The sequence below is a fragment of the Silene latifolia genome, chromosome 9 (assembly GCF_048544455.1).
Source record: "Silene latifolia isolate original U9 population chromosome 9, ASM4854445v1, whole genome shotgun sequence".
In the NCBI taxonomy this organism is placed as follows: domain Eukaryota; kingdom Viridiplantae; phylum Streptophyta; class Magnoliopsida; order Caryophyllales; family Caryophyllaceae; genus Silene; species Silene latifolia.
This window is the reverse complement of record NC_133534.1, coordinates 189036042-189108130: the sequence shown is the minus strand read 5'-3', so window position 1 is coordinate 189108130 and position 72089 is coordinate 189036042. Positions and strand designations below refer to the sequence as shown.

The 72089-nt window shown below is 36.9% G+C and overlaps 4 protein-coding genes and 1 long non-coding RNA gene across 5 annotated transcripts; 2 read left to right on the top strand and 3 right to left on the bottom strand.

The window, feature by feature from the left end:
• Positions 1-22593: 22593 nt before the first annotated feature.
• Positions 22594-26332, bottom strand: LOC141598409 (uncharacterized). The gene is made up of 6 exons (XR_012523491.1): positions 26166-26332; positions 25991-26021; positions 25430-25566; positions 25061-25137; positions 24021-24086; positions 22594-23158 (listed from the first exon to the last, which is right to left on the bottom strand). It is a non-coding gene; the product is annotated as an uncharacterized LOC141598409 (long non-coding RNA).
• Positions 26333-43295: 16963 nt separating this feature from the next.
• Positions 43296-51497, top strand: LOC141600321 (conserved oligomeric Golgi complex subunit 7). Its single transcript, XM_074420533.1, has 10 exons — positions 43296-43873; positions 45851-45940; positions 46034-46153; positions 46242-46343; positions 46445-46725; positions 47393-47538; positions 48314-48515; positions 48754-49429; positions 50081-50413; positions 50856-51497. The coding sequence occupies exons 1-10, from the start codon at positions 43589-43591 to the stop codon at positions 51135-51137; spliced, it is 2517 nt and encodes an 838-aa protein (XP_074276634.1). The 5' UTR covers positions 43296-43588; the 3' UTR covers positions 51138-51497.
• Positions 51498-53550: 2053 nt separating this feature from the next.
• LOC141600320 (glycine cleavage system H protein 2, mitochondrial-like) lies at positions 53551-55967 on the bottom strand. Its single transcript, XM_074420532.1, has 2 exons — positions 55417-55967; positions 53551-54121 (listed from the first exon to the last, which is right to left on the bottom strand). Exons 1-2 carry the CDS (start codon positions 55493-55495, stop codon positions 53733-53735), a joined length of 468 nt encoding a protein of 155 aa, XP_074276633.1. The 5' UTR covers positions 55496-55967; the 3' UTR covers positions 53551-53732.
• A 144-nt stretch (positions 55968-56111) lies between these two features.
• Positions 56112-66829, bottom strand: LOC141600319 (structural maintenance of chromosomes protein 2-1-like). The gene is made up of 21 exons (XM_074420531.1): positions 66250-66829; positions 64368-65048; positions 64041-64184; positions 63000-63299; positions 62701-62886; positions 62136-62300; positions 61991-62050; positions 61635-61697; positions 61234-61337; positions 60408-60504; positions 59839-59955; positions 59473-59691; positions 59106-59246; positions 58847-59014; positions 58371-58555; positions 58111-58204; positions 57943-58031; positions 57382-57607; positions 57174-57248; positions 56763-56911; positions 56112-56457 (listed from the first exon to the last, which is right to left on the bottom strand). Exons 1-20 carry the CDS (start codon positions 66565-66567, stop codon positions 56795-56797), a joined length of 3549 nt encoding a protein of 1182 aa, XP_074276632.1. The 5' UTR covers positions 66568-66829; the 3' UTR covers positions 56112-56457; positions 56763-56794.
• Positions 66830-69350: 2521 nt separating this feature from the next.
• Positions 69351-71066, top strand: LOC141602017 (uncharacterized). The gene is made up of 4 exons (XM_074422327.1): positions 69351-69354; positions 69449-70493; positions 70614-70710; positions 70839-71066. Exons 1-4 carry the CDS (start codon positions 69351-69353, stop codon positions 71064-71066), a joined length of 1374 nt encoding a protein of 457 aa, XP_074278428.1.
• The last annotated feature ends 1023 nt before the right edge of the window (positions 71067-72089 follow it).

Genomic DNA, 72089 nt, shown 5'->3' with positions numbered 1-72089 from the left:
ATCTCTTGATAAGTGTTACGAACAAGAGATGGAATTGAAAGACTTGAAAGAACAAATTCTCGATATTGCTGAAGAGAATCAACTCCTTAAAGCAAAAGCCAAAAAGCTCAAATCTAAAGTTACAGCTAATACGGCTACAACTTCATATACGACAAATGCTGAGAAGAAGGCTCTTGAGTCTAAAGTTATAGCTAATGAAGCTATAACCTCAGACCTGAAACTCAACATTAAGCATCTTCAAGCCAAAGTTATAGCTAGTGAAGCTATAACACTGGAATTGAGGAAAGTCAAAGAGCTTCTTGAGACCAAGGCTACGGCTAGAGAGGCCGTGATCTCAGATCAAAAGAAGGAGATTGAATCTCTAACTCAGCAATTAAAGGAATCTAAGACTGTTCTTTCAAATACTAAAAGAACGCATACCGAGATAGTTCGAGTTCTTAATGATAGATTCCAGAACTTTCATGACAACTATGAAGAGACTCATCCTCCCAAAGTCGTAGAGTCAGACCATTCCAAATGCAACAAAGAAATAGAGTCCCTAAAGGAATTACTTTTGCATGCTAGGAAAGTTCATGAGAAATGGGAAGGTAGCACACGTGTCCTAAATTTCCTAACTGAGCAATCAGATAATAATATGAAAATGGGATTAGGACACGAGTGCTATGGTCGTAGAGATCACTCTAAATGCAAATCAACCTCTTCCGAACGAGATTTCAGAAGGAGAAAATATACGAATTTACCAGAATATTTGATTTGCAATTACTGTGGTCATACTGGACATATCCAAGAAAATTGTGTCAAATATGCTCAGGATTTAAGAAAAGGAATCAACTTTGTTAAATCATCCGACACTATTTTCGAAGATAATGATTATACTCCATCAGAACCAAGTACAAGTGAGGAACGCAATAATGATCATCGTTGGTTCTACGATATGAGCTTCGATTTCAAGAAGGCTACCAAATCAAAACAAACACCTAAACCTAAAGAGCCCTTCGAAACCAAAGCTCCCCCCAAACAACCTGAAAGACCTCGACATAAGGAACCCACAACTCAACCTAAGACAGTTCCTAAACAAACCCATTCGCCTCCAAAACGTAAAGTCATAAAAATGGTTTGGGTTAGAAAAGATCTAGTTTTTAGAGTGACTAACGTCAAAGGACCCACCTTAGCTTGGGTACCTAAAAACTGTATCTAATCATTTTGCAGGTTGTGGTGAAAGAAAATAACCTATGGTACCTTGATAGTGGATGCTCAAGGCACATGACTGGAGATGTAAATTTATTTCTTTCACTTGAACCCTTCGATGGAGGTAAGGTCACTTTTGGTGATAACAAGAAGGGTAAGATCATCGGTGTTGGTAAAGTTGGAATATCCTCTTCTCATGCAATTAGTGATGTTTATCTTGTTAGTGGTCTCAAGCACAATTTACTGAGTATCTCTCAATTATGCGACAAAGGAAATAAAGTTGTCTTTCATTCAGATTCCTGTCGAATAATAATTGAAGGAACGAGTAGTGTTGTGCTTGAAAGACACCGTAGAAGGAATGTCTATATGATTGATTTAAATAATATTCCTACTAATTCATTCACATGCATGAAAGTAACAATAGATGATCCGTGTCTTTGGCACAAAAGATTTGCTCACATAAATTCAACAACGTTGAATAAGCTAAAGAAATGGGATCTGGTTGAAGGACTTCCATCAATCAAATTCGATCAAGAAACCCTATGTGATTCTTGTGCTTGTTGCAAACACGTTAGATCATCGTTCAAACCTAAGAGAATAGTAAGTACCAAAGAACCACTAGAACTCGTGCATATGGATCTTTGTGGCCCAATGAAGGTAAGAAGTAGAGGTGGATCCAGGTATGTCTTCGTTCTAGTTGATGACTATTCTAGATTTGTTTGGCCAATCTTTCTCAACTCAAAAGATGAGACTTTCGAAGAATTTGTAGTTCTAATGAAGCTTGCCCAAAATAAATATAAATCAAAATTAGTTTCCATTCGTACGGATCATGGCACCGAATTTGATAATCAAGCTTTTATACAATATTGTAGGGAGAATGGTGTTGGGCATAACTTCTCGGCACCACGAACCCCACAGCAAAACGGTGTTGTTGAACGTATGAATAGAACATTGGAGGATATGGCACGCACAATGTTATTGTGTAGTGGGCTACCTCGAAATTTTTGGGCTGAAGCTATTAGTACTGCATGTTATGTTCATAATCGAGCTTTGATTAGACCAATTCTCAAGAAGACTCCTTACGAGCTTCTTAGGGGACGTAAACCTAACATATCACATTTACGTTGCTTCGGGAGTAAATGTTTTGTCCATAATAATGGCAAAAATAGATTAAGCAAATTCGATCCCGAGTGACGGTGTTTATCGGTTATTCTAATCATAGTAAAGCATATAAGGTTTTCAATAAAAGAACCTTATGCATCGAAGAAAGTGTTCATGTCGTTTTTTATGAGAATAATATGTTTGACAAAGTTGAACAGGATGAGGAAGAAGATTTGAACGAACCTGATTTCCGATTATCCAGGGATGAACTTCCAGAATTGGATGAGGAAGATAAAGAAATTGAGGGCATAAATGATGAACAAGGAAGCCCTTCGAATGATAAAGGAAAGAGTACTGAGAGTTTAGTTGATGATACTAAAACCTCTTCTCAATCCAAGCAATTGGAGGATAAAGTTATAACTGATGAAGCTATAACTTCAACTTCTAATCAACAAACTAAGTCCAAAGTTATAACTGATTCTGTTATAACCCCAGACTTGGATTCAGGGGGTACAAGGCTTGAACCCCAATCATTCGAAGAAGGAGAGACAAGTTCAGATGAAGATGTGCCTCCTGTTTCTAAGAAATGGAAATATAAAGATTCTCACCCAATGGAAACCATCCTAGGAAGTCTGAATGAAGGCGTTCGAACTCGTAGAAGACTTAACAACTTTTGCTCATTCTACTCCTTTCTTTCAACCATTGAGCCAACAAATATCAAAGAAGCACTTGTTGAACCAGATTAGATCGTTGCTATGCAAGAAGAGCTTCAACAGTTCGAACGAAACAAAGTGTGGCATTTGATTCCAAGACCTAAAGATCGAACGGTTATCGGTACAAGATGGGTTTTTAGAAACAAGCTGGACGATACAGGAGTTATTGTACGAAACAAAGCTAGATTGGTTGTACAAGGATACAATCAACAAGAAGAAGTTGACCTTGGATGAGAACGGTAAGTCTGTCGATGAGACGACTTATCGAGGTATGATTGGCTCACTCCTTTATTTAACTGCAAGTCGTCCGGATATTATGTTTAGTGTATGTGTATGTGCTCGATTTCAATCGTGCCCTAAAGAATCGCATATGATCGCAGTTAAGAGAATCTTGAAGTATTTGATTGGTACATCTAAATTATATATGTGGTATCCTCTTGAGTGTAATTTCGATCTCATAGAGTATTCATATGCAGATTATGCAGGTTGTTCACTTGACAAAAAAAGTACTTCCGGCATAGCCACATTTGTTGGACCGTGTATTATCACGTGGGGGTCAAAGAAGCAAAATTCCGTTGCATTATCTACTGCTGAAGCCGAGTACATTGCTGCTGGACTGGTATGTTCTCAACTTTTATGGCTTAAGCAACAACTATGTGATTACGGTGTTAATGTAGGGTGTATACCTATTTTATGTGACAACACGAGTGCTATTATTATATCTAAAAATCCCGCACAGCACTCACGAACTAAGCATATAGACATTAGACACCATTTTCTACGGGATCATGTAGATAAGGGCCACATAAGACTGGAATTTTGTAGTACAGAGAAACAATGGGCTGACATTTTTACCGAAGCCTTGGCTAGATAACGTTTTGAGATTTTACGATTGGAAATTGGTTTAATTGGTGGCAACTAAACTTGTCACAAATATTTTATTCTCTATATGACTGACTAGATTTGACGAGATTGTATGACTGTGTCCGTATTTTTCGTTCCACGTTTATTTATGTCAAATTTATATTATATTATGAGAATATTCCATTTTCTAGTCATATATATTTTAAGTTTTATTATAAGCCAAAAGTCGTAACCAATTGTTCCAATTTCTTGCCAAAACCGAAATTTCCACAAGTTTATCTCTTACCATATCTCAATATATCTTGTCATATCTTTTAGACAAATTACCCTAACCACTTGTTTATATTATGGTAAACATTTAAAAAAAAAAAAAAATCAAAAACTTACCTAACTCCTCTCCACACGACACCTCCACTTTCCTATTTCCCCTAAACCACTTTTACCATAATTGATCTTATGCTCCCATAAATACTCCCTCCTACCGTCACCATCACAAACACAAAATCCAAAGACCTCTCTTTAGACTTTTCTACACACTCAATGTAATACTCCGTATTTATATGTCTTGGGGTACTCTATCGAGTAGCCCTTACTCTGTCGAGTATGGGCAAGTTGCGAAATAAAATAGTTTCTGACCTGTTGGGTACTCGATCGAGTAGCTGGGGTACTCGATCGAGTAAGGGGGTACTCGATCGAGTACCTTGGGTACTCGATCGAGTGTCCGGTTTACGGGGAGTTTTTCTCGGGTTTTGTTAATTATGCGATTAAGGTATTTAAACATAATCGTCGTTGTTTTAATTCACTTTTACCAAAACCTAAAACCTGTTTAAGAGAGAAAGCAGTCAGTTCATCTTCCTAATCGCATCCTTAACAATTCCCGGAGTTCAGACGGTCAGTTCGTGTCATAGTTCGTACCGTTGAGTTCCTTGCGTCGAGGGTAAGCTTCTAGCATAATTTTTATAATGTTTTGCTAGGTTTGGTTAAACCCTAATTTAGGGTTTGGGGGTTTTATGAGTAGTTTGTGATGTGTAGTCTTTATGTGCTGTATGATAGGAGGAGAATTCGTAGAGGAGCCGTTTTGATACAGCTGTAGATACCGTCTGCGTGTTGTGCTTTCCAGGTAGGATTTCCTACTCAGTATTAGTCCCATAATGGGATATTGGTGATGTGCTGTAGTTAGTTGTTGATATGATGATTGTGATTGTGATTGTAATTGTGATTGGTTGTCTGTGGTTCTCGAGATGCGTTCTCGGCTGAGTGGGGTCACTTGCGGGAGTGACTTCACGCCCTAGTTTCGCCCTTCGTGGAACCCGCCACGGGAGGGGATGTGCACATTAATGGGACAGGGTTATCGCTCGTACGATGAGCGGGGCTTAGGTGGGAACGGCTGCGGTCCCCCATCGGGCGGGCTGGTCCAAAGGACGGTCGATATTGAGATGATGGGAGTTGGTGGTGTGTGTGTGTGTGTGTGATTCAAATTGTCTGTTTGTCTTATTATTGTTATCTATATTGATTGTGTGATTAGTCGACCCCATGTTGTTTTGTAAACTGCGGTGATCCATTCGGGGATGGTGAGCGATATTGAGCGGTATAGCGATGAGTACTGGGATAGGCGGGGATGGCCACGACATGACGATAGAGTCTTCCGCCGTAGTTTAGCATTTATTTACATTTCATTGATAACGAGATAGTTTGGAATAATGTATCGTACTTTGGTTTGGTTTGAGGATTGTATTTATTCATTAAACTATTTATATTAAACGTTGTTTCTGTTTTGTCTATTTGATTATCATACCTCGGGCGACCGAGATGGTAATGTCTTCATACCTGAGTGGTCCTGGTAAGGCACTTGGAGTATGGGGGTGTTACAAATGGTATCAGAGAGACGATCCTGAAACATGTAACCAATGAACTTAATGAACATAGGGAGTCAATTAAAATGAACCCGGGGTAAAAGTTGTAGGAGCTAGTGCAAAGGCTTGGGAGACGTCCTAAAGTCGCGGGGGTCGCCCTACAACTTTGAACCGGTCACGGGGGAAAGTGTTTGTCGAGTCATATGTGTGCTTGGTTAACTTGTCAACAATGTGATGAAGTGTGTGATTGTTGGATGTTGAAGGAGAAGTTGAGAATGTGAAAGAAAAGTAATATATATGTAGACTTGATGTTGGAATAACATGTTGGATGTTTACAATGTGGCTTTAATGGCATGATGAATTGATCTTGTTGATAGTAGAGTAGATGCGTAACATATCTATTATGATATCATGTGGTTTTATAAAGTTTAGCATGTTAGTGTACGAAGTAACATGCGGGTAGCTCTTACGAGTTAGTGATACTCGATCGAGTGGGACTGACTCGATCGGGTGGGTTTTGGCGATTTTGAGTCCAGAATCGAGTTTTGGGGCACTCGATCGAGTAACTAGGGGTACTCCATCGAGTAGGGGGTCACTCGATCGAGTAGCCTAGATACTCGATCGAGTAGGTAAGAGATCAGAAAGTCTGTTTGGTTCTGGAGTTTGGGTACTCGATCCAGTACGTGGGGGCACTCGATCGAGTGGCCCGTTACTCGATCGAGTGTGTTTGGGAACTCGATCGAGTGGGTTCTGGGCAGCGTGTTTTCGTGTTTTGAGGTTTAGTACGTGTGTTTATGTTTACCCTTTCTTATATAGCTTCAAGATGCCGCCCAAGAGAACTGCTTTGTATGCGAGAGCTGAGCTTATGACCACGGATGACATCGTTAAGATGTTAGAGCATCAGGATGCTCTTACTGAGACCCTGAAGAGAGTGAATGAGGACAAGGATAAGAGTAAGGAGAAGGAGGTTGATCATTCTAAAATCAGCCTCTACATTGCGAGGTTTAACCTGAAAGAATACAAGGGGGTTGGGGAACCTAACCTTCTTGATAGTTAGGTGAGAGAGATGGAGAACATCCTAGACTTGGTTCATTGCCCGATGAGATGAGAGTGGAGCAGGCGCGTTCTATCCGAGGGAGGCAGCGGACAAGTGGTGGGATTCAGTGAAGGTGAGTGCTAAGGAGATATACACCAACCAAGGCTTACCCGCTATACCTTGGGGGAGTTTCGTAGGGTCGTGAGGAAGGAGTTCGTGCCGGAGCATGTGAGGAGTAGGTTGAGGGAGGAGTTTGATAAGTTTAAGATGACCGCGAGATGTCGGTGGCCGAGTACTACGAGACAGTTCAATGAGAAGTCCGGGTATCTTTGAGGATATGGGTTTGAGTGAGGAGAACCTGGCGTTGAGGTTTGAGAGTGGGTTGACTACCAAAATTATGGTTAAGTTACCTGTAGGGATCCTTACCGATGTTAAGGAAGCTTATGAGAGGGCTGGAAGGGCTGAGAGGTTGGTGGAGATGGCTCAGGAGAGGTCTGGTGAAGAGAAGAGAAAGTCTGAGAGCGAGGGTGGTGGCCAATCTAATTTCAAGAAAGGCAACCACAATCAGTCTAAGGGGTTTTCTTAAGGGTCCGGTTTAGTCTTTGGGGCTTCCTTTGGGCGTGGCCGTGGGGGTGTGAGCAATAGTTGGGGAGTGACCTGCTTTGGTTGTGGTGGCGTAGGCCACAAGAGACATGAGTGCACGAGTGCACCGGGATCTGTTCAGAGACCTGCACAGAGTTTTGCGAGCAATAGACCGGCTGGATCATGGCCAAACCGGGGAGGTCAGAGCTACCAGAGTGGAGGCAACCGCAACGGCGGTAATTCTTATCAGAAGACACCGATGAACAACAACAACAACAATCAAGGGTCGGGTGCTAAGCCGACCGCATCACCAAGATCTTGTCCGGGGAGGTGGGCGGAAGACCGATGGCAAGTTGTTCATGATGGACAAGAAGGCAACTGAGGAAGATGCGCACGTTATCACCGGTACATTCCTTGTTAATGGTATTCCTACGTTTGTTTTGTTTGATTCGGGGGCTTCTCAGTCGTTTGTGTCTTCGAGTCATGTAAAACAGTTGGGTTTGAGAGTATATGAGTCTGTTAGGGAGCAAGTTTTCATACCTTCGGGTGAGTCTGTATCGTGTGGGAGGTTGTTTAGAGATGTATCTTTGATAGTGGGGCAAGTCGATTTCCCTGTGGACTTGCTAGAGTTTCCTTTTAATGGTTTTGAGATGATAGTTGGGATGGATTGGTTAGGAAAGTATAAAGCTAAGATAGACTGTCATCAAAAGAAAGTGTCCTTAAGAGGTCCAAAGGGTGTTAGTGTGTCTTATCGTGGGTTTCTAGTCAAACCCAAAGTTAAGTTGATTGCAGCTGTCACCTTGAAGTCGTATCTGAGGAAGGGATGTCCTCTGATTTTGTGTCATGTGAGAGATGACCGGATAGAGAGCCCTAGATTGACGAGATACCGGTGGTGGGAGAGTTTGCGAGATGTTTTTCCGAGAGGAGATTCCGGGGTTGCCACCAAGAGAGAGATAGATTTCACCGTAGAGTTGAAGCCAGGGACGGGGCCAATCTCTAAGGCACCGTACCGTATGGGTCCTAAGGAGATGGAGGAACTTAGGAAGCAGTTGGATGATTTGATAGAGAAGGGATACATTAGACCAAGTGTATCGCCTTGGGAGCACCAGTTCTTTTCGTGAAGAAGAAAGATGGGAGCTTGAGGTCGTGCATAGATTACGGGAGCCGAACCGTGTGACGATAAAGAACAAGTATCCTTTGCCAAGGATAGATGACCTGTTTGATCGGTGAGCGGTGCAACGATCTTTTCTAAGATTGATTTGAGGTCGGGGTACCATCCGGTGAAGATTAGAGAGGTGGACATACCAAAGACAACTTTCACGTCGAGGTATGGCCATTATGAGTATGTGGTGATGCCGTTTGGGCTGTCTAATGCGCCGGCGTGTTTATGGATTTGATGAATAGGATCTTGAGACGTTCTTGGATCGATTCGTAGTAGTGTTTATCGATGACATCTTAGTCTACTCTAAGACTAAGGAGGAGCATGAGGAGCATCTGAGGATCGTGTTGCATACTTTGAGGGATCATGCGTTGTATGCTAAGCTGTCCAAGTGTGAGTTCTGGTTAGAGAAAGTTGCTTTTAAGGGGCATGTAATCTCTAAAGATGGGGTAGTCGTAGATCCGGCGAAGGTTGAGGCGGATGACAAAGTGGGAAGCACCAAAGAATGTTCTTTGAGGTTAGAAGTTTCTTGGGTTTAGCCGGATACTACGACGGTTCGTGAAAGATTTCTCCAAGATAGCTAGACCGATGACAGCGTTGATGAGGAAAGAGAACAGGTTTCGTTGGTATGAGGGTTGTGAGACGGCGTTCCAAACATTAAAGGAGCGTTTGACCACAGCTCCTGTCCTAGCATTGCCTGAAGGGAGCGAGAATTTCGAGGTTTATACAGATGCCTCGAAGAATGGGTTGGGATGTGTGTTGATGCAGAATGGTAAAGTGATTGCCTATGCTTCTAGGCAGTTGAAGCCTTATGAGGAGAACTACCCTACTCATGATCTGGAGTTGGGTGCAGTGGTGTTTGCTCTCAAGATTTGGAGACATTACCTTTATGGAGCAATCTTTAAGGTATTTTCTGATCACAAGAGTCTTAAGTACATCTACACGCAGAAAGAGTTGAACATGAGACAGAGGAGGTGGATGGAGCTGATTGGTGATTATGACATGGAAATTATCTACCATGAAGGGAAGGCCAATGTGGTTGCGGATGCTTTGAGTAGAAAGAGTGTACATTCCTTGTGTACGACTCTATCTTTGATGAGAGGCCGAGGATGAGGTAGCGAGCTTTGGGATTCATATGATGCGAAAGGAGATGCTATGGGTGATATGACAAAGACATATGGAGTTTTATGATGACATTCGGGATAAGCAGGCTTTGGATCCTAAGATAGTGGAGTGGAGAGCTGGAGTAGAGAAAGGGACAGTGTCCCGGTTTTCTATTCATACAGATGGTAGTTTGAGGTTTGATGGTAGGTGGTGTGTTCCGAATGACGAGGAGTTGAAAAAGACAATCATGACAGAGGCGCATTGTACACCATATTCAGTTCATCCAGGTGGAGACAAGTTATACAAGGATTTGAAGAAAACGTTTTGGTGGCCTGGGATGAAGAAAGAGACAGCTGAGTTCGTGTCCCGTTGTTTGACATGCCAAAGAGTTAAAGGGGAACAGAGAAGACCACAAGGTAAGATTCAGTCTTTAGAGGTGCCTGAGTAGAAGTGGGAATCCATTTCCATGGATTTCATTGTGGGTTTGCCGAAGAGTCAACAAGGTAACAACATGATCTGGGTGATAGTGGATCGTCTGACTAAGTCAGCTCACTTTGTTCCAATGAAAGATACATGGACTAAGGCACAACTGGCTATGGCCTATCGAAAGAACGTGCTTAAGTTACATGGAGTCCCTAAGGACATAGTGTCTGACAGAGATGCGAGGTTTATATCGAGGTTTTGGAAGGAGTTGCGGGAATCGTTGGGAACGACTTTGAAGATGAGTACGACATTTCATCCTGCGACAGATGGGCGACGAGAGAACAATCAAGACCCTTGAGGATATATTGCGAGCTTGTGTGATGGATTTTGGTGGTAGGTGGGAACAGAGGTTGGACTTGATAGAATTTTCTTACAACAACAAAATTATCACACCAAAGATAGGTATGGCACCGTTTGAGGCTTTGTATGGGAGGAGGTGTAGGAGTCCAATCTGTTGGGACGATAGTCTTTGAGGCAATGGTTTTAGGACCAGAGATGGTGCATGAGATGGTGGAACAGATTAAGATGATCGGGAACGGATGAGAGCGACCCGGGATCGACGAAGAGTTATGCGGATCTACATCGTCGGGACATAGAGTTTCAGGTTGGGGACAAGGTTCTTCTGAAAGTGTCTCCAATGCGTGGAGTTATGAGATTTGGGAAGAAAGGCAAGCTAAGTCAGAAGTTTATAGGGCCTTATGAGATCTTAGAGCGAGTCGGGGAAGTTGCTTATCGTCTGGCTTTACCAGCTGCGTTGGAGAGAGTGCATAATGTGTTTCATGTATCGCAGCTGCGGAAGTATGTGAGTGACCCGTCACATGTGTTGGAGGCAGAGAGCTTAGAGCTAGATGAGTCCTTATCATATCTTGAGGTGCCTAAGCAGATTCTAGACCGAAAGGTTAGAAAGACTAGGAGTGGTGAGACAGTTTTGCTTAAGATCCTTTGGTCTAACCACGAGACTGAGGAAGCTACATGGGAGGCGGAGGATATCATGAAAGAGCGTTACCCTTTCCTTTTTGATCAGGTATGTATGGTTACGAGGACGTAACCTTGTTTCTTTTAGGGGGGTAGGAGATGATCGCGAGAGTTTTTAAGAGTGTTATACACCTTTTATATGTTGTGTCGGTATGTTTGTCGGGATAAGTTGGGTTAGTATCATGCTTTACGGTGTGTTTTGTTTGACCTTCGAGTCGGGAGGCTTATGGGAGTACCTTTGTTTAGTAGTGGTTTGAACTTCGGGGACGAAGTTCCTTTTAAGGAGGGAAGACTGTAATACTCCGTATTTATATGTCTTGGGGTACTCTATCGAGTAGCCCTTACTCTGTCGAGTATGGGCAAGTTGCGAAATAAAATAGTTTCTGACCTGTTGGGTACTCGATCGAGTAGCTGGGGTACTCGATCGAGTAAGGGGGTACTCGATCGAGTACCTTGGGTACTCGATCGAGTGTCCGGTTTACGGGGAGTTTTTCTCGGGTTTTGTTAATTATGCGATTAAGGTATTTAAACATAATCGTCGTTGTTTTAATTCACTTTTACCAAAACCTAAAACCTGTTTAAGAGAAAAGCGATCGATTCATCTTCCTAATCGCATCCTTAACAATTCCCGGAGTTCAGACGGTCAGTTCGTGTCATAGTTCGTACCGTTGAGTTCCTTGCGTCGAGGGTAAGCTTCTAGCATAATTTTTATAATGTTTTGCTAGGTTTGGTTAAACCCTAATTTAGGGTTTGGGGGTTTTATGAGTAGTTTGTGATGTGTAGTCTTTATGTGCTGTATGATAGGAGGAGAATTCGTAGAGGAGCCGTTTTGATACAGCTGTAGATACCGTCTGCGTGTTGTGCTTTCCGGGTAGGATTTCCTACTCGATTAGTCCCATAATGGGATATTGGTGATGTCTTTGTAGTTAGTTGTTGATATGATGATTGTGATTGTGATTGTAATTGTGATTGGTTGTCTGTGGTTCTCGAGATGCGTTCTCGGCTGAGTGGGGTCACTTGCGGGAGTGACTTCACGCCCTAGTTTCGCCCTTCGTGGAACCCGCCACGGGAGGGGATGTGCACATTAATGGGACAGGGTTATCGCTCGTACGATGAGCGGGGCTTAGGTGGAAACGGCTGCGGTCCCCCACTGGCAGGGCTGGTCCAAAGGACGATCGAAGTATTGAGATGATGGGAGTTGGTGGTGTGTGTGTGTGTGTGTGACAGTTCATTATCTCTGTTTGACTTATTATTGTTATCTATATTGATTGTGTGATTAGTATCGACCCGTGTTGTTTTGTAAACTGCGGTGATCCATTCGGGGATGGTGAGCGATATTGAGCGGTATAGCGATGAGTCTTTGGGATAGCTGGGATGGCCACGACATGACGATAGAGTCTTCCGCTGTAGTTTAGCATTTATTTACATTTCGATTGATAACGAGATAGTTTGGAATAATGTATCGTACTTTGGTTTGGTTTGAGGATTGTATTTATTCATTAAACTATTTATATTAAACGTTGTTTCTGTTTTGTCTATTTGATTATCATACCTCGGGCGACCGAGATGGTAATGTCTTCATACCTGAGTGGTCCTGGTAAGGCACTTGGAGTATGGGGGTGTTACACTCAACCTCCAAAATCCTATAGTCATCATGACTCCTCCCTCAACCCGTTTCCACTCGCCCTCAACTCGGTCCACAACTCGGACCGGGTCCTCCAAACCTTCATGCAAAACCTATGTTCCTATCAAAACTCCCTCACCTTCATCAAACCAAAAACCAACTAACCCCGATCATAACCGGGTTGATCCTAACTTAGAATGGAAAAGACGGAAGTTAAATAAAGGGAAAAAGAAAGCCGTGGGGTTTGAAGACTCGATGGAAGAAACCGAGGTTGTAGCTACTCAAGAAGGTCATCAAAGGACAATGTTTCGGGAATACATGCCGAACACAACATCAATGGGGCTTGATAAGCTTCGACTCACCGCGGATGAAAGAACCCGTGTCAACTATGTTATGAGGTACGGTATTCATGGTGGTCGTTTTTATTCCGAAAAGTGGTATGGAAAAATCGAAGCATTACAATTCTTTAAGGATTTCTTGAATTTTCAAGAATGGAAGAAAGTTTGTTCCTTTGTTGGTCCGGTTTATCCTATTGAGGTAATCCAATTTTATTCTTCCGTCTCTGTCAAAAATAATGTGTTACATGCAATGGTGAATGATACCGAAGTCAAAATCTCCCTTGCCGATTTTTGTACTCTGTTTTCGGTCCCTGATGATGGGATCGAAATAAATCCGAGTGCGGAATGGGGAGATGTGACGGAGGAAGAGAATCTTAAAATTAAGAAGTCGTTTGATGTTGATGCTACGGGGTCTAGTAACATGCTTGCGGGGCCGTTTACTCCAAAATTGAAATTCTTTCTTAATTTCATTTGGAACACGGTTGTTCCGAGAAGGGGTGGCCGTGATAAGTTGTCGAGTTATGAGATGGTGTTGTTGTCTAAGTGGCTTGAAGGATCCAAAGTTAGTCTTCCTCGTCTCGTGTTTCATAAAATCGTTCAAACAAGTGTTTGTGTCACTGAGGAAAAGTTTTATACAACTTTGGATTTGCCATATGGTATGTCGGTCTCTCGGCTTTTGGAACAAAAAGGGATGATTGGGATTTCTAGCTATGGTGTAAAGGTGAAAGATGAGATGTGTGACACTCATCTTAAATTGATGAAAGTTGATGCTATTGGACCCGATTTGGTGTTTTTGGCAAAAGGGAATGTGGTGGAGAAATCGTCGGATGTGGTCTCGGTTGTTGAACAAAAATTGGAATTGTTTATGGCAAATATTTGTGAGAAATTGGATGCACAAAATAAGATGGTTGTGGAGTTGGTCTCGGGTTTGGGAAAGGACAAGAATGAGGCTTCGGGTTCGAAGGGTTCGGATCATGGTGAAGTCTTGTATTATTTGCATGGGCTTGAAGCACGGGTTGATGCTATGGCTAAGGATGCGGCTAGGGCGGCCAAGGAGTGTGTTCGTCATTCTAGTTCGTTGGCTAACTTGGCTAGTCAAGGTGGGGCTTTGTGGAAGGAAGGGAAGGCTATGCATGAGGATATGCGGGTTGTGTACGAGGCTACTCAAGCCTTGTCATTGAAAGTGCTTAATTTTGAGCGGTGTCTCACGGCACAAGCTAACCATGTCCGTTCATGCTTTGATCGTCTTGACTCTCTTGAGTTTAGGACCCGTCCCGGTTATGTCAACCCCAATGTCGTGAAACGTGACATTCCTTGAACCCGTCCTCCTCTTTTCCTTGCCTTTTCTTTTGTTGGACTTTATCTTTTGAATAATTGTCTAATTCGGCCCATTTTGGCTTGCTTTTCATTCGGCCCATATGGCATAAAACACTTGTTCTTATTCGGCCCAATTGGCAATTAGACTAGTTTGGTTTGTAGTACACTTATTTTCTATTTGGCTTGTTAATGTAGATTACTTTCTCGTTTTCTAATATTTCCTTGCATGATTAATACGTGTCTCGACTCATATCATTCTAGTTGTTTTATGTCTTTTCTCGTCTTTTCGATGATGTCAAGAGGGGGAAGAAATCTTCGTGACTTAAGTATTTACCTAAACTCGCTCCTTGTCGGAATCTTTAATCTCTTAAGGTCCTTAGATGCTATACTTATAAGTGATTGTTCTTGCGTTCAACTGTCTATGACTTTTTATAGTATTATGTTGAGGGGAAACTTACACTTAGTCACAAATCTTAAGAGACTTGTCATCATCAAAAAGGGGGAATTTGTTGGACCATATAGATATATGATTAAGTTTTGATAATGACAAGTGTGTGCTTCGTTTCATATATACTCTTGCTTGTAATCGTTTGTTTAGTCTTTGTTAGAATAACTTAGGATTACAAGTTTAGCAAGTAATGTTATAGCTCTCTTGGCTATAACATTGAAGATTTGTGAAGCATCATTCAAGTCATGTTATAGCAGCTTGAGCTATAACATTGAAGGTTCTTAAAGTATCATAAGCAACTGTAACAAGTTTAAAGTATGATGATCATTCAAGCAAAAGGCTAGATCAAGTCTTTAACAAAGCTCAAGATGAAGAGCTTTTGGTCAAGATAAAGAGAAGATCCTTTATTGAAGATCTCCAGGAAGATTAGTTGGTATAGGTCTTCATCTAATGACGGTATTTTAAGATAAGAGTATTGGGAAAGTAAAGTTATAGCTATTTCACCTATAACTTTACTAACCAAACTTAAAGTTATAGCTGTTTTTACTATAACTTTAGGTAGCATTTTAATGGCACGATTTTAATAGTTTTAAAATCATTTTTCAAAGGATAAAATTCGTTAAACATATTTTGAAATCTTTTGTGTATATAGTAGAGTTGAATTATGGGTTGTTATAATGGATGACTTACATATTCCTATTGGTTAGTAAAACGACTTATGGGTCGTCATGCTACCTAGGGTTTGCTAATCTATTTAACCTAACCCTAATCCAAGAAGATAGGCTTTTATCCAAGATGGGCACGGGCCTAGGGTTTCAGCCGTGAGCTGCAAACCATTGGGGCGTGTGAGGTTGTTGTGCTTAAGTAAACTATCTAATCAAATCTAGCTTATATTTATATAAGATATTTTCCTATCTTTATAATATATGATTTGATTTGTTTACTTTTTCTAACTTCTTCAAAGATATAGTTTTAGATAACAAATAAGATTTACTTTTATCTTATTTACCTAAACTATAATATCTTGGATTAAATTAGAAAAGAGATAAAAATTTATCTCTTGTAATCTTTGCCACCTATCTCACGGCATCCTAGGGTTTCGTGCAAACCCTAGTTCCCTCTTCTACTATAAATACAATTGATCATTCCTTGTTTATAAGAAGCTTTTCGAAGTACAACAATCTTTGCAAAACATATTTGAGTTTAATTCTTAATTATCTTATTGTTTTGTTTTTGGAAATATTGCGAAAAGTCGTGCTCATCAAATTGCTTATCTTTCTTAAGATTACGTCATAAGATAATAGTACTTCGTATTGTTTCTTACTCGTTCAATTGTGTGAACACTTAGAAGAACAATCAAGTGCTTTCTTAGTAACTTAAGATAGTCAAATCGAATATCTAGTGATATTCAAATCGAGTTATAGTTAGAGTTATCTATACGAGTTGGGTTGATAATTTTGTAATCCGGAGTAAGGTACTAAAATTATTAATCGAGAATAGTGGACGTAGGCTTCGACGTGTGAAGCTGAACCACTTCAAATATCGTGTGTCCTTGCATCTTTCGTTTCAGTCATTTCATTACGTTCATAATCAATTAGTTAATTAGTTAATGTTTAATCAATAAACTTTAAGTAATTAATTACCTTGATATAAAATAAAAAGTAGGCATAATTTTTAAATACTCAATTCACCCCCCCCCCCCCTCGAGTATTTCGGGTGTGATAGACTCTTCACCAGCTCAACTACTAATACTTGTTTAGAATGAATTTGTTAAACAAGATTTTTGTAACATGCTTGATTGTTTATATGGAGATTGTGTTGATGATTGTTTCTTTGGAGATTGGATAGATGAGTATATGTATATAGATAGAAATTAGAAAATAGAGATTGAAAGAGGGAGGGAGAAGCAGATCAGAACTCAAAAGTAAGATTATACAATTAATGTGCCTTGTGACCAATCGTTGGTTGGCGCAGTGGTAGCATGGGGCTGCGCTTGGTAGGGAGGTCTGCGGATCGATCCCCCACAACTGCGATTGGGAGGGGTTTAAATACCGTAATCCTTGGACACGCCCCGAAATCCGGATTAGTCGGCCTAATGTGGTTCGGATTACCGGATGGTTTAGACCAAAAAAACAATTAATGTGCCTTGTTTTGATGAATTGGTAAATGGGTACAAAAGTAATGTTTGGGAAATTATACTCGGTTTATTAATAATGATATTATATTATAATATAGTTATAATTGATATTGTGTAATTTTGTTATATTACTTTTATTTTTGGGTTTATAATTTAGAACTTTGTATTTTGTACGACATTTTTTATGTTGACTTATAAAACGTTAGTATTTGTTTTGTAATTTTACGACTTTGCGGCATTTAAATGTCCAAAGTTTAGAGGTTGGTTACAACGTACTTCAATTTCCCTTTATTTTAATATGTATATTGGTTTTTTTTTTGCCGTGTCCGTGTCCTAAAAATTTCGAGGTGCCGTGTCCCGTGTCCGTGTCCGTGCAACCTACCGGTCATTTTAATAGAGTATGCTTTATAAGAGTCCGTCTTTTAATAAATTATTAGATAACTTATATTATTACTACATTTTACGGGTCTTATGTTGTTAGCGTTTATAAACATTGTTTTGGAAAGGGAACGCTTAATTTGTCACGAGATATTTTAGTGGGACATTCATATGTGTGGGTTTACGGTTAAGCATTAACAAGCAATACTCTAAATACAAATCAAATTTATAATTCAGATTTAAAATCTAAAATATCACGTTAACTCAACTTGATTAATCAATAAAACTTAATCTTGAATATTATATTTTTTTTAAAAAAATTATGAAACAGCATGCCCGTGCAAATTTGCACGGGTTTAAGACTGGTGAAATTTAAAGACAGCCAATTTAATGGGTCAATAAGGCAAAAAATAGAGAGTATATTTTCATTTGGCTAATTTTATAGTAATAACTGATTATGTATGAAAAAAAAGTAAAAGTTGCTTGTAGTAGTAGTCGAACACAAAACCTCTGGCACACTAATCATGTATCTGATCACTGGACTAACAAATTTACAATCATTCTTTATTAAATAACATAGCAAATATTTCTGGGTTTGGAGCCTGCGCCCCCTCCATAATCACCCCTGGTTTTGGCACAAAGACCAAAGAAAGAAGAATGTGTCAATTACTAGATGATAAGTGGAATAAATTGAGTGTGAATGATCAAATTGCTCATCAAATTCATTCTTAAAATATAAAAAATAACAATTGACTGAGGCACCCCAATATGAAAAAGGAAAACAAATTACCGGGATAGAGAGAGTATAAATTATCTTACCATATGATGATTCTATATTTGCTTTGTCTTAAACATACTATTCAACCCAAATTATTGTTTACGACGGTCTCACACCTTAACACGGTTCATTTTATCTCCATTACTTTTATACACAAAAGATGTACAGTTGGTATAGAATCTTATCTATATAAATTCAGAAGACAATACTCATTGTACAGCGCGCCACGTCATTAATGCATTTTTTTTTTTTGGAAAATCCAAGTTATGGTGGGACCCATGAGTGTGCAACGTATTTAATTATTAAGATATCCGTCTTTTCAAACATGCGATAAATTCCGTCTCGCAACAAATTATATAAAATCATCTTATGGAATACTTCTTCGAATTAATATTATGATAAAATTTTATACATTCCGTGTAAAGAAAATGCATAACATTTACGCAGAATTAATTACAAATGCGAGTAAATGTGATTAAATTACATAATTTTTAAAACAAAATTACACAATAAAATTATATAATTTCAGGAAGGAATTACAGTTATATACGGGATCGAACATACAACGGAAATGAATTACAAAAATGAATTACATGTATTTTTGTTAATATTATTGTACCACAAAATCATAACATAATTTTTTAAAAGTACAGGGTACAAAATTTTTTTTCCAAAAAACAATAATAACGGCATATGTACTTGGAATATAAAACTCAAGATCCCGAACTATCACAACAAGACACCGAAATTGGTAGGTGACAATGATAGGTACAATAGAAATTCAAAAACAAATATACATTAAAAAACATTAATTCTGGCCCAAATATATACCCGTGCAATTTTGCACGGGTTTAAAACTAGTATGAACTTATTACCAGAACTGAATAAGTTCCTTATATTGAACGGAAAATCTAATTACATATTATTCTTATCTTGACTTTGAGTTTTTAACCACTTACAGACATTGATTATCTAAATATCAAGACAATGGCATAAAAGACAAAGTGACTCATTTATTATTTTCCCAAGTGTATCATATATCATATATAAAAAATAAGTAGGGGGAATTTGTCAGCTTGGGACTGATTCTATCCCTCTCTAACGTCACATATAACAATTTTGCCACTGGTAACTTTTCTTACGTCTCTTTTCACTACTTTTCCTCTTTACCGCACAAATTCTTCCTTTTCCTTTTCCTGACTCTCCCCCACCATTTGCTACAACAATTAAATCGATCGATCGACTATATCCTCTGCTGCTATTTTCTTCATCTACGGCAACGACATTATATGTCTTATCACCTCCTCCTTCTGTTCGGCTCTTTGCACTTGCGCTGATTCATTTATATCGAACCGACGCTCACTGGTATTGTTTGCTTATTCCGTTTTCGCTATTATATTCTATGATCATCGCGTCCTATGCATCGAATGGACTGAAATCGTATATTTTTAGTGTTATTATAGTCCGATTTTCATCATGTGATTACAAAATTGGGAATTTTATGGCCTACATTCCGAGTTCTTATTTCCTTTATTATTATGGACGCCATGTGTTCGATGAATTGCTAAATTAATATAAATTCCTATGCTCTTTCGTTAATCCTGTGTCACTATGGTTCACAAAACTCAATCAATACACTAAATGGATAATTAAACTACTGGTTCGTTCTTTTACGGTTGTGTTATTCGTCCGTTTAGTGGTCTACTATTTCAGAGGATTATGTCCATTGGTATCAATTTTTAAAGCTATGAATTATATTTTCTCAAGAATACTGTTGTTATGCGATATTTTGTAAAGACAAATTTACAAATGTTAAACGTACTAATTTACTTCTTTTTGTTGCGTATTGAGCATCCCATTAATGCCCGTTTGATATTTATCTTTGTCTGAGCTTGTGGCTTGTTTTGGGTGATAATAGCCGGTATATAGTCTACTGTCAACGTACTGCCTTATATTGTCCGTTTGTTTAGACATAGCGTTTTTAATACGCACTGCTACAGCGCACTACCAAACCAGATACAAAGTTTATCAAATGCCTCATGACTTCTTGCTTTTTCCAAGTCTATATTCTTTGATGTCGTCCTAGGTAGGTCGAGTAAGACGGCAAAACAACAAATTGCACCTCTCATGTGTCATATTTGTTAATTATTAGCCGGACGTTTTGCTTGTAGACAGTCAAAGTCAGTCTTCTACGCAATAACTTGTCAAAACGCCTCCAAAGTTTTCTTAGATTTTTCTGTCTGGATAAAATAGGAGGACCGAAAACACGCAAAGGCGCGTGCGCATTGCATGGGTTGTGCTCCTTCGTTATGCACCTGAGATATTTCTTACACAGGCCCACTGATTGTTGGCAGTCAAGGTCAGTCTTCTACGCCGGATCTTGCCAAAACGCTACCTACAAAGCTTTCATAGGTATTTGTAGGCGTGTGTTATTGTGTGTAATGTGTATACCTAATATAGGTCTTAAAACAGGCAAAACCGTGTACGCACTGCATGGCTCACGTTCGTATGTTGTGTGATTGCCATCTTCCTTATAGGACCCAACAGATGAGAAAATTGTGCACATCACGTGACAAATGTTTGTATTTTCTGTCTGCCGCACTGTTTGTCACTCATTTTTGGTTGCATTCAATGTAATTGCTTTGTCTTTTTACCCACAGTTTGAGCTGCATATTTATGCCTATCCGTTATTACTTCCCTATATATTCTGCCTATATATATCCAGCATTTTTTCCTCAAAACACATACTCTTTTTTCCCTTTCTTTTCTATCTTAAAAAAAGAAAAGAAGAAAAAAACACAAACTTTGTTTTAGGCTCAACCTAAGTTTTACATAGTTACTTGCTTGGCTTTTCATCTAGGTTAGTTATACCGAGTTCACTTTATGTTTCTTCTTTCTCACTTAATATTTACTTTCTTCTAACTTAGTATAACAGTATATCATATATGAAAATGATTTACTTGGTTTCTTACCTTTATTTTAGTTTCTTTTGCACTTCTTATGCATCGTTTTCGCTACGACCCCGAATCAACTTCTACTACATGCTTCACATGATCATTTTGCGATACAAATTAACCTTTTATATATCACTTTTCACATGTTTTTACTTATTCCCTTTGCTTGTCAATTTCTACAACGACGATATGCTAGCTTTATTTCCATTTTTTCTCTTTTTCCTCTGCCAAATTTCTTTCAAACTTAAATTACGTTTGTGTGTCTGTCGTTACCGGCTAAAATCATAAACAACTGCAATATAAAACTTGCGATATTTATCCCAAATCAATTTACTCTCTATTTTTCGCACTGTAGCTTTGTTATTTATTATAACTGTGGTTTCTTATATTTTACTTTTTTTTCTAAAATATTATTACTCTGCTTTTCTTTTGCTTAGCCCATTTCTAGAATTACGTTTACTATTTATTTCTCTCAAACCTGTTCTTTGTCTAACGTTTTGTTCTTTAATCTCTATTTGTAGGTTTACTTTGACAGCAGAACGAAAAAAGTTTGTGTTTTAAATATATATTGTTCTTACTATTTCCTCCCGATCTATTTTGACGTTTGTTCCTTATATTTAAATTGATTACATACAAAAAAATCTGTGTATTATACGGACATAATGTATATTTCATTAACAATACCCGTTATGCCTGTTTCTTTTATATTACGCCATTTTATGTATTTTTTTTTAAAACACTTCATCAAAATATTTTTGTTTAGTCTTCGAATTAACCTTATTAGTGCCTTTTTATTCTTTTCGTAATATTTATTGGAATCACAACAGCTATTTTTTGCTTTCTACAATAATTCTCGAATTACATGTCCACATCTACTGTAAAAAAATTTGAACCTTATAAAATATAGTAGTGCTTTATAGTTAGGATTTCTTATTAATACAACTGACAATTAATAACTTAAACAAATATATTAACCATTAACATATACTAAAACTAAACTAATGCAATGCCACGGGAATGGAGAAACGCTTACACTGGCACGTTTCAATTTAAAATTTGGAATATATTTACACGTTTTTAAGTAACCACCTTAAATGTCTTCCGCTACTTCTCTTTGTTTTTTAAAACCGTCAAAATTATATTACCAATTCATCACAGTGTGTCAATATTATGAATTTATTTAAAGCTTTTGTTTTAAAAAAAACGGATTGCTAAAGAGATGTCTAACATTTAAAAAAATTAGAGAAGATAATCGAAAAATTTAAATCTTCCATTCTAACAAATAAAAATTACATCATATTTTGTTTTAAAAAAAAAAACATATTCCGAACAAAAAAACTTCTTTTTATTTCATGTAAAAATCGGTCGTACAATTGTAGCGCATGCACAATTTGACTGTCAAAGCAATTTATTTCTATTTGACTTTCATATTTACAATGTCCACTCTAACAGCTACCACAAATTGTTTTGTAGTACACTTCTCGATTTATTATTTTTACTAGTTTAGGACCCGTGCAAAGTTGCACGGGTATATGTTGAATTATGTAAAGAAAAATATAAATTGGATAATTATAACAATGTATATAGAAAACCCAAAATTGAGGGAGTAGTATATATACATCAAATTAGATGTATCTCATTTCACTCTAAATTGTAGGGCAAACTTGATAACCAATTTGCATTGACGATAACCAACTACCATTGTTGGCGGCCACTGTTGACGGCCCAACTTACACGTACGCAGCCCGCAATGGCATTTGCATGGACAATATCCAACTACCATTGTTGACGGCCCAACTTACACGTAGGCAGCCCGTGAGAAAAGTTTATGAAAGCTACATAAAACCACACTAATTACAATTTTCCTCCGTCGTAGCAAACACCAAAATTACAAAAATTGTCAATAAGACAAAAAAGGAAAAAAATCGTCTAAATCCATGCAGCCAAAGATTCCAATAATACAGTTTGCCTCCATTTCTCATGTCAACATTAGCTTCCAGTATGCCTATATTTCTCATACGAGGTTCCTTGTGAGAAATCACTTCCTTAGGTATCAAGCAAAGGCAGGGGATATACCCGGGTTATATACTCTTGACAATCTATTTTATGAACTTGTCATGCATAATCTGCAGGAAAAAAAAAAGAGAGAGAGAGAGAGAGAGAGAGAAAGAGAAAGGGTCGTTATTTTACACCCCTTGATTACTACTTTGCTAGAGGTAAGTATTTAATCAGTTAGGCTCCCTACCATCTATAAATATACTTTGGCTATGCCATAATCATAGGGAATGCAAAAGACAAAAAAAAAAGATAACAAAGTCATACAAATTAATAATTCAAATCCTTAGCACAAAAATTATAAGTTACGCACATACCCTAGTTCTAACAATCCCTCCTTAAATCCTATCGCCACATACCCTAGTTCTAACAATGTTACTTCATGTGTTTTTATGTTCGTTGCCTAGGATTTATTTCTTCTTCTTGTGCTTAGTGGTGTACGTTGTTTTATTATACCCCAATTATTTCTTCTAAATAAAATTTACATATTAAAAAATGGATTGAAATAAGTGAACCGTTTAAAGACATAGTAATAGTTCATTTAGTTGAACCAACTATTAAAAGTAAGAATTATTATTAATAGAAACAAATATTGGATCATGTAGTTTAATACCTAATAATGATCAACTAAAAGACCATGTGAAGAAACTCAAAGTTCCACATGTGAGGGTTGTCCCACATTGATAAAAGAGGAGAAGAATTACCACTTTATAAGGCAAGGGGCTACTCCCTCTATAGCCAATTGGTTTTAGAGTGGAACCCTCTTGGGCCTACGTTGTGGACTCTTTCTCCTCCGTTTGGGTGCGGCCCAGGCCCGTTGTTGAATTTAACAGACCACATTCCATCAGTAATGGATATACATAATACATTAGTATTTTAACTGAAAAATTCCATCACAATAACATCAATACACTTTAGAGAAGAAAAACTTACTTCATAGATATTCCCCTCGGAAATAAGCAAAATCCTCTTATTCTTCAATCGACCAATTCTTAAAATCTAAAAGCAAGTACCTAAAATAAGTAATCATTCAATGCTCAATTCATAAATTCCAGTAAAAAAACCATAATATGAACTCCAAGCTACTTACTATATAAGAGACTTTTGGTATGATACTATGTCTAGTGATAACTGATAATGTCATGACCAAAAACTTCTATGCCGCGACTCATGTGAGGGTATGAACAACACATTTTCACTGTTGCCACACTAATACTTCCTCCATTCAACTCCACTCTACCACTTTCTTTTTTCACGTTTGCCAACGCGTATTTTACGCGCTAAATATCGTTAACTACGTATTTGTAAAAATTATAAAAGTTAGATATTTTTAATGTACTCGTAAAGACGAATCAAACAAGATCCCACATGAATATATTTCCACTTACGTATCGAGAGAAAATCGAAATTAAATACACAATTGTGAATAGTGTACATAAGTGAAATAGGTAGAGTGGAGTTGAATGGAGGAAGTATAATCCAGTGGAGCGGTCTATAAGGGGCTAAGGGCAGTGGCATTATGGCAGCCCTATATTATTATACAACTCATCAAATTATGAATGTGCTAATTATATAATTGACTAAGTCGTCGGATATACTTTTATCTCTTATTCACATTTTGTAATACGGAGTTATAAATATGTAATGTTTTCAATATTTTTGAGATGATTTAATGGGTGTTTCGTAGGGTGGAGGTAGTAACAAAAGAACAAAACTTGCCAATTAATCCTACAATAAAACTTGTTTGAAGAAAAATAATATGCTTTCCTATGTACAAAAGGAAATGGATGACGCAGATGTGATGGTAAAGTTGATATTTTGTCTTTAATGCACGGTCAGATTTCTTTACCATGAGTCCATGACACAATTTAGTAGTCTAACAAAAAAATTTATACGTATTTGATACCAATTCACATCACAAAGAGAGGAGAAAAATTAACTTAAAAGATAAAATCATTCTCTAATATACTCACCGTGCAATTGAAATTTTTGACTAAAATTTGCAAGTTGGTCGCTTGTTTCGTTTCCAACACTGGCTTTCTCTAATGAGCTAGTCAATAAAGGGAGACAATTCTTAATAAAGGTACGATGAGTTATAAATGAAAAACAATTACTCAAAGGAATGAAATATTCCTTACATCCCAATCATTTGAATAAAATTTCACTTACAAAGGTTAAAAAAAGTAAACAAATAATTGAGACGTATAGAGTAAATAAATTGACTGCTTTATTCGGGAATAGATTTTATTAGATTGTAATGAACTTATTTAAATCAATGATACAATTGATAAAAGATCTCGGGGAAGAACTTATATGAAGAGATATTAAAAGAAATAACTTACTTTATAAGATATCACTAAATTGATGGTAGATTGATCCTTCAATTGACATTGTCTCTTTAAATTATCAAAGTTGTAGGCAAATCTGATCTTTTCGTTAAGTAGTCATAGAAAGCCCAAAAAAATCATTGAAAAACAACCTGGCGAATATACAATACAATAGAAAAAGAAAGGAAATTGTTAATGGACTTAGCAGGCAACGAAAGAAGAATGTCAAAAGTGATATACTAATTGTAAATCGTGAATGAAATTGAACAATATGCTTTCTAATTGAATATCAAGCAGGCACTATGATACTGAAAATAAAAATTGAAAGAGGGAGAAAGACTTGTTGGATTCTTCTGAAGAGTTTAATATGGAGAGAATCATGATAAATGGGATTATTTGCTAGTGACGACTGAGAAATTATATGACAAAGGTAATTGTAGATGAATTTTTTTCAAAAATCAGCTATTACGATAAATGGAGAACCGTATAAAAAAATTATTAACTTGCAGAATTTGAAACAGATTCTCAAACGGATTATACCAAACAATGTGCAATAAAAACATAGGATAACAATACCTCAAGACAAAGACGATGTGATGTTCATGATCTGAAAGGAGGGAAAACCATAAAATATAATTAGATTTACGTTGATGAAACAAAATCGAGCCAGAGTGGTGTGAGAATTAATAGTTATGGAACAATAAGGAATTGAAGCATATTAATACTAAAACAATAACATGAAATTATTTACCTATTTGATTCCGTGATTGTAATCTATAGATCAATGGTAAATCTGATTCATCAACCAATAACTTGTGGCTGATTGTGAAAAGATTTAGTGGGTTTCAATTTTGAAGGATAATGGAAGCAGATATGATGAGGAGGAGAGAAAGAAGCCAAGCCGTATCAATTAGGGTTATGCATCCATTACGGAACAAATAATTATTATATTAATATTTTGTGGGCTGTGGTAGGCAGGTGAGGAAGTGGGCGGGAAAAAAAATATGTTAAGAGGTTCTTGTTTTATTATTTTTTATGGATACCTAGAGAATTTCTTTTTAAAATATGCAAATTCTCTTTTCTCCTTCTATTTGATTTTTTAAAATTATCTTTTTCTTGATGACTAGTTTATAAAACAATTGTTTATTTATTTAATACATGGTTAATGAATTTACTCTCTCTTATACACCGTTATATGTTTCCGTTTATGTTTTTCGAAAACCTCTTACTTATTTAGAAAGATATTATGATCTTTCAGTTCCTAATATTATTCTACTTTAATTTATTTCAAAACTGTTCATCATATTTACATTTTCATATATATTTTATTTATTTTTACTGTTAAGACTTCTATATATTTTTCTGCAATTTTCGTAATTTTTTCTTTTATAAAGTTTTCTCTACAGATTGTCCAATAGTCGTCAAACAAAATTGCAGCAGTCATTTTTTACCTACAATTCAAACTATATAATATTTAAATATATGTAGTTTTATATAGCTTTTCCATACTCCAACATCATTATTCCATTAACAAACCGACGCTCACGAGGTAAGTCAACAAACAAAAGCTCATCTATTACACCACACCAAATTCAATTTCATTGAGACGGGGCAGTACTTCATACGTCGCTTCTGTTAAGAAAATTCAGAATGAAAGAGTGATGATGTGAAGTGTCAGTAATATATTACGACAGAAACCGCAACTTTAGTCACACAACCAAAAAAGACCAACTACAAGACGTCGAACTGAGATTAATCGCAACCAGGTTTAATTCGAGCTTATAATTTCCAACTCTATTGTAAAGAAGAAGAAAAAAAACTGCCTTTTCAGTCTGGAAAATATTGAACTGTCAATTTTAGTACATACGGTTGTACAAGGTGAAGTTGGCAAGAATAGATTATAAGAGAGAGAGACCAACTAGCATTAAAAACATTACAAAACCATTTAGCCAACAAAATTGAAGATCCATTCAAGGCACTCATCAAAGATTTTAGTTATTTATTGACGCCGAAATAACAAGGTATTGTAACACCCCGCGCTTTCCTAATATTTTTGAATAAACTTTTAAGTAATTTTTATTAAATAATTATTATTTAAAGCTTATTTTCATAAAATATTGTCTTAGCCGTGTAACGGTAATGATAGTGTAGATTTTAATAATATTATCCTCCGACTCGAGTTATAGTAGACTTGGGACGAAAATTCTAGTAGATACCGACTCATTTTGAGTTATTGGGCTTAACTTGACTCATGGGCCTTTTTCCCCTCTTTTCTCTACACAAAACCTCAACTAAACCCTCACAACTTCATCTCCCTCACTTCTAATTTCTGAAATTTCCCAACAACCACATCACCATTGTTGAACCTTCCCTTACTAACCCTAAAATCACCATATCTCACTCAATTCTTCACCAATCTCGTTCCTTTTCGCGCCATTCTCTTCCTTTTCTCATTTCCCTTCTTTCTAAGTAAGAAAGTTGTCATCTTTTCCTCTATTTCGAAATTCTCATCTTACAAGGATGTGGATTCTTGGCTTAATACCTTTATTTTTGTGTTTAGGGGAGAACTTGGACAACCCGGAGGAGGATAGCTACATCATTGACGAGTCTTTAGAAGATTGAAGTGCAAAAAGGTAACGGTGATGGGTTACTCGACTTTTATGTTAAAATTGTGTGATTTGTGTAGTATTAGACTCATATGATTGTTAAATTTGTTGTCTTGCATGATTTGTGGTGAATGGATGTTGATTAGAATACTTGAATAACATTTCTCACATGTTTAAGGAAAAGTTTCACCCTTTATTGTCTTTGATCCGTATTGGTTGAATTTCTATCTCAATTATGTTGTTTTTCTTGGTTAGAATCATGCTAGGATAGGTAAACAATTGTTGTGGAACGATTTGTGGTTGTTTGCAAATGATTTGAGAGACGATTTTGGCGATTCACGCGTACTGATGGGTCTCAGTAGGTTGACCGCCCGGCTCTGGACCATGGGAACCCCTGTATTCTATTTCACTTTTCAAAATGTGTCGTGGGTCTCGGCCGGTTGACCGGCCGCCGGCTCTGGACCGGTGGGGGAACCCCGTAACATTTGGCCTTTTTACAATTTTTTTCAAAAATGAGCCATGGGTCTCAGCCGGTTGACCGGCCCGACTCTGGACCAGTGGGAACCCCTGTAAGTTTTATTGAAAATCCAATATTTGCACGAGTCCCAGCCGGTGGACCGCCGCCGCCCCCTGGCAACCGGTGAGACCCCTCGATTGTTTTTCTTCGCCTATAACTTATATTAACCAATGATTCACGCATGTATCTTTTCCGTGATTAATAAGTGATCAATTTAGGACATGTTTACGTGATGATCATGCCATTATGGTTACTCTTGTTTGTGATCCAAGTATGGTGACTTACATTGTGTGACGACTTGACATTCCTTATTTTACCCTTGCGGACCATTGGTTACGGTTAGGTGTCATGTTTCCGGTTTGGGCTATTGTTCCTTCCGCCTCTTCGGACCGGGGGTCACGGTTAGGTGACAAGGTTCCGATTTGGGGTTACTCGACTTTCGGGCACGGTTAGGTGTACCATATTTCGAGTCTTGGATACGATTTGGTATCGTTTGTCGAATCGGGTGTCGTCCATCCCGAGAGTCTGGCCAGGTTTAGACTAGGACCGTATTATGATCGTCGTCCTACCAAGAGGTTGGAGTCTAGAGGGTTGTCTTGTTTGAGTCCATGCTTTGTAATTTGTCTTACATTGGAGTTGAGTCAATACTTGACCGTTTGACCTAATTATTCTTCTCACATTTATGCATAACTACTCTTATTGCATTTCGTATACTAATCATGATTCTCTTGTTACCGTAAGTATTTATTCTTATACTTGTTTGTTTAATTACATTCCTAATTACTTGTATTTTGACATATTGTGGCTGGGAGAACCCTGAGTTACTCCCCACTGACTGTGGCTTTCATATGTATTATGAATGACAGGTTGGTGATGAAGCTTAAGTGGGGAAGACCGTGTGAGCTAGCGAGTTCTTACCTCGGACCTTATTTAGTTATCATTTAATAGACTCACCTACTTTTGAACTATGTTAATTCGTGGGATATCTTTTCCCCAATAAATTGACTTGTGTTGTAAACTTAAACTTATCTATCTAGACTTACCTATCGTGTTAGTGATACCTCGCGTTGGACTTCAATAGAAGCCTTAAAAGTTTTAAAAAATCACGTATTTCCGCTACGTTTTACTAGACCTTTTAGTTACCTCAACGAGGGGTGTCACAGGTATAGTATAAGATAAAATCGTAAAAGCGTGTTAGTAAAGTAGTACGTACCGAATCCTCTTCCAGATTTCGACCCACGTAGCCATTACACCTATGTTTGCACAAGAAGTTTCTGAATTGAAAAGTTGTGCTTCACCCCCATAATTTTGTGCTATTGAGCAATCAATCCTTACAATTTCCAATTTAAGTAAATTGACCCCATAAGTTTCACATAAGGCAAAATCAAACCCAATTCAAAATATCGACAAAATCTCATCAAAATATCATTATATCCAAACAATATATCAACATGTATACGTATAATAATAATAAAATTATACGTTTTATATACTAAACACATATTTTTTACATATGTATTTAGCTATGCATTTTTAAAGAAAAATAAAACCAAATAACAATTTTATTTGTAAATTTTTTCGAATTTTTCAAAAGTTGAAATTTTTGTACTTTTTTATTATATTTTTTATATTTTCTTTCATGAAAAACTTTTATACCGACTGCTGATTTTGACACACCTACCTAACAAAATATTGTAAAAAAAAAAAAAAAAAAAAAAAAAAAAAAACCATAAAACGGATGTACTCTCTAATACAAAAATATTTACTTTTTTGTTTTTCGTAGAATACTTTTAATTTTTTACAATCTAATTTATGCTACATAGTTTTTCGATTACTTTTCAAAATGTTATTTTGTATTTTTCAAAAAAAAAAAAAAAAACATTACCATTTTCATTTTTATAGTATGCTAAATTGAATTTCTCGTGAGATTTTGATAACTGAGTTTAATTTCACTTATTATGAAAGTTATGAGGCATAATAAATAAATCTGAAAGTTATGAGGTTGCAGTTCATGATTGCACAATCTTAAGGAGGTCGAGCAACACTTTCCCGTAATTGCGAATATCCTACAATATATATAGAAAAAATAAAAAAACTATTATTATCTTTGTAGTCATTTCTTATCTCTAATACTCCAACGTTACTGCTATAACCAACATAAAAATTCTTCTAATTTTTTTTCCACTATCGCAGGTGCTACAAAGACTTCTAGATATACATTTTTTAGTAGGAGGAATATATCATATACGTCATATAGAATGTCCAGTTCGCGCAGTAGTAGTGGCCTTGCAAAGAGGCCGTCCCAAAAACCTTATGTTCTTCCCCATACCGTCAACGTGCCATCACTGCGGAGCCAAACTTCTGAAGAATGAGACTGTTAATTTTTGTTGCAGCCAAGGGGATATTCGTCTTGCAAGCTAAGTGTATCAACACCAAATACTCTTAGACAACTTTTCCTTTCGAATGACGAGTATGGAAAAAACTTTAGAAAATACATCATGTTTTATAACAACTCGTTCGCTTTTACATCATTTGGAGTTAAGAAAGACAATGAACTTGCACGTAGAAATCGAGGTATTTACACGTTTAGAGTTCAAGGACAAGTTTACCATTACATTAACGATGTACTACCGACGGAGGTTCGCCCAAGATACATACAACTATACTTCTATGACACTGACCTTCAATTAGCACATCGCCTGCAAGACTATCCAGATCTACATCATTATGTCATGTCTACGTTGATGCATATTATGGAAGGAAATCCATATGCACATTTTTTTCGATCTTTGAGAGAACTTAACATCCACGAAGAAAATCGTATAGTTATCCGATCAGATCCATCGCATGATCAACGTACCCATAACGCCCCAACTGCGTCGCAGATTGCTGCTGTTTGGGTAGAGGAGGACACCTCATCTGCACCACTTGCACATGATATAGTTGTCTATGCAGGTGGAGGCGAAAGTCGTCGCATACTACATTAATACGGGTGCTACGATCCCCTACAGTATCATGTCCTTTTCCCTTACGGTGAGACAGGATGGCATCGGAGTATTTACAGATACCAAATAGGTCATAGAATGCGACAACAGTGTCCGACCTTTCCTATTAATGAAGTACTTGTGCAGTCTACTGATAACTTGCTTGAGGCTGAAGAACAAGGCCAGCTACTGTTTCTTGTTCTAATACTTCATTCAGCTATCCTTATATTTGTAGTTCTCATATTTTTTAAAATAAATCCTCTCTTTTTCAGTTGCACATTCAGCTGATTCTGATAAAAAAGTTTCTTGTAGAGAGTATTACTGCTATTGTCTACAAATTCGAATTTGTGATACATCAATACTACTTCAAAGCGGTCGTCTACTCCAATAATATGTTGTTGACATGTATATTAAGCTTGAAACGACACGCTTGATGTCATTAGATTCAATCAAAAGGTTATTCGAGCTGAACTTTATTAGGGTATACTCGACAGCTACAATTCTGGCGAGACTCACGCTGCAAACATTGGCCATCGTTTTATCCTTCCTGCTAGCTTTATTGGTTGTGATCGGGATATGCGCCGCCGCTATTTAAACGCTATGTGTTTGGTTCAACGATATGGAAAGCCATACATTTTTCTAACTATCACATGTAATCCCAGATGGCCTGAGATTGAGCGTGAGCTTAGAATAGACCTGATCTTGTGACACGAGTTTTTAGAGCCAAACATATAGAATTAAAAAGGCCATAGTCGAACGAAAACTATTTGGAAATGTTGCTGGTTACGTTTACATTGTGGAGTTTCAAAAAAGAGGACTACCTCATGCACATTTCCTTATAATTTTGGATTCAGCAAGTAAGATTAGATCACCGGAGTATTATGATTTGCACGTATGTGCTGAGATACCTGACGAATATACCAATCCACACCTCTACACAACCGTTGTTAAACATATGATGCATGGTCCTTGCGGCATAGATTTTCCTTCTAATCCTTGCATGAGAAATATATAGGCAATGCAAAAATCACTATCCTCGTGACTTCTGTGACTTTACCATGAATTGTCGAAATTCATATCCAATATACCGAAGGCGAGAAGATGGACGGTTTTGTTACATTCGTGAATCATGGCTTGACAACAGATGGGTTGTCCCTTACAATCCTTTTCTTTTAGCGAGATTTGATTGCCACTTAAATGTTGAGGTTTGCTCAACGATTAAGGCAGTTAAGTATTTGTATAAATACGTCTACAAAGGTCATGATCGAATTTTTATTGCTTTGATCGACACTAATAATGTAGATGCAATTGACGAGATTAGTTCTTATCAAGCAGCTAGATGGATTTCGCCACCGGAAGCCGCTTGGAGAATCTTCAGATTTAGTTTAAATGAAGTTCATCCTAATGTTGTTACTTTCCAAGTACATCTTCCCAATATGCAAACTGTTGTTTTCGACCTTTTGAGCAAGTCGAAAATGTCATAGATGATGAATACTAAACAACGACAATGCTAACATCATTTTCCATCGTAACACATATGATATATATGCTCGTACATTGACATACCAACAGTTTCCTGAGCATTATGTGTGTCATGGAGAAAAGGGTTCCAAGTACTGGACTCCGCGTCAGAAAGGCTTTGCAATCGGGAGATTGGTGTACACAAATCCTTCCGAAGGTGAGCGCTACTATTTACATCTTCTACTAACGAATGTGAAAGGTCCGCAGTCATTTAATAATTTGTTGAGCATAAATGGTGCACTCTGGTCTTCGTTTCGCGACGCTACGTATAGAAGTGGACTTCTTGAGGCCGATAATTCAATTGACCAGTGCTTAGAAGAAGCTTGTCACTATAAACTGTCGTTCGTCTTACGAAGGCTTTTTGCAACACTACTGATCTACTGCCAGCCAAAAGTTCACGTTTGTTGTGGGATAAATTTTTTCCGTACTTATTTGAAGACTTTTCTCATGCATTCCCGACAAAAAAACGTAAGGTTTTTAACTTGACACTCAGAAATGTTTGCAAAGTTATTGAGTCTATGGGTAAAAGTTTTTCGCAATTTGACTTCGGTGGTCTTAGGTTGGACGAAGAGTCATCCAGTCAATATAGAATGAAAGCAATTGAAGAAGATATGAACGTTCCTATAACGTCAGAAGAAATTGAATCTGTTAATTTGTTAAATTCCGAACAAAAGTACGCTTGCTCGATAATTTACGACAGGGTTGTGCGTAATAAATGCGTTGCTTTCTTTCTAGATGGTCCAGGTGGTACTGGTAAAACTTTATTATATTCGGCTCTGCTTGCAAATCTTCGTAGTCATGGCATTATTGCTCTCGTCGTTGCTAGCTCAGGAATTGCTGCCTCGAACATTTCCGGTGGAAAGACTGCGAACTCGAGATTTAAAATTCCTTTAGATCTTGATGAAAATCAAAGCTGCCAAATCTCAAAGCAGAGTGCGCTAGGAGAGCTAATCCGAGTGTGTAAATAGATCATATTGGACGAAGCATCAATGGCGAAGAAACTTGCAATTGAGCATTTTGAAAGAACATTACGTGACGTTTGTTCAACTGTTAAAGCATTTGGCGGGAAGGTCGTTGTATTTGGTGGCGATTTTAGGCAGGTGCTTCGTTTTGCAAGTTGGTGAAGGTAGACCACCTTATGAGAACGGAAAAGATATACGTTTACCATGAGCCATTGTCGTATCTGAATCTCAGAGTTGCTTACTTCTTGATACACTTATTCAATCTATCTACCCTGATATTAGCCTTACCAGTTTAGATCATATGCTCACTATGAAGCGAGCGATCTTAACACCGAAAAATAAAGACACCGAGATTATTAATTCCATTTTAGTAACGAAGCAACATGGTCGAGCATTTGAGTATAAGAGCTTCGATGAAGGTGCTGATATAACTGCTGAACAATATCCGATAGAATTTTTAAACACTCTTTCCCCAAGCGGTCTTCCACCACATCAATTTAGTATTGAAAAAAAATAGTCTGATTATTCTTCTTAGAAATCTAGATCCAACTTCCGGACTTTGTAACGGTACAAGATTAATCTGCAAAGCTTTCTCAAGAAATGTCATCGACGCAGAAATAGCTATCGGCCATCATAAACGTGAACGAGTATTTATACCTAGAATTCCGCTACAGCCATCACCCAGTGATAAGTTTCCTTTTAACTTTAGGAGGAAACAGTTTCCAAGCCATCACCCAGTGATAAGTTTCCTTTTAACTTTAGGAGGAAACAGTTTCCTATTAGGCTGGGTTTTGCGATGACAATTAACAAGGCGCAAGGTCAAACTCTTGACAAAGTGGGCATTTACTTACCGAGATCTATCTTTTCACATGGACAACTATACGTCGCGCTTTCGCGTGCTGGGAAAAGTGCTGATGTAACAGTTGCTATAATACCACGTGACAACTCCGACAACAGCTGGCGAACAATAAAAAACGCAGTTTGTTATGAAGTTTTACATAGAGCTAATATAATATAAAGTTTTTTCATGTGTTCTATGTATTGTAAATACTATTTTGATAGTATGACTATCTTATGCAAAATAAATAGTTCCTTTTCCATTCGCTATTTGTGTTTATCTTTTAAGGCTTCACATGATATTCGGTTGCATACATTTGCAAATTACATCTTTCTTCTGTAGTTTGTTATGGCTCCAACAAAGATACCGCTGGCTGATGTCACTGACGCAGACGGCAACTTTACCATTTCAGCGACGCTAGATTCAATTATGCCCCCTAAACTTGCACGCAATGGAACAACTCGGTTACAGAAGCTTCTTTTCACAGATGGCGCTGTACATAATAAACTTTTATATTTTCCCTTTATGATAAAAAAATTATATTATACAATAACAATCTCATTTTGACGTAATTTAAAATTTACAGGGTGTTAAAATGTCTGCCACTTTATTTGATCAAGATATTGAACTTTTTTCTGGAATATTTCACGAAGGAAAGGACTACGAAATAAAGAATGTCACCATTAATCCTATTCCTGCAAATCTTCGAAGAGGAAGTCAACATTTCCAAATGATCATAAAATCTCGCACCCATGTTGTTCAAACTTCTGCGCCGGATGAAAGTCATAATACCGTTTTGGTTCTAGTTAACTCCCGTAGAGACTGCGCAGGCCACGTGGGAAGAATAGGTAATTTAAATGCAGTTTTATGAATTCCCTCCTTTAGCCAAAGTTGCAACAGTTACTTAATATTTTCACCTGCAGACATTATTGCTGTTGTCTTAGCAATGTACGCAGAAATAAAAGTGAGATCGATGAAACAAGAGGCAGAGTTCGATGTTCGTGATCTAATCATTACTGATCAAAAGTATGAAGTTTTATTTTATCCATAAATATACGTCTTTGTGTATTGATCCAATTTCACACACTTTTTTTTAACATGCCACAATATGAGACCAGTCACGCTAACAGTTTGGCATGAACCCCTCTTAAACGAAGTTGCGGTGTTTGAATCGGTTGTCAATTCAATGCCAGTTGTTCATATCACTAGGGTTAGAGCAGCCAAATTTGGTGGTAGGTTTTGTATTTTAAGTTTTTCTGGACACATATCTTTCTGTACGTATTTCTAAAAAAAAAAAAAAAAAAAAATCGTCCTTGTGGTCGCCTGCAGAAGGAACTTGGAATACCTCACCATACTCCATTATCAGTCTTAACAGCATACTCCCAGAAGCAGACGTAATGCGTGTTTGGTAGGTACAAGTACTTCTTTAGGCCACAACCATTTATTAGCACATAATTTCCATTTCTCTTTCTCATATAGGGTTCATGAAAACATATATGCGCTCGAGTTGGTCAGAGCAGGTCAACGGCAGAATACAGGAGAAAGCTTCGGAAAAAAATTGGAGAAAGCTCCGGAAAAAAAATTGTATCTGACAAAGGGCAAGAAGTGCGTATTGCTATTAGGTCCCTTATGGATATGGAAGTAAGCCTTTATATATTACAAAAACTATAGGATATCTCATGTTCCGCTTGTCTGCTAATATTACATAAAATTTTGTTTTTCCCCCCTCAGGAAGGCACTACTGCCTGGATCGAAGGGAAAGTACAAAAAATCACTAATCCCGAAGTTTGCTTTACACCTCATGTAATGTCTGCAATAAAAAAAACTACAGTTCCATTGGGGACACGATTTTCCTTTAGTGCATCAACAACACCACATATGGCAACATCGGTTCCAAGGGGAGCTGCAAGCATTTTGTGTACAAATGCGCTTCAGGTTGCTGACCTTAATTAGTTTAAGGCTAAACCGATGTGCTGTTTTCGAGATGCATACTACATGTAGTTTTCGAAGATGAGAGTGGAATTACAAACATTACTCTATTTGACCTTCTTGCCGAAGAAATTCTACAGACAACTACCGAAAAACTCATTAAAGTTGTTCCAGAGGTTTGTTTTTTAACCTTTGCGAATATTAACCTACTACTTCAAATTCGAAGACGCAAAAGCGATAACAAAATAGATATTTCTTTTCATGACTGCAACAACGAAGAGCCCTTATTGACGAGTTATTGCTAATGATACATGGCGAAGTATTTGTTGTAAAGATGGTAGCATACATGCTTGGCGATGCCACTAAACAGATTCGTTGGCGTGCGCAAAATCTTAATAAGAAAAGCAAGTAGTTGTTGTATGAGAGAATGTTGTTACAAGGATAGGTATGTATAAAAGCGATGTACATAAAACACCCGTCCACACTATCTGTGTAAAATATGTAATAAAGCACATGTGTGAGTTTTTCAAATGTGCAAGTAGGTAGGTGTTGGCGTTTGTTTATGTAGATAATCAACGTTTACTAGTACATGTATCATAGGGGCGCTTCCACGTGTTTGTCAACTTAAAAACCATATGTTGTATGATACTAACAGTAGAATGTACTATAGCTTATGTTGTGTTAATATGAGTACGACTTTGTTCATTGTACATAAGTTTGTTTATTTGTCGTCCGTTTCTCCATAAATACATATACAATCAAACAGCTAACATATTTTTCTTATCAGGATCGATGGAAACACCTAACAAAACTTTGGAGACCAATTTGAAAATTATACTTAATGACATGCTTAAACAAGTCAAGCTACCACCTGCAGAATTTGGCATCCACGCTGTTACAAACGATGAACTTAGAGCAGATGTCAAGATTAGAGATGTTGGCAACCCTCCAAATACAGTCACGTTTATTGGAACCCCTTCAAGACTTGTTGGCCCATCACAACAGAATTGCGCACGTCAAGCAATTACTTTTCTACGTGATATCTATAAAATTTGAGGTTCTTGATTATAACTACTATGCCCTACAGGAGCTGCAACATAAGTTCAATTTACTTGAGCAGGAATTTGATAACTTCATGGACTTTTAGCTAAGTAGAACCACAAAAGTCCTAACGGTTGTGGATGATGCGTAGGTAGTCTGTTTGTTTGTGAAGTACTTCTTATGTACAGAAAGCCGCTACCGCTTTGGTGTATATGTAATAAATAAGTTGTAGCTTAGTCGTTTGCGCTGTACCTCTTACGTACATAACAACTCCACAATTTCCCTGTTTATGCTAGCATGTACTTTTACAATGTAATAGTGACAAAGTACGTGTTTTTGTAAAATATATATAAAAGTGACAAATTACGTGTACTTGTTAAAAAAAACATATATATATATATATATATATATATATATATATATATATATATATATATATATATATATATATATATATATATATATAGTCGGATCAAGTGAGAACCACCAAGATAATGAGAACCGTGAGAACCTTTACTAAATCATCATCAAATCTTGTTTCGAAAGTTTTGATGGATCATTTACCCTTAGTTTAGCTTATTCTAACACATTTTTAGTATAGCTAAACAAAAAAATTTGATTTTATTAACAAAATATAAACTTAATGTACTAAAATACAATTAGGTATACTAAAATGGATATAGATGCACGAAAACCAATACTAGGTGCATGAAAATTGTTACATGCATGAAAATGATTACTAGGTGCATGAAAATATCAGGCTATAAGTGCACGAAAATAGTTCCAGGTGCGTGAAAATTGTTAGATACATGAAAAATGAGTACTAGGTGCATCAAAATTAATAAAATAATTATATAAATGCGGATTCCGGTCAATAATTTATAGTTTTTGGACCAAGAAATATGTTATCTAGACATAAAATTCTATGCCGAATCCAAATATGTCGTTATTTTTTAGAAAAAAAGCATTAAGGTGGAGTTCTCAAGGTTCTTACTATGTAGGTGGTTCTCACCGGATCCAGAATCTATATATATATATATATATATATATATATATATATATATATATATATATATATATATATATATATATAAAATAAGACAGTTTACATGAGTGAATGATTCAATATTTTTTCCTTAGTGATGTCTTGTCTCTATTTTTTTCAACTTATAAAGTATGAATACCTAACGAAGTTAACAATTGACAAATAATCTACCTATTAATATTAGACAACTTTCGAAAACTACGCAACACACAATAGAGGAAAACAGTTATTCTAAGTTAAAATTAATAACAATCGAAATTTTAATTTATGGTCAAGATTATTAGATACAAAGTTACAAATTTCTTTTTTCTCTTATAACTTTTTTTATTACTCGACTAAGCGCCAACTTTTCCTACATTTCTACCAATATATTCTATTTGTATTCACGTATTATTTCTTATCAATATTATATTCAAATATTATTTCGTGGTACTGCATATTGTCTTTTACCTTTCCTATCCTTACATTACTGATATACTTGTTGTATATGCAGCTAGGAAATAATGCAGTTGAAATCAACGGCGGACAAAACACGTAGTTCAGATGTTGGACGTCGCTCTATCATAGTTCCTGCAACCTTTATCGAAACTGATCGAGATATGAGATATCGCTATCTTAATGCAAGGTGTTTGGCTCAACGATATGAGAAGAGCTTCGTTTTCCCAGCATTGACATATAATTCCCAATGGTCTGAGATTGAACATGATGTTCTTCCAAACAATGAAGTACATGATACATCCGTTGAGTTTGCTGTCCATGTGGTGAAAGATGATTAACTTAAAATATACGGCTACTACCTTATATAAAAATGTACTTAGTCTATGGTAAGATAACATTACCTACAACCACTTTGTGTTTACTAGATCGGAGAAAGACCTATCCGCAATAAATCAACGAATTAGTTTCGTTTGTAATATATGTACATGTTTGCTTGTACAAATACCGTCTAAATATTGTACAAATACCGTAAAATAATATGTTCTTTCAATACTACAGAAATCGCCTCCATTTAGTATCGTCGATAAGTGTTGGATGCCGCGTGCATAGCACGCGGCTTTCCAACTAGTATCTAAAAAAAATAATGGCTATATAGTTAAGTGCTAATGAATTCTACATTGACACGGAGGGGTACTTTTCAATTTATATTGTACGACTAAGAGAATATTTTATTTCATATTTTATATTTTCACGTGCTAATTTTGTTAGGATATACATATATTGACACAAATACAAAATGTATTGTTGAAATCACTATATCTTAATCAGGAAAGTTATGTATAGTTTTTTAATTGCTAATAGAATTTATAATTCAAAACTAAAATTTTCAAATATAACATGATATACAATTTAATAATTTTGTTGTATTAAAAATGTTTTAAATGGCATACCCGTATAATTTGTACGGATTTTAGACTAGTATCGAAAATAAAACACTCCCAGTAATATTCCATATCCCTCAAATATCACCCCACACAGGTACGAGTAGGTCTCCTGAGGGACGGTCTCTCAATAAGTTTATTGGGAGATTATTTTACAATTTTAAGAAAAAATGGTACTAAAGTAATAAAATAGGTACAAATCATGAGTAAAGATAAAATAAGTACATTTTTTATGTAAAGAGATACGTAATTAATATGCGACGATCAACAACAAAAACGTCACAAAATGCAAATAAAAGGATACATAAGATTAGTCTCTCAATATATTAGAAAACCCTCTCACAAGTTTTAGTGCAGGACAAATCGTTTTCGTTCTTAATTCCAGAATTTCAGTGGATTTGGAAATTGGATATTCCTCCAAAGTTGAAATTTTTTCTTTGGAAAGCCCGTGTTGACGACCTACAAACAAAAGGCAGGCTTCGACTTCCAATTACGGTGTTACTTTTTCACATACGGACTTTACTCTTTCGCATACACTTTTTTATTAAGTTTCCGTATTATATCCTTTTTCTAAACTTAAACAAATTAGGTTTTATCTATACTTTTTTTCCCTAAAATTGAATCTACTTGTTCTAAAAACTTGAATAATATATTATAATTCTTCAAGTTTTTCAAGTATGAAGTAATTATTTGTTTAGCAATTATTAAAAACTTGTTTATCAATTATTTTGTCCTAAAACTAGGGTTTTTAATTGTCTAAGTTCTTTAATTAGGTTGATGGTTTGTCGGCGAACGAACTGACCGGAATTGGTTAATGGAGGTGGCGTTGGTAACAAAACACACGAAGAACGTGTACTAATTAAATAATCATTTACATCTAATTAGAATTTCATTGTTTAATTGTTTAATTTCATACTTTTAGCAATCAGCATCAAATAGTAAATTAAACATTGGCCTAATTGTAATGTCGGTAACGTCATCCTGGGTCACAATTAGGGCAATCCCACCTCAAGCAGGCATTATGTTATTGTTGTCATTAAGAAAGTTCGTCCTTGAAAGGTAGAGATAAATCCGAACAGAATCACATAACCCAATGTCGTCATCATCCATCTTCTCAGATGAAGGTGATGAAGGGAGATGAGCAAAGGGAGAAAAAAAAGTGAGAATGAAGAATGAAAAGATGACAAGGGTAAAATTGTAAATAACGTATGTGAAAGAGTAAAATTCGTATGTGAAAAAGCAATACCCTCCAATTAAACAGAAAACAAATGAGAGCATTCATCTCTCTAAATTCTTAGAAAGGGAAAATCCTCTCCAAAAGCAAAAAAAACATCCAGAAATTAGAAATGGTGTTGAATCTCCAATCTCCATCATTTCTTCATCTCTATTGTTAGAATTTTCTTCTTTTTACTTTTCTTGAGTTTTACCTACTATAAGATTTGACTATAATTACTCTCCAATTTAGCCTAGGAGAGTTTTTTTAGACATATATCTTAAGAATGAAGGTTTAATTCAAGAATTGAAATAGATCTAAGAAATTCTGAATTTTACCCTAAGATTAATTTCTGTGTTGGCAAGTTTTAAAAAGGCATCTTTAGAAATTTTCTTCAGTCAAATTCTGTCAAAACAAGATGAAACCTCCATCTTGTGTTCTTTTTCTTTATTTGTTTCATTAAAAAGAAATACTCCGTACTTCTTTAGTCATTCTCTCCTTTTGATTTCCTCCTTCTAAAGACTAATCTTTGATTTCCTCTTCTTTTTAGCCTTAAAGAGGTTATTTTAGATATATGTCTTAGTAATTGGAGGTTTAAATCAAGAAAAAAAAAGAGCAATTTTTCAAGGGTTGATCATCAAATTGATTATACTAAATCATTCTTGATTTTAGTTTGGGGTCACCGTGTTCTCCCTTTAGTTTTTTTTTTAGTTTTTATTTTTCTTATTTTTTTTGTTGGGCTCTAAAGTAATTTTTAACTCTAATGAAAGTTTCTTATTTGATGTCCTTTAATTTTGTTTGGTGCTTGGTAATTTGAAAATCGTTGATTTTCTTTTACTTTTCTCATCCGCAGGGATGGTATAAGTTGATTTCGATCAATCTAGTTTCTTTACCTTATCAAAAAAAAAAACGAAAGGCGGGCTTCTAAAAAGTCATATTAATGTCCCAACTTATTGTGTTTTATGCAACTATCCTATTGAAAACAAAGATCATTTTTTTTACGAATGTCTCATGATTGGGTCTGTTATCCAAAATATAAACATTATTAGCTTCAACAACTTTTTGTCAAGTTATGATAATATTGCAAGTCAAAGATTTATAATGAAACTTAATTATCTCAAAAACTTAATTCCTAAAGATGATTTCATTAAAATTATTTTTATTTGGTGGAATGCATGAGTTTATAGAAATGACATTATCTCTAATTCTTTATAATGTTCATTTTAATATTAGCAAACTTATTACTTTACGTAATAATAGCACTAAGACCTGAAATGAGATCAGACATAAGAATCTCAACAATCCTGAGAAAGACGAGTCAGCTGGAAACACTTCTAATAAGGAAGAAATATGGTGGGAGAAACCTAGAAACGGTTTCCTAAAGCTAAATTTTGAGGAATCGAGAATAGAAGGCAATAAAGTTGTTTTAGGATATTCTATAAGAGATCATAATGGTAATGTCGTGGAGCAAAAAAATGCGGATCCAATAGTATTCTTGTTGCGGAAGCTCTCGCTTTAAAAGAAGACATTTTAGCAGCTAAATACTCAGGAATCTAAAAGTTAATTGTGGAGGGTGATAATTTATGTGTTATTAACTCAATTCGTAGTACTTAACAAATTCCTTGGGAAATTTCTAGTATTATCAAAGATGTGAAATTAGATATTTATTCTTTCGATAAAGTGATAATTAAACATTACTTTTCGTGAAACCAACATGGTTGCTGATTTTATGACTTCTATTAAAAATTCATGTTCAACTATTTCGAGGTGGTTTGAAAATCGGTGACTTCAAATTACCTCTTTCATTCGAAATAATGAGGTCCTATCCAGTCCAGATGATCAATCTAGCTTTCCTAACTTATCAGGACAAAAAAAAGAGAAAAAAAAATAAAAAATAAAAATCCATAACCCCCAACCAAATCACCCCCTTAATTTCACCCCATCTACTTTGAAGAAGCAGCGAGAGACTGAAAGCGATCACAATTTACAACAAAATCTAATCAAGTAATCAACACCTAAATTTGAATACTATCTAACTTCCATATTTCACTCTTCAGTCAAAAGTCACCTTTACTCCAAATTCCTCAATTTATTCTCACATAACAACAAGGTATTACCTTGATCAATTGCTCAGCAAAAATGATGGTAGATTTAGCGGCATTCTCGGAGGAGAATTTCGACGCGAAGAAATGGATAAACAATGCGGTGGAGGCGCGTCATCCTCACGATCCATTAGAGAAGCATTTGGTTGATCTAGAAATGAAGCTCCAAATGATGTCAGAAGAGATCTCCGCTTCTCTCGAAGAACAAAGTTCTGCTGCTATATTGCGTGTACCACGCGCCTCGCGTGAAGTTATTCGACTTCGTGATGACGCCCTTTCTCTTCGTTCTTCTGTTGTGTCTATCCTTGACAAGCTTAAACAGGTTGTGAATACTATTCTACCTCTCATTCTTCATCTTTGATTTGTTATTTATGATTACAATACTTCATTACTGTCATTTTGATTTTGTAATTTTGTAGCTGTGAATTGTGTGAATGTCAATGCGATTATGTGTCGGACAGTCAGAGTGATCGTAGCTGAGTTTGTTGATTAGTGATTGTTATTTTTGCTTAGAATAGTTTATTAGTGAGACCTTCTCACGGCGTGAAACTGTCTTGTTCTAGAATTTGTGTTATTGGTGTGATTTTGATCGTTTCTTTTTATTTTATTTTATTTTATTTTATTACAGTACGTAAATGACAAGTAATTTTGATTGTGTTATGTAATTGTGATTGTGAATGTGATTTATATGCTTGACTGTTAGTCTGATTATGATTGTGGCTTATTATTGTAATCGTAGTATATTTGCTGAGATTGTTAGAATAATGATTGTTAGTTTCAAGTAGAACAGTTGATTAGTGTTAATTAAATTTGATTTCTATTATATTTATTTGTGGCTTCTGTGAATGTCAATGTGATTTATATGGTTGACTGTTTGAGTGATTTTGGCATCATAATCATAATATTGTAGCTCAGATTCTTAACTTGTGATTGTTAGTTTTTTGTTACAACACTTGATTATGTTATTTGCTTGTGGATTCTGTGAATGTCAGTGTGATTAATATGGCCGAGGCTTAGAGTGAATGAGTATTATGATAGTCGCTTATTATATCGTCTTTTTTTGGTATTTAAATGTTTGTGGTATAGCCATAGCCATGTATCACCTATGAACAAGCGTTTGTTCAACCTGTAGCCTTGGGTGAATATGAGCTAAGATTACTTATTAGTTGTCGTCTGTTCCTCTCTACAAGTGGTGCTACGCAAAAACTCATTTTTTTATCGAGTGTACACTAAACTAAGTGGCATTAAACCGTTGGTGTGTTGTGAAGAGAGGCCATGAAAATATACGTGATTGGGAATAGTATCATTATAACTTCATTACAACATGGGACATTTTGGGGTAAGTTAATACGGAGTATGAAATTCAGTTGCTTTATCACGTGGTAACTATGAGTTCAAAGGAGGATAAGTGGCATCTGAATTGGCGGGTTGCTTAATTTAGGCATTAGAAGTGATTGTAGTTAAGAAGGGACTATTATTCTTGCAATCGACACAGGCACCCATGGTCCATGTTTAGATGCTATTGACCAGGGGAATTAGGTTGTACAAGGAATTATTCTACATTAAATTAGAAAGATGGTGTGCAAAGGAATTATGGTTGTGTATATCTGATCTCTGAAGATAAGTACCGCATCTTTGAAGTTGGTATAGGAGATGTATTTCAATGGTTAGTTTACTATTAGGGATTTGAAAACTCAAATGGATGAATAGCTGATATTATTATTATTATTTTTGCCAAAGCTGGGATAACATTTTGCCTAATGATTCTGGTTGGCTCGTAAAACTTGTGACGGACTTTTTTTCCCCTCTGTAACATATAACGATCTAAATGAACATTGGTATATTTTGAAGCCCAATCATTTTGTTTCCCTGAGGCATGGTTTATGTTTGTAGTTTTGTACATTGACAAGAAATTGCTCCCGATGGCTTATATAGTAGATTGAGGTCTCATAATCGATTGGATTGATCTTTGAGAATAAGCCATTAGAATGTTGTAGGGAAGCTGTATGTTGCGTTCTTAATGAATTATTACGATGAGCAAAATGGATTTTCTCTAGTCACCGGAAGTTCCCCAAAACTCGATAAACCGAACTCTACTCAATCTGAAACGGACAGGGTCAGCGGACCGTCGACATTTTCAGGCTGATGCTAAACTATGTGTTCTATAAATTTAGTTGTGCAAATAACGTGGACTGCTTGCTGGGCTACCTTTCCTTTCTTCCCTGTTAGGCTGATGCTAAACAATTTTAGTAAGTTGGAGCTGTTTTGCTAATAAAGTCTTTGTTGGGATCATTTTCAGGCGGAAGGCTCTGCTGCAGAATCAATAGCAGCTCTTGCTACAATTGATACTGTCAAGTGTAGAATGGAAGCTGCGTATGAGACATTGCAGGTTAAAAAAAATGATTGACTTCTCACGTCTGTTTGCCCGCTAGGCTATGAATATTATACGGTTATAACCAGGAAAACCATTTCTGTTATGAAGGATGCTGCTGGCTTAACGCAATTGAGCTCAACAGTCGAGGATGTTTTTGCAAGTGGTGATCTTCCACGTGCTGCAGAAACCTTAGCTAGCATGAGGCATTGCTTGTCCGCTGTAGGGGAGGTATGATGCAATAGCGAGTGTTACTTATAATTGCTAAGTTATAGTGATCCTGGCCTTTAGACATTTGCTGCCGGTTTACTTTATTCAGGTTGCTGAATTTGCGAATGTGAGGAAGCAACTGGAGGTTTTAGAGGATAGGTTGGATTCTATGGTGCAGCCTCGCCTGACAGATGCATTGTCTAACCGTAAGGTAAAGTATCTATTCTTGTTTGGGTAACCCAATCTTATGTTGTTTGATCTTGCCATTTTATGCATTAATGTTCCTATACTTTCTTTTTTTTGTCTATGCAGGTTGATGTTGCTCAAGAGATGCGAGGAATTCTTGTGCGTATTGGTAGAGCCAAGTCTTTTGAACTGTATTACACTAAGGTTCACCTCAGACCCATAAAGCAGCTGTGGGATGAATTTGATTCTAGACAGCTTACATATAAATTGGCCGCTGAGAAAATTGATGGAGAAAGGCTGTCAAATGCAGATGAGTTCCAGTCAAACTCTTCATCCCTTTCCTTCTCTAGTTGGTTGCCAACTTTCTACGATGAATTGCTACTTCATCTTGAGCAAGAATGGAAATGGTATAATCAAACATCATATCCACCGTCCTCTTCAAAGTTCTTATCTTGCACAATCTGTCACAGCAAAAAATTTTAAACCTGACAATTTTATATATACCGACCTGGTAACCACTTTTTTAGTGGTGTTATCGTTTTTTATACGTAGTACTACAATTCAAATTGACTCAAGGAAGCTTACTATAGTGAATTCTGCAAGGTGTTTCTAATCTATATTTCTACCACTCTGTGACGGAGTGCTTTTCGATCTATCGCCATTGTTATAGTTACTAAACTCTTTCATTTGCGTACTTTTCACTTGATTTTATATTTTTGATCATTTCTTTTGCTCTTCATCTTCTCATGTCTGAAAGTATCAATTTCTTTTACCAGACTTCTTTTTATGCTATATTAGCATTGGAGTACTCTCTGTTTACCATAGGCTGTCAGTGGAAGGCGTTCATTTGCATGGACACTCAATCATCATGACCTGCATTTTTGGCCCCATTGCACACATTTCAAAGTTTATGCTACATTGATTGGTTCTTGGCTGTCCTTTATTTTTACTCGAACTTGAAGAGCAATTGATCACCCTTGAACCTCTGTCGTCATTTTCTTTTATTTCTCAATGTTAGTAAATGGTAAATCACTTCTTTAATCTAACAGAAGATTATCGTGTATAACTCGACAGGTGCATGACTGCTTTCCCAGATGACTATAAAACGTTGGTTCCAAAATTATTAATGGAGACTATGTCAATTGTTAATTCAAGCTTCACTTCCCGTATCAACCTGGCAACTGGAGATGTTGTTCCTGAAACAAAAGCGCTGGCTAGAGGTTTGCAACTTCATTTTTTTTTTTTAAATGAAATCCTTTTTTATGTGCAATGATGGGCAGATGGCTGCTGTGGTCTTGCGCTCATGTACACAAGTGCAGAGACAAGAGAGAGACTTGATGTACAAGTTGTGTTCCCATAGTCTCCTCGTGAGGTTTTACAGTGAAGACACACTTCAAATATGTGCAGTTTAGTTACTATTTAGCTTGCTGGATTAAGATGAAAGTGCTGATTAAGTTGCACTTTAGCATTTTTCTAACATTCAAGCTTTTTAAGGTGATTTGCTGAATGATTGTGTTGCTTGCTAAAACTATCTTTCTCTGTCAATATGGAAGATTTTAGAATGTGGAAAGGGTTTTTGAAAGATCTCTACTCTAAAAAGAAAATTCTTCTAGTTTTAGAAGCAAAATATCCCGTGTTCCATCAATTTGTATTGTCGCTAGCTGTATACCGTAGTTCCTTGTTTGTTCGTCTTAACTTTATGAGAAGCAGTTGCCTGTGGGTTGATGTGATTGTCCTCTTGTCAATTATGTCTGAGAAGCGCATCTTTGAACTGCGGAGTACTATGTTTTTTGTAATCTGTGAAGAGTTTTTCAAGGATGACCAACTTCTGTGAGTACAGATTTGTTTCCAATGTGGTGATACCGTGATAGGGGTTGCAATTTGATAAGAAGTTTTTCAAGATTGATGGCCAATTTCACTCTCCTCTGCAGCTGATGGAATATCTATTCCTGTATGCTTGTTGATAACCATTACATTTTGATTCATTATCTGCAGGTATCTTGGATTTAATGTCTTCTGGTGATATGCCCAAGGGTATAAAGATCGAGTCCAAGCATCTTGATGCAATTATTGAACTACACAACATGACCAGTACTTTCGCTAGAAACATCCAACATATGTTTTCAGAATCGGAGATCAATATATTGCTCGACACACTGAAGGCAGTTTACTCTCCTTTTGAGACATTCAAACAAAGGTAAGTTTCTTTTGTTTTCAAGAAGTGCTATGAAATATTTAAGTGTAGTCCTTTTGTCGATTCTTCTAGAGTTTAGACATGGCAGAGGTAAACTATGTTTTTTTTTTCCCCGATTGGGTAATATATACGTTGTATATGATCACTGGTATACTCTTATCAGGTTCTTTCATATTTCTTTGTCACTGAAAGTCAACAATTGCCATTTCTTTTTCTGACGTATACGTCAATGTCTTGCTAGATATGGGCAAATGGAGCGTATTATTCTCTCTTCTGAGATCAGTAAATTAGATCTAAGAGGAGCTGTTACTCGTGGAGTGGGTGCACAGGGAATCGAGTTGAGTGAAACAGTTCGAAGGATGGAGGAATCCATTCCTCAAGTCATTTTACTTCTAGAAGCCGCAGTTGAGAGATGCGTCAATTTTACTGGTGGTTCTGAGGCCGATGAGCTTATTCTTTCCCTGGATGACATAATGTTGCAGTACATTGCTGCCTTGAATGAAACATTGAAATCTTTAAGAGCCGTTTGTGGGGTAGATAATACATCCGATATTACAAAAAAAGATTTAGGATTGGATAAGAAAGATGGGACACACGCTCGTAAAACAGACTTAATCTCAAATGAGGAAGAATGGTCCATTGTTCAAGGTGCACTCCAGATTCTCACAGTTGCTGATTGTTTGACAAGTAGATCATCAGTCTTCGAAGCTTCTTTAAGGGCTACTGTTGCTAGATTAAGCACGAGTCTCTCTTTATCGGTGTTTGGCTCTAGCCTGGACCAAAACCAGAGGCATTCACATGTTTATGATGGAAATGGGGGCTCAACGATAACTGGAAGAGCTGCTTTAGATATGGCTACCGTACGGTTAGTTGACACTCCTGATAAAGCTCGGAAGCTATTTAACCTTCTTGAACAGGTAAGCACAGTATTCTTCTTTCATTATATGAAGCTCTTGACATATTTTTAATATAGACTCCATAATAAGTAGAGGGGATTAACTCTGATAAATATATCTCATTCTTGTAGAGAGGCATTTCCTCTCATTCTTTGGATTTGAAGTTCTCCTCACGTATTTTGAAAAATGTTACATAATCCAAAGAATAGAAAGGAGTATTTATGATGAATATAATCAACGAAGGCCTCTTGACCCCCGGTCACTCCTGCAAATATCCGGCTCAATTTTCTTGTCACTCATATTATTTGCTACACGTACAACCTACTCTATCTTCCAAGTCAGGGGAATTGTTTACAAAAATCCTACATATAGTTACTCGCCTGATAATTTTGTGTGAAAGAAATAGGCTAATGGGTAGATGAGCCACCTCAGTCTGGTGTTGCAAATAGACAGCAGATAAGAAATATCATAAGCTGAATGTTCTGTCTAAAATGGTAACCACTAACTAACCATGAACCACCCCCTTTTCAATAGCTTCAATATAAACTATAACACCAACAACTCCCTTTTGTTTGAAGAGGTTAGTATATTTCAATATGGTTCATTTTTTGTGTACTATTCATGACAAGTGTCTTTGAACATGTCTTAACAAAGTTACTTCGTCACACGCAGTCTAAAGACCCTCGGTTTCATGCGCTACCACTTGCATCTCAGCGAGTTGCCGCATTTGCAGAAACCGTCAACGAACTTGTTTATGATGTCCTGATATCAAAAGTCCGGCAACGCCTTAGCGATGTGTCACGCATGCCAATATGGTCTTCTGTGGAGGAGGCTAGTGCTTTCCCTCTCCCAAGCTTCAGCACGTACCCTCAATCTTATGTTACTAGTGTTGGAGAATATCTTCTTACTTTACCTCAACAATTGGAGCCCCTTGCAGAAGGTATTGCCAGTGATGAAGCCAATGCCGATGAGGCCCAGTTTTTTGCTACAGAATGGATGTTTAAGGTGACGAACACATTACCTTTACTATAGAGCCATTCTTGTTCCCTTCTGCTTATCTAGGGATATCATTGTGGTGGGGTTTGAGGTGCATACAGACTTCCCACACTCATAGCCTCCAAAGTTATACACTCAATGAACTATGTTTGCCTCACTTGCCCCCATTACCTATCGAATCTATGATATTATCCGCTATAATAATTGGTCAAAATTGCTTTAACTACTGAGCTAATAGATTGTGGATCAGAGGGTCTGAAGTAGGTTTGATGCAAAATTTACCTCCTCCCCACCATCCATGGTGGTATGATGGCTTACCACCACACCTGCTTTCAGTCCCGTTTTATTGAGACCTGGTGGTGTGGTTTTTGGTTTTATCCACCTCGTTGACATCACAATACTCGCCAATTTCATAGCATTCTAATACATTTGTATTTGGCTACATCTAAAGGTTGCAGAGGGTGCTACTGCGATATACATGGAGCAGTTGCGTGGAATTCAGTACATAACAGATCGTGGAGCACAACAGTTATCAGCTGATATAGACTACCTGTCAAATGTTCTATCGGCTTTATCAGTACCAATTCCTCTAGTACTATCCACTTTCCAAACTTGCCTTTCAGCTCCAAGAGACCAACTGAAAGATGTCATCAGGTCAGAGTCTGGGAGCCAGCTTGACTTGCCCACAGCTAATCTTGTATGCAAGATGCGTCGTGTGAATCTTGACCAATGATTCTTGTTCCAAAGGTCTAGCCGCAACCCCCCATAAGTCACATTGTTATATCTCTGTCTCTTAGGGCTATAATTGTCCTTGGACTCAAAAGCATTTACAAACACGGCCGCATAATTTGGTGCACAACAAGCCCTGAGCTAACATCACATTTTGTTGAGGATCGATCTATATGGTTCTGTATTTTTTTGCTTGTATGAGAGTTTTGTTATTGCATCACTGGTATAAAGGAACTTGATGCAAGGAACACCATATTATTTTAGTGTTCTTTTTTTTTTTGACAAAGGTGTACTAACTTTTTATAAATAAACAAGAAGAGTTACAAGAAACTGCTAACAAACCCAGTTTGTTATTTCTGCCAAACGAGTTCTGAATCTATGAGCCATCTTTTCCGAGATTGTGAGGTCATCAAACGAGTTTGGTCTGCTAGTCACCTTGGAGTTCGAACGGATTCTACCTCCAATGAACCTTTTCATTCGTGGTTCCAAAATTTCTTGAGGTATTTATCTCTCTCTCATACGGATGTTACTGGCGCAAAAATGCACTTTACCCTTCTACTTTTTGCTATTTGGAATCACAGGAATAATGTAATTTTTAAAGCTTCCCTTGTCAACCCCGTCGCCATTATACATGAGGCTGATCAGCTTCGCGCGCAACAGCATGCTTTCAGTTCCAGGCTCCCGGATAATGTACTTACAGCTGTTCCTTTTAATAAATACCTGGTGGGTTGGGGTGTCCTGTCCCCTTCCCCACGGGATAGTTTCTACGACTAGTTTTTTGCATCGGGTCTGTGTTGAGCCTAGGTCTCTGCTGTCTCCTGAGATGATTTTGGTTAGAGGGATGTCCAGGCGGTTTGTTCTTGTTGTACCCACTTTACTTCTCGATATTTTTGGATACGAGGTTCTTGTCAGCGGGGGCTGTGATCCAAAGTGTAGGAGTTTACTCTCCTTTGGAGTCAGATTTCAGTGGTCTGATTTCCACCTTTTCTTGCTACATCCCTGTGGCGTAAGTGCACTATGGTTTCTCTCGTTGGGTCAAGGTTCTCGTAGGTTTCCAGATAACGTGTATTTGAGCGAAGGAGATGAATCTCCAAGACGCTTTATTGGGTCTTGTTGTAGGTATTTCTCTGAAGCTGTACCGACTAAGATGAGTAAGGGTAATTTTATGGGGGTTCGTTGGTTTCCAGAGGAAGATTATCATAGCCAAGGAGATGAATCTCCGAGACTCTTTTTTGGGCCTTGTTGCAAGTATTTCTCTGAAACTTCATCAATCAAGACTAACAAAGATGGGTGTTTTGCTATGGCCAGCGCTACTCGTCCTCTACAGATTGTGGTGTGTTTTGAGACCGAAGTTCGTGTTCAGACATCCGTCGTACGCCATCAACACGTTATAGATAGCCGATGCAATTATCTTGTTGTTTTAGTTTATGTCATTAGTAGTGCTTTGAGGTTTTATGTTGTAGTTATAGGTATGGCCTGGGAGCCGTATCACTAGAATGTAAAACACTTTCTTTACCGCTGCCAAAAAAAAAAAAAAGGTTTCCTGCGCCTCTTTCTCTATTTTACAGCACTCTTACCACTGCTACCACATTGCTGTTGCTTTCAACAAAACTATGTCAACTTGTTCCTTTCAAACCCGCTACAATGATCTTGTTCTTCACGACTGTACTGGCCGTTTCTGCAACTCTCATCTTCAAGCTACCATCTTAGCTCTACTGGAGGCTATGACTTATGCCTCCTCTCGTAGACTTCAAACAGTGCTGTTCAAAATCAGCAACGAAAAACTTCTACGGTTGCTTTTCAAAAGTGACATGCCTATAGTCCCGATAGCTGTTTCTAGTAGTTTTAGTCAGGTTAAGCTTTTCCTAAATTGTATACATTGTCGGTATAGACTCCAAACCACACGCAGAGCAACTTTTTGGCTTTTAAAGAAACAGTTAGTCTTGCTGAAGACGGGTTGGAGCAAGTGACGGGTAATGTCATTCACAAAACGGATAGGGGGGACAAGGTGGAGACACCCCATGTGTTTCCCTCTCTCCTCTATTTGGGTCATTTGTGAGAGAAAATGGTATCCGTCACTCTAAAGTGACGGATACGTGTTGCACATCTGTTGATTATTGGATGGAACAAAGCCCAATTTTCTCGATCTATATGATCATTCTGAACTTATTTTTTATTTCTTTTTTCGGGTTTTAAAGAGTGTCGTACTCTCTCGGAAAGAGTCTCCTTCTTTGTACCCTTTATTTTATGATTTCTTCTTGGTAAATGGAAATTCTTTGAATTCCGTCTACTGTTCTCATCCGCGAGGATGGTATAGGTTGGTTAATTATCAACCTAGTTTCTTTGCCTTATCAAAAAAAAAAAAAAAAAAAAAAAAAAAAAAAAAAAAAAATCAAACAATGGTCACTTCCACCTAATTTAACCACCAATTAGTGCAACTCTCGATAACTAGGCACTTGCCCAAGAAAGATATTTTTCTTAACATATTGAACACAATTCAAACAATGCTCAACCAAAACCGAAATTATTACTGGAAACAAAATTCGAATTATATTAAGCTAACATAACTTGAAAAAATAAATCTCAAACCAAAATGAACTCAATGCTTTGCATCTTCTTCCTCACAGAATTGGCTGTACTTCTTAGAATCCATCAAGGCATTAAGTTCTCCCGCATCGCTTACTTCCACCTTCATAATCCATCCTTGGCCATAAGGGTTTCCATTTATCAATCCAGGTGATTCTGTGAGTTTTTCGTTGACTTGAATCACTTTCCCAGAAACCGGAGAATTAACATCACTAGTAGCCTTGACGCTCTCCACTGCACCGAATGCACTGCCCTGAGTGACACTAGCTCCCTCTTCAGGCAACTCCACATAAACTACGTCGCCCAAATGGACTTGAGCGTGGTCTGTTATCCCCACGGTAGCCGAATTACCCTCGACTTTGACCCATTCATGAGAATCAGTGTATTTTAGATCTCCAATTACTGCAATTGTATTGAAAGGATTAAGACGGTAGTCTAATTGTATTGTCAATCAACTAAAAGTTGAGTTATCTTCTCTCTACTACAACATATGTTAGTCAGACTCAATTTGACTCGATCTGAAGTAATAAGCGGGTGTGTGATCATCTTACTCGGTTATTCAACAAATTGTGTTTTGGGTTTAAAATGACATGCCCAAGTATCAAACCATGTTCAAGTGGGGAGTGTCAGACCCAGCCACAAGAAAAGAGAGGAAAGGGCCTCACTAAAAACTTATAGGAACACATCTAGTGAGGATCTCCTACACGGCTATACCAATACGAAGAGAGGAACCTCCTCCATTCGTCTTTGCACAAACCACAATATATTCATCGTAACATGGAAATTCGATAGAGGTTATCCCTTCATTCAAAATATTTCCCGTAAATCTTAACACCCTCATCTTCAGTATCAAGGAAGCAATGAATAGAAACTATGCGCGGTGATTGAAGTGTAATTTACCTAATTCAGGGAAGGGAGAATACGACACTCTATATTTCACGAAATCATAACAATATATTTAGACTCCAAACATAACCATCGACAAAAAAAAGGTTGGTTTAAACTCTACCTAATTAACCAGACAAAGAAATTAAACTCTCATGATATGCTACAAAGAGTCCAGGCCTATCAGTTTTATAAATGCAAGTTTGTAAACTGTATATGGATGGGTCTCGCATATAAGTTGTTTAAAGTCCGTGTTCAATAATAATAATAATAAATTGTTGATAAAAGAAATGAAGTCCTGAAAGCTAGAAAAACAAACGAGGTAAATCCAAAATACAGACGGAACAAAAGAATAAGGATAGTTTGATGTATACACCTACTGAAAACGACATAGATGAGGATCCATATAGTCTCGGTCTTATTCAATAGTGTTTGTGAGACGATCCCCCGTATAATGTAAGACCATCTTCAAAAATCATCCAAATCAAAATAATAACACTACTACTCCGTATTTATTATGTAAAACCATGACGATCAATAGTGTTTGTGAAATCTGAAACTTAATACTGAAAACAAATAAACAACCCGGATGTGAAAAAGAGATACATTCGGATCAGTAATTGCATCCATATTTAAGGATACATATAGTAGTTGATAAATAAGTACTATGCAACAATAACAATAATAATAAAGAATAAGAAAAACAAGAAAGAATGGGACGACATGCAAAATGTTATGATGCAGGCGAGATCTAGTCAGAAACAACAACAACAACAAAATAAAGAAGTAAGTAAGTTAGTATTGATTGATACCAGTAGCAAAAGTTCTGGGGAAAACAGAAGAGATCCCAAGTCTGGAGGCGGCTCTTGATGCAAACAATCGTAGCGCCATTATCAGATCAGATTTTCAGATGATTCTGACTTCCAAAACACTTTGTAACCCTACTTACTCTTCAGTCTTCTCTGATATAGGAGTATTCCCTATAAAATGGATCTATAACTCTCTGTATAGGGAGTATATATTAATTAATTTAAATATAAAGGAAATAATAATCCAAGGTTGAGTTTTATGATTTGATGAAATGTGGAAAGTCCATGCGGCAAGGTTGGTTGGTGAATTTGGTGACTCACTGACTGCATAGTGCGTACCACTTTTTTTTATGGAGTAGTATCTTTTTTTAATGATTCACTACATTTATTTTTATCATTATCATTTACTATTTCAACACATCTTACCTACTATTATTATTATTATTATTTGGAGGAAAATCTTACCTATTATTATTAGTACATTTTTTATGTTGATAAAACAAAAAAAAAAAAATACTTTTTTGCAAACTTTGACATTATGATTTATAAAGAATGAAATATAAAGTGAATTAATTATATCTAGTTTTCATTTTAACAACACTACTCGATATGAAATGAATTAGTCCTTAGTTAGAGTGTCAAATCAACAGTTGCCTAGCAGATTAACTTGCAATGTCATGCATACTTGAACTTGGAAGTTTTGGTACAAATTGTTTGAATTGATATTTTACCTACTTCACCAATTACATAAATGGTTGGTTAGTATGGACAATTGACATACCAACACAACTCATTGAGTTACAACTTACAATTAGGAAACAAGAGCAAGTCACATTTGGAATTCTCATTCTCAAAAGATTGATTACAAACTCCAGGAATGAAGAAATACTTGATATCAACATCATGCCATTCAATCTAGGCAGGCCATAAAGCTCTTCATCGATAACTGCTCGAGGCTTGCAGTGACCTTATTTTGAGGTGATATAACTAACCCACGCTTAGTACCATGCTTGGAATGTTGAGCAACCAGCAGAAAGTGTATTCCTGAACACCAAAGATGACCACAACTTGAATATTTAAACGGATTTGTTACTTCAATTACTACTTCTATCATGCACTTATACATATAATCAAGTCTAAATGTGAACGCTTCATTTTTAATATGCTCATTATGACATTATATTAATTCACTTCTGCGTTGAACAGGTACTGATATGAAGTAAGTCATCGAGTGTTGGTATTCACATCTGAAATCGAAGCTGGACTCTTATGACTCTTTATGCACAGAAAACAATGACGCCATTGTGACTCTCGAGTGAAAGACAAGTATGATAACAATGGTGGCAAACCTCAGCTTTTGCCTGGGATAGAAATTGGAAGATCACTTGTGCTTAGCGGCCACAGTTCTTTGAACAGTAGAAACTCCATCGACAAACTTAGTGCGGAATATGACATTTGCGTTGTTGAACATTCCTTCTTTAAGGGAAACCACAATGAACTAACACAACAACAACAAAAAGTATACTTGAGATGACAATTTATCTGAATACTGATTATATGCAAGAAAATAAGGCATAAGATGAGAAAATAAAATAAAAAAGCTCCTAATCCAAACATATTAATAGGGATTACTGGCCTATTAGTAGAGAGTAATTACAACCCAAATTGAATGCAAAGCTAAGAAACAGTTAAGTTATACTTATACAGGTTAAGTGATGGAAAAAGCATACGAGAATAAAAGTATATTGAGACAGACAAACCTGTGAGTGTGGGAAGTGGGATTTGATCATCCGTCCAATATTTTGTGTGTGGCTCAAATCAAGAGCTGCATCAACCTTTAACATACAAAAAGAAAATTCACCACCGGTTACAAGCTGGAAGTATAACGGTAAAACAACTCAATATTTCCTCCTTTACCTTCCTAAATTGGTAATTCAGGATATAATGGCAAACTTCCAGCCTACTTACCTCATCAAGTATGTAAAGAGGAGCGGGCTTGAACAGAAGCAGCGCCAATATCAAAGACAGAGCAAGCAAAGACCGCTGTCCTCCACTTAGTTCTGACAACGACTGCTTCCAAACTCCTCCAAATGCAACACGAACCTCAAGGCCATCTAAAAAGGTCCCACCTTCAGGAGGTTCCAACTTTGCCGTCGTTCCTGGCAATAATGTGGAAAAGATGGATCCAAAGTCACTGATGAAACAAACAAAAAGTTAGTCATTCTTCCAGAATCTTAATGCAACAAGTCACTGATGACACATTAATCTTCAAGTTTGATATTGAGGTCAAAGTTTTGACCAGATCTTTTCGCATCATACGGAGTAAATTGCTACTCGTATTTTTTTGAAAATGTATTTTTGTCAGACATTTTTCTGACAATAAATGTAAATATTGTACTGTAATATCATATCGTCACATTTTATATCTTTTTATATAATTACGCCAAAGTTTTGAATCTTTGATCTCAAAAGGTTAATAATCAGGAAGTTCAATGTGTGACAGAGAGAGAAAGAATGTTTGCGACTTACGAGTTCACTTTCACCCATGTGACTTTTAATGTCTCTTTCTTCTTTTCATCAAGCTCCTCAATAACCTTCTTGATCTTTGCCTTGTCATTCTGTCCAAAAAGCATAGAAGGGTGAGTGTTACACAATTGCAGCAACCGGAAACACAATGAATTGACTATGAGAGCTAACCTCAATTATGTTCTTTTTTGATAACAAATCATTGTATTCATCTTCCGCCTTCTCAAACATTGCCATAACCTTTTTGTTGACTCTTTTCTCTAAGCTATAGAAGGAGAAGGGGAAAAAAGGGGAATTAATTCGGAAGAAGTTGACATGTACAATAAGAATAAAGATGAAAGCAGTTAGCAAGAAAGAGGCAAACACTTCACTATAGTAATTCATCTGCCAGAAAATCTGATAACAATTTACACTTAAATTTGGCAATGTACCTTGATTGTTCTGTCTGTAATCTCTCTAATAACACTCTTGCTTCGTGCGGATCACGTGATGAAAAGTCATAGTCACTTCCACTTCTTCCAAAGAGCTGCTTCTCAGATGCTATCCAAGCATGTTTCTCAATTAATCTATCAACCTTCAAGGAGCAATCTTTCTGTTCTTCCTCCATCCTTCTCACCTAAACAAGCCATAAAATTTATATGGAATTATGTCAGTGAAGATGTGCCAAAGTGAACAAGATCACGAAGAAATTGGTTAGTTCTTTCCTTTTGTAGGACTCAGTAAAACTAAACCAGTTTAGTGTGAGATAAGGTGAGTTGCTAAGATTTAGAAACCATTAAGCTCAAACATATTGCAGTGAACTCATCTTCAATGGAACTATAATGGCACTTAACATATAAAGGAAATTAGGAAAATAAACTATTCGTTAATTAAGGTGAAAGGGAGTGATCCACAATTTGCAAAATACCTCATTTTCCATCTTCTTTCTTTCGAGGGTTGCGTCACTAATTTTGCTTTGAAGCTTCTGCTGCTCTTTCAATATACGACTGATTTGCAAGTCACATTCCTTCATCTTTAAACGGACTGCGTTAAGGTCAGATTCAGTTTGGTCATGGTTTTCCTTTATGGAAGCCACCTGCAGTAACAAGATTGATAAGGTATAAAAAGATGCACCACCACCACCAACTACTATTCTTTATGTATGGACAGCAGAATAATAAAATGACCTTGACTTTTTGCTCATCAACTTCTGATACCAAACTTTGAATTTGTGTCACTAGAGAATCAAGCTGGCTTTCCAATGAAGCGCATTCCTCAGATACGGCGTCCACTTCCATTATAAGTTTTTCTCTTTGATTCTCATGCCCCTAGAATACATATATCCGCCTTAGATAATGTTAAGGGATATGTTACTTCGACACTTCAGTCGAAGGGTGTCACGTGTCTGACATAACACTTCCACGCTTTTTTAGACCAAAAACACTAAAATTTTCAAAAAATAGTCATGTGTGACACTCGACAATATGTCCTGTCCAACACTTGCAGCTGAGTATGAAGTAACATAGACTCAGAGAGTCAGAGAGCATAACATACCTTGAGATCCTTTGAGGCTGACTGCATTTGAGCTTTCAAAGCCTTAATCCTCTTCTCCAGATCTTTGAGTCTGGACTCCCTACTGCTATCTAATTCTTTAATTGACTTCTCAAGAGCTGCCACCTTTTTAACAAAGTTTTTATGATCTTCTTGCTTCATCTTCAAACTAGACCTTGCATCTGAGAGATCCTGCTCAATCTTCTTCAATAATTCTCCCAGCTTTAATGCAGCAAGAAAGAAGAGGTTTTAAATTAGGATCTCTAGCACTCAACCTCTCATACAAATACAAAAAGTGACTAAAACAAGGGAGGTTCAGCATGAAACAAATCATGGCAGAGTGCAGAACTGCAGACAGTAAATTACTACCTTGTGATGTTCATTTTGTTCAGCACGGCCTTTGAACAATTCAAACTCGTATTCCTTCAGTTTCAGCTGGTTGCTCAATTCAGTGAACTTCTTTTGCAGAGGAAGGAGCTGATTAATCTACAAAGGTAGTGGAGGCTAAAGTTACAAAGATCGAAGAGAATGTTCTAAGTGAAGCGTAGATATTATTGTACCTTTTTAACCCATTCAAAAAATCAGCAATAAGAAGATAAATTTTCAAATTTTGGAAAATGTAAGTCTATGCATTAAGGAATCCCGATCTCAGTAAAATGAGTATTCCATAAATTTCATGAAAACCAATATAAGAATTTTCTAGCAACTCCATTACAAAGCTTAACCATATGTTTACTACAATTATCAAATCCTCATTAACAACAAACAGACAGTAAACACGTGTCAACAAATTGTACAAAAACTAGACTACATATTTATTTATTTGATATCTCCAATCGGCAACTGCAATACGAACATTCACATCACCTATCCCAAAATGAAATAAAGGACAAAAAACTCCAGCATTGACATCCTTAGAAAGGAAGTTGTAGACTAACCTCAGCTTCTATTTCAGATAATCTCTTTAGGTGAGCATTAAGATCTGACTCAGCCTCTGCTAAAGCACAAAGACGTCCAAGCAATTCACCGCCACCCCTGCAACATATAATTCGTGTGGTTAAGTCCATGGCATAGCTTTGGTTTACAAGTAAAAAATGGGTAATCATGTCAGGGAGACCAAATTTAAGCACACGGCCTGCCAGAAACAACTAATCTTAAGTTTCAAAATTGTAGCACAAGATTAATTAACGTAAGAAAACTCCGAATCCAGACTGTCAAATGAAACCCAAAAATAAGTTCATGGCATTCACTATTTCTCTGTGATATGCGACGGAAATGTTTATTGACAAAATAAATCAGTGATCAAGTTTTTAGCTTTTAGCTATTTAACAACAATTTACATGTCTTTAGTTTTCACACCTTTTAGTATTAATCTTCATTTCAGCTTCTATTGTTGTCTATTTTTCTTTATTTTGCAAGTTTTTAATATTAATTTCGTAGGTCGGTACATGTTATCCAACCCCAAATTATTTTAGGACCAAGGCTTTATTGTTTTCGTAAACCTTTGTTTTCACCAGTAACTTTTCATGATCATTAAAAAATTCAAGTATCAGAACTAGAATCTTTTACCCAAGATCCCACTGTGGAGAAATTTGAGCACTGTTGCACTAAGGGAAGTTGGTTGGGTTGTCAAAATGCTACTTTGTTTGTGAAACTGTAATTTTACTGCTAAGCGGTAGTGTAACAGTGAGTCTGAAATCTAGTTTAGCTTCAATAGGAAAGTCGACAATCAAACAATAAATTCCAGCATACGGACAACATTACCTGCGACTTCCACCAGTCAATAGACCACTTGGCTGAAATATATCACCTTCAAGAGTGACACATGGTTCCCGAACATCAACATTGCCTTCTTTATTGAAGGCAACCTGTGAAAATTTATTTCAAATGCAAATTCATTCACAACTAAAGGCGTTAAAAATAAAGATTACAAAGGATCAATGTGGAGTTAGAGACTAAATCAACTAATGTCATAAAAATTACAATCATTTAGAATGTAAGCTTTTTGCAATTTACATATAACTTCTCAATTCTCATAGACCACTAAATGCCCCCCACCGCTAATTTTTATCTAGTTTCTTCTCTAGAATCTCTAATAAAGTAGGAAAAGAATGTTGTGCTAATAAACTTCATTCTGTTTGTTACTCAGGCAAACACAAACTCACCTTTACTGCAGCTTCCCTGGTCTTGCACACGAAGGTGGATCCGAAAACATACTCCATTGCACTCTATAGCCAACATATAAAAATGAATTAGAGCTTTCAAAAAGTGATTCATAGAGCTAATATGCTAGAAAGAGGAAACCACTGCCATTTAAACTTGGAAATATTGATAGAGACACCACAAAGCTACAGAAAGGATAGAAGCTAATCTGAGATTCGCAAAGAAAAAACCGGGAATTTGTTTTTGGAAAATATTGGGGAAATAGAGGAAGTATATTACTAGGCAAATACGAACTACCACATAAGCAATGACCAATTGGCCACGTTATTAAACATATCTATCCAACATAAAAGAGTACCTTTAATTCATCATCATATTCCACTAAAGATAGCGCCAGTTTGGCATTCTCCTTTCCAACCTAAAAAACAGAAGCGCCAATACTGTAAGAAGAACAGAAAATTGCAAATGGACATTTTGTAACAAGAAATGGCACGTAAACTTACCAACTTGGTGGCAGCTTGCTCTTTATGAGGTGATATAACATGGGCTTGAATTTTGTTTAGAGGAATAATGGTGACTCTTCGTCGAAGATCCCCATTTTGCAGAAGTTGTTTACCTGTAGTTTCTGTATCAACAACAACATTGAACAGCCGCCCACCAGCTACTACCTGCAACCAAGAAGGTAGTTAGTGCTTGTTAGGTTGAAATGGGAGGACACAGTAATCATAGGAACTATATTTCCTTGATAAATCGAGGGAATTTCTAAGTTTTGTTTGCTATGTGGAAAATGAATTCCACATGAATTGCCAATAACCAAGGAGTAGTAGGTAATCCACTTCCTCTATTATATGGGAATTGTGAAGTCCATGTAAAGTTCTGATGCATACACTATTCCAATTCTTTTGGCGACCAAACATCCCTTCTTATTTGCAATTACTAGAAATATTCACTCGTGTGACTTTGCATGGCAACCACCCAACCACTTAGAACAATAAAGAACAGGTAATAGAAAGACACTTAACTGTTGATGTTATATTAAAAAATACATATAAAAAATGCACATGATACCTCTAGAGCAGTCATTGTGGATCCATCTTTAATTTTGATTAGCTTTGCGACAACACCTTTTACTTTTGACCTATCAAAGTTCCTGCTAGGATCACGGTAAGTGAACTCAACATTTGCCAACTGCGCGTTAAGTCCCCTTACTTTATCTTTCAGTTTCTGTACCTCATTCAATTCAATAGCACGCTCCTGACAAATGAAGGGATACAAAGTAGGTAAGCATCGAGGAAGTGCTCATATAAGGAGGTACACTCTCTTATTGAGTACATTATTGAAACTCTTAGAGGGGAATGCATAAAGACCTGATGTAGAGCATCCATTCGTTGATTTTGATCTTCTTTATATGGAAGGGACTCCAACGCCTTTGTAACATCTTCCACTTCTCTTTTCCTAGTATTCAGTTCCTTTTCTAGGGCAGTAGCCTCATCACGCTTTGACCTGAACTGAGCATTTTTCTCTTTCAGCTCTTTCTCATTATGGCTAATTTGTGTTTTCAGCTGCTTAAGCTCTATTTCTACATTTCCAACTGCTGCTTTAGCATCGACTAACTGATCCTCCATGCATTTCTCTTCATTCTGGCTGCTCTTTCCAGCCAGCACACCCTGCACAAAAGTAATCAATATCATAGTCTGAAATACTTCAATTGCAAAAGGAATTCAAGCGATGTTACTTAGGCCTTGTTTGGTTACCCCCTCCAAAGTGTAGGAAATCAAAAATCCCATGAATTGCAAAATCGAAGGGTTGTTTGGTTCCCCCCTAGGTAATTGCAAACTCCGATGTAATTGAATTCCTATGTGAGCAACCAAACGCAGTTTTATAAATTCACATGAATTTTAATGTGGAACTTAATCCCCGTGATTTCGATATTCCTATGGAGTTGTTTTCCAACGGACAACCAAACGAGGCCTTAGACAGGGCAGGGTGTTGATTAGGGGTGTACATATACAACAAGTGTTGGACTCGAAATGACTCGCTTTTTCATGCACATTGACAGTCCTAAAGTGAGAATATGAGTACAAAGACACATTGAATCAAAAATTTAGACCATAAACTGGAAAGTGATTAAAGAGATGCTTGAAACATAAGGCCATAAGGGTTAAATCGTTATAAATCATACTAGTAGCATCAGATATCAGTCTCTTTATCTATTTTTGTCATGTAAGCCTCTACTTGTATCATTACAAGGAGAAGTGTGACTTTAAGGAATGGTCGGGTACGGATTTCATACCCATATTCTTGAGTGTTATATCAGACACAAGTATGACCACAAACGTGAAAAGTTGAAGTAACATTGCATTCAAGCAGCAAGAATTTGGCTGATGAATTGCAACCCAGCGTCAAACCTGGTATTCTTTTTCAGAGTCATCCAGATCCTTAGACAGTTCTTGAGCTCTTTTTCTAAGATCAGCTGCACCATCTTCAGCCTTTTTTACGGCAGCGGCTCTCTCTTCCACAGACTGCTTCAGTTCTTTAATATTTTTCTTGATCTGACAAATTTGTAGAGCTTTTGTATCAACAGAGATTCTCAAATGAGATGTCTCATGATAAGATTAACATGAGACTACCCTATATAATTTGAAGTTATTCCATGAATTTTAATTTAAGTGGTCTAATGTGTTATGGGTAGGTTTTACTTATATGTAATGGTCTGTCGACATTAATGAGTTTACCTTATCAGCATTCTTTTTTTCAGTTGAGATAGTATCCTCCTTGTTTCTCAGAACTGACGTCTCCTTGACAAGTTCATTAGCCAAAGCATCTACTTTTTGTTGCAGGGTTTTGATTTCACCGCCCATACTAGCTTCTTTTTCAGCAGTTAACTCGGATACTTTGGTATCCAATTCTTGCAGTTCAGCCTTCATTTTATGGTCATTTGTGTCAACCTCAGTAATTTTAGCCTTTACTTGTTCCACTTCATGGACTGCGCTATCCTTAATTCTCTCCGCTTGCTCATACTCATAAGCAATGCAGAACCTTTTGAGCCGATCTAACTCGGCATTTCCATTAGCCCATTGCATGTACTGCATTCTTTCCTTTCTCAGCTTCTCCAAAGCAGGCAGGATTTCGTGATCGAGAAGCTTGTCAATCTCATCAACTTTGCTCTGTTTTTTCTCGAGTGTTTTCAAAGCAGACTCTTTCTTTGTCTCATACATCCTAGTTCCAGCAGCCTCTTCAAGCATAGACAATATTTCAGGAGGCTTCATGTTCAAAACTTTTGTAATACGCCCTTGCATAATGAGAAAATGTGGGTTATTCACATTGAGCTGAACTGAGTGGAAGAGATTTTGAACCCTGCTAGGTTGAGCAAGGTGCCCATTGATAAGGTATTTGTTTCTGCCTCCAACCACAATCTGCCAAAGAAGACATTGTGATAATGGGACCAAAACCAACTGACGTTTTCACCAAAAAAAAAATAATCATAACTATAAGCTTGATAAATGTAACCAAATGTATTTCCTCGTAAGCTTTTAAGGGACTACAAACTCATGCAAGCAGAGAGACAACCAAAAATGAGGTTGGAGTACACTTTGAAGGTAAAGATGAATTAGTGTAACATAGCTAGAGAACTTGCCGGCAATTGCCGAACCATTAGAACCAAAGAATTGACTAGCTTAAAACAAGCATTGTCGCCATTTGGATACATAAAGACATTTGGAAAGAGTATTCAAAACCCCTCTTGAAAGGGCAAAGGAAAGTATAGAAATCAACATTGACGTGGATCAGAATTCAGGTAACCAGTAACAGATTATAATCACCAACGGGCAAGTTTTTATTATCCCGTCAATTTCAAAAGCATCACAAAACTCAAGCAGGTCAACACCATGAAAGTCATTCTACTTGCGTAAGAGATGCACCATAGTACTCAGCCTCGGAGGAACAATACAGTGGTTGGCTAAAGTTTTGGTTTAGTTAGTCATACGAGTGGTATTGCTATGACATTACATAACCAATCATTAAACGCTGATTTTCATTTGATTTCTTTGTTCCATAGAATCTCTAAAAATCTCTCTCCTTACAGATATCACCCTGGATGAAGCTACTTAGCCGCATTTCCATGCTCGCCTCTGGAGAACTGAGCTAAACAATCAAAACAATTTCAACAAATGATGTGCATAAAATCATAGTTTCTTCATCAAAATGTCATGCTCCTTCAACTCATTCATTACTACCAACATCATAATTTTCACTCCAATTCCGTCTCTTGAAAAGCGTACAATAACTCCGAATTCAAAGCCAACTAAAATAGTACTCAATCCATTCACTGGAATTAAATACACTTGATGAAACTCCCCTCACATGTTTAGAAAAGCGTATGGAATTGAAATGAATGGACGGAGTAAACATTATCTAAAGACACGAACTTTGAAGCACAAGTAAACAACTTCCCCGGAAACACAAATTAAAAACCAAAAATCAGTAGGCAAAGTCGTCAACATAGCTGATTAGTAACAGTAATGATTAAAAAGGACCAATCAAGTAATACAAAACCAACAATCAATTTAAAAAGTCAATCAAAAAGACACAAATCAAACCTAAATCCCTAAAACAAACCTGACGAGTGACAGTAATCTCAGGACAATCCTCATAACCAAGGGGGCTCCTATTACGATCGGAATTATCAAAAATAACGGAGACAGTAGCCTTAGTAATGCCAGCCTGGCCTTGTTTGTAGACGAGTTCCTGGAGATTGGAAGCGCGAACTTGCTGCAAATTAGTAATGCCAAGAACAAAGCAGATTGAGTCTAGAATGTTGGACTTGCCGGAACCATTTAACCCGGTAATGGCATTAAAGAAGGGATCGAAACCCGGGACAACTGTCCGGGTTGCGTAGGATTTGAAACCTTCCAAGCATACCTCTTTAATGTGCATATTGGGAAGGAATTAAGGGGGGTTTTGAGATGAAACCCTAGAAATTGGGGAATTGGTAATTGGATTGAAAAAGTGTGAAATTAGAGAGAAACCCAGAATGAAGAAAGTGATTATTATGCGGAAGATAGTAATAGTGTGATTTTTGAAAGTCGGGGAGAGGAGCGGATGTTTAAAGGCAGGCGGGAAAATGTCTTCAAACATTTCAAGTTTTCAACTCTGAGCATCATTAGAGTTATCATCAATTTTCACTCCTCTCTTCAATTCACCTCCCACCTCATATTCACCAAAAAAAATATTAAAAAATCGTAATTTATTTTCGCAGTACAATTTTTACTCATCTCAGTACATTTTACACATTATTTTCCATTTACGTGACCCTGCCTAAAAAACCAACCACCTTAATTCTCTCAACAGCTACCTGTACAATCTCTCAAATTAAACTGATTTCTTCAACAATTGATGACAATTTGAGTGCATAAAATACTTTTAATTTGGTAATTACATAATTAGTAATCAAATTAATCATTTGCATTCATTTCGACTTTTTTCTTCATTTAGGGTTTGTGATGATTGCAAACTTTTGTTCATCGGTGGTCTGGTGCTGATATGAGGGCGTCATGGGTGGATGAACGGCAGGGGGAAGGGCATCGAGGGGGCGACGTTGTTGTTGCTGACGACGGGGAGCAAAGGTGTCGGTAACGCCGATGAGGATAATCCAGGTGTGGTGTGGGTTTATTTTGGTCGATTTGGTGGGTTAATTGTTTGGCATCAATGGCGGTGGGAAGGTGGGTCGCCGGCGGTGGGAAAGGGCAGTGAGAGAGGGTGCTCATTTGTGGTGGTGGAGGGCTGTGAACGGTGGCTGCGGGGATGGTTTTGCTTTTTGGGTTTTTTTTTCTTATTCTCTCAATGTAGTACACACTAACTTGTGAAATGAAAAGGGTAAAATAGTCAAAAGTGTACTGTAATGAGTAAAATGCGTACTACGTAAATCAACACCCTAAAAAAAACACATCAACAAATACTCCACTTTTCTTCTCTTTCATATTTTAGTATAAACTCACACTATTCACATCAACATTCAACTATCTCACACTTAATATTTATTTTTATTTCATTATCATTATTTGCAATTGAGTAAATTATCAATTACACCCACGTCAAATGCACATTTTTAAATTTACTCCTACGTCAAATTTTTTATCAAATTACAGCCAAGTTAATAGCCCAGGTTAGAAATTGCACCCCAAGCCATTTTCAGGTGAAAAACTAAATAAAATGACAAAATTGCCCCCCGCGTGTCTCTAACTCTGAATCAACCTCTGACTTTTCATTTTACTTCCCCCATTTTAGTTTTTACCCTAATTTCATCCCAATTTTCCCCCAAAATATCCCCTTTTCAAATTTCCCCAAATTTTCGCATAATCCCAATTGATCATCCGTCACCATCAATCACTTTACTAATCATCTGTAAGTTGCCCTTGTATCTCTTCTTTGAATTTTGTTTGTTGGTTAATTTTTTATTTCTCTTGCTTTGATAATGTCTAGGTTAATTAGTTAGCTTAAATTTGTTTGTTGCTTAATTTTTGATTTCTGTTGCCATTAAATTAAGTTATAAATTTCTGGGTTTGTATTTCTTGGTTTATATTTCTAGGTTTGGGTTTGTATTTATGGGTTTATAGGGTTTAGGGGTTTTGCATTTCTGTGCCTTAGTTTAGGTTTTCCCATCTTTGAATTTCTCCTTTGTTGTGGATATATTGTAGGAAATGGCTTCAAAAACTACTCCTACAAGGGTAACTTTGCGTGTCTATCATGGTGGTGAATTTAAGTGTAACGAAGGGAAGTTTGAGTATGTGGGTGGTGTTGTACATCTTCAATGTGGTGTTCTGCTTGATGATGTGACTGTAGAAATGTATAAGAAATTGGCTCTTAGATTAACTAGGAGAGATGACTCAGAAATTTGGTATAGAAGACCAATGAGGAGTATTCATGATGCTAATGAAAAGAGGTTATTGGTTTCTTGCTTTGATTTAATCAATTTATTAAAGACTTTGTGTAAGAATACCAAGACACTAACTGTGTGGATTACTCAACCATTAACAACAGAATCTTTTGCTTCTACTGTTTTACAAAAGGACAAAAGTGTCAATGTGGGCCCACTGGAAAAATATGATGTGGTGGGAAATAGTTCTTTATGTGGTAAAGAACAAAGTATAGAGCCCCAAAGTTCCAGTGTTTGTCCTATCCAATTCAAAGCACCCACACAACAAATACCTACTCCAACTAATGCACCTCACTTACCTCTCTTACCTTTAAGAAGAAACCCTAGAGAACACAAAAATACCACATAAACTTCACCATTACAGATCACAAAAACTGACCTTCTTAATGCAAATTTGACCATTGGTAGGGAGAAGTTACCTTTAAGGAGGAACTTAAACTTTGGTGTTCAGCCTGGAATTGTGTTCAGGGAAACAAATGGGGATTGTGACCAGCAGACTGGTGGTGTGAGTAGTGTAGTATCTGGGTTTATTGAGCTTGGGAGGCCACAAAGAAAAACTGACAGAAAAGGGAAAGCTAAGGTTAATGATGGAAAGAAGATAGCAATTCTGAGAAAGGAAGAGCAGAAGGTAGTTGTTAGAAAGGGGCTGAAGAAAGAAGTAGATCTTGGGAAGGGGAAAAAAGTAGATCTTAGGAAGGGGAAAAAGTAGATCTCAGGAAGAAAGGAAATAAAGTAGATCTTAGAAAGGGGAGGAAGAAAGTTGTTGAAAACATAGTAAACGAAGATGAGTTTACTGATTCTGAGGTGAATGAGGCAGGCAGTGATGATTTTGGTCTGAATGAGATTGATATAGATTTAAATAAGCTAATGACTTATTTCAAGGTGAAGATACTGTGTTAACTATAAAAGGAGTTGAAGCTGGTTTAGGCATTGACCAGTTCAAGGGAAAAGACAAATCTGAAGTTGAACCTTCAAAAGCACAAGAGAGGATTTTATATGAAGTTGATGACTTGTATGTGAATGTGGAGGAAGATGTGGATTATGCCTCAGATGAGTTGAGAAGTTTACATGAATCTAAGGATGATGAGGGGTGTTCTAACCCTACATTTAATCCTAACCATGACTTTAGCAAACCCATAAAGCCGAGGTTAGGGTTAACCTTCCCAAGTGTTGAGGTTTTTAGGAAAGCTCTAGTGAAGCATAGTGTAGAAAATGGCTATGATTTCTACTGCTCACACAATGGAAGAGACATGGTGACAACCCATTATTACAATAGGTGTAAGTGTGAGTGGAACAAGAAGAGGTCAAAGTTGGGAAAGTGTTTTTGTGAGATTAAGAATCCATGTAAATATAGAGTTCATGCTAGGAATCTGACTGAAGAAATTTTTGAAATTACTGGGTTACACTTGAAGCATAATTGTGTAATGTCCACTTACAATAGGAAAGTGGGTTCTGAATACCTAGCTGAGAAGTACATTGAGTTCTGGAGAAACAATACTGACTGGAAGTTAGAGAAATTCCAGAAACATGTACTACAAGACCTAGGAATTCATGTGACATATATGAGATGTTGGTTGGCAAGAGCTAGGGCAAAGCTGATGATACATGGCAATGGGAAGGATCAATATGCTAAAGTATGGGATTATGCATTAGCAATATTGAAGTACAACCCTGGTAGCTCATATTTTGTGGCGTGTGACAATATTGAGAGACCTCCACCCATATTTAAGAGATTTTATGTCTGCCTAAAAGCATGTAAAGATGGGTTCATAGCAGGATATAGGCCTATACTAGAAGTGGATGGGTGCCATTTGAGGGGTGTATATCCTGGTATGTGTCTGGTGGCAGTAGGGATTGATGGAAACAATAATATATTTCCAGTAGCACGGGCAGTGGTTGAGGTGGAGAATAGGGACAGCTGGACCTGGTTTTTGGAGCTTTTATCTAATGATATAGGTGTATAAGGGGAAGGGCTTACTGTTATGTCTGATAGATAGAAGGGTCTCATTGATGCACTATCTACTGTGGTGCCAAAGGCCAATATCAGGTTCTGTGCAAGACACATTTGGGCCAATCTGAAATTGAGATTTAGTGGGCAGTTATTCAAAGACACATTTTGGGCAGCATCCAGAGCTTTGACAAGGGTAACATTCTGTATTACTTGTGATTTTTATGTTTACTCTAACAGCTATAGTTTTTTATGTTTACATGTCTAGTTATGTTTACTCTAACATGTTTACTCTAACAGTGATGTTTCTTAAAATATGTGTAGGCTGATTTCTCAAAAGAAATGGAAGACATGAAATTTTTATCAAGGGATGCATGGGCCTTTTTAAATGACATTCCCCCAAGGCATTGGTCTAGGCATGCATTTGACTATAGTTGTAAGTCAAACCTTCTCTTAAACAATGTTTGTGAAGTATTTAATGCTGTATTGAAAGATGCTAGAGATAAGCCAATACTCACACAATTAGAATGGATGAGAAAGTATGTTATGTAAAGAATATGTCAAAAGAGAGAGGGTGCTAAATCATATGAAGGGAGAGTGATGCCATGTATGGAGCAATATTTAGAGTGGGCAACAAATGAGTCCATATTTGCTGAGTTTATGCAATCTGATGAACATGAATTTGAGGTTGAACTCAGAGGGGAACAGGTTGTAGTTAACTTGAAAGACAGGTCTTGTGGGTGCAACCATTGTAACTTAACTGGTTTGCCTTGCCCACATGCAATGGCATGTCTCCTAGAGAAGATAATGAACCCAAAAGACTATATAGATGAATCATATTCAAAAGATAGGTATATGCTTACCTATGCCAACAAAGTTTCCCCTATGCCTGGGGTAAGACACTGGGAACCTAGTGGTATGCCAGAGCCACTACCACCAGCCTTAAGGACTATGCCGGGAAGACCTAAGGGAAAGAAGAGAAGAAAAGAAGCTAGGGAGAAGGAAGACCAACAACAAAAGAGGGGAAAGAGGCCTAAAATTTGCAGCAACTGTGGAGGCTCAGGTCATACAAGAGAACTTGCAAAAACCAACCTGCACCCCCAAAGACTGCTTTTAGGGCACCTGGTGGGAGGCCACAAAGAAAAACTGAATGGGCAAAGAATATCAGGGAGAAAGCAAGGGCAAGGGCAAGGGCAGCTCAGAAGGAACAATTAAAATCAGCTCATCTGACTGGAGCATCAACAAGTACTTCTACTGCTATGCAATCAACAAACACTGCACCAGCTACTTCTTTGTCATTCACAGAGCTCTTATCCCAAGCTTCCAATATTGAAGGAAATCAAGCGTGGCACCAGTCTTGAGCATAGTTATTGATACAATAGTTATTAAACTTGCTTTTGTTAATTTATGAACAATTAATATGTACTTGTAAGGTTAATTTATGAACAATTAGTTGCTACTGTTTCCGAACTTGAATTTGTAGCTTATGAACAATTAGTTGCTACAAGTTTCTCAACTTGCTTTTGTTGTACTGTTGTTGTAATTCAACAAGTTTCAAGTTGACAATTCATCAAG

What these genes read in the sequence shown, in the direction of transcription:
- LOC141600321 (XM_074420533.1), top strand. Translation starts at nt 43,589, where the DNA reads ATGATGGTAGATTTAGCGGCATTCTCGGAGGAGAATTTCGACGCGAAG. An exon ending in ATGCATTGTCTAACCGTAAG is followed by an intron (nt 46,344 to 46,444) that starts GTAAAGTATCTA and finishes TTGTCTATGCAG; the next exon opens with GTTGATGTTGCTCAAGAGAT. An exon ending in TATTTAACCTTCTTGAACAG is followed by an intron (nt 49,430 to 50,080) that starts GTAAGCACAGTA and finishes CGTCACACGCAG; the next exon opens with TCTAAAGACCCTCGGTTTCA.
- LOC141600320 (XM_074420532.1), bottom strand. Translation starts at nt 55,495, where the DNA reads ATGGCGCTACGATTGTTTGCATCAAGAGCCGCCTCCAGACTTGGGATC. An exon ending in CCCCAGAACTTTTGCTACTG is followed by an intron (nt 54,122 to 55,416) that starts GTATCAATCAAT and finishes ATACAATTGCAG; the next exon opens with TAATTGGAGATCTAAAATAC.
- LOC141600319 (XM_074420531.1), bottom strand. Translation starts at nt 66,567, where the DNA reads ATGCACATTAAAGAGGTATGCTTGGAAGGTTTCAAATCCTACGCAACC. An exon ending in CCAGGGAAGCTGCAGTAAAG is followed by an intron (nt 61,338 to 61,634) that starts GTGAGTTTGTGT and finishes AAATTTTCACAG; the next exon opens with GTTGCCTTCAATAAAGAAGG. An exon ending in TTGACTGGTGGAAGTCGCAG is followed by an intron (nt 60,505 to 61,233) that starts GTAATGTTGTCC and finishes TATATGTTGCAG; the next exon opens with GGGTGGCGGTGAATTGCTTG.
- LOC141602017 (XM_074422327.1), top strand. An exon ending in AATAGGGACAGCTGGACCTG is followed by an intron (nt 70,494 to 70,613) that starts GTTTTTGGAGCT and finishes GGCCAATATCAG; the next exon opens with GTTCTGTGCAAGACACATTT. An exon ending in CATCCAGAGCTTTGACAAGG is followed by an intron (nt 70,711 to 70,838) that starts GTAACATTCTGT and finishes AAATATGTGTAG; the next exon opens with GCTGATTTCTCAAAAGAAAT.